The following is a 72,089-nucleotide window of genomic DNA, read 5'->3' as shown; positions in this document are numbered from 1 at the left end:
ATGCCCTTTTGCCATCTTTCTTTTGTAACACATATAAAGTTGTGAAAGATTACACATACGATAACATCCAAAGCAGTTATAGAAACCTTACCACCATACTTTGGTTGACTATATTGTTTTCCATGACATCTTAACACACTTCACTAACAGTACATGTCATGCTTGATCTTTTTTTCAGAGAAGTGCAATTGAAGCTGTTGCGGATTCAAAGGCCAACTCACATTTTGATACACTTATTCAAGTCAACCATTGCCATATTATATAATATTACATCTTCACCATGCAATAATGCTCCTATATTTATTAGTTTTCAGGTCAATCAGGGCTGATTAGGACGTCTATTCTGCTGCAACAAGTGAGGTGCTGGTAATATTTTCTCTTTCTTTTGAGTGTGAATGACTGTACAAGCCTACAAGGTGTTGCAGGTGGGTTGGGTAACAAGTCAAAACAAGTCGAGCATATTAACTCATAAACACTATATTGTTAAAAAAATATAAAATGTATAAATGATTACAATTCATTGTTATTATGAAAGCTAGATGATTACTATAATAATTTGAACTTTTTTCATATTAAAACCGTTTGGAAGGTTTTATGCGTTTTGGTGTGTATTGGATGACTTTTTCATACTTTATCCTGTTACATTTTGAGTTAAGTTACAGCCTTTAAAATGGTTCCAATATGTATAATTAGGCTGGATAGGAGTTAACAAGTCACTAAAAGTAATGATGTTTTTCAAATTGATCAAGACTCAACAATGAATAAAACGGGTGCATACAATGATTAGACTATAGATCTAAATTTTCTAAAATTTTGAACTTTTTAACTTGGGTGCGAGGACAAACAAAGTGCTTACAGGCCACAATTTTGCAGGTCTCTCGGCTTATTTGTCGCTTTATCAAGTTCGACACTTTAAATTCGTTGATGATTCATTGTTGATTTAGCACATTGTTTGTTGAATTTCAATTCGATCTCAGGTGAACAATCTCGATTTCTGTTGTATATTTCAATCATTTTTAACTGTGTTTGATACATTACGTACCCGCGGGTAGAGGGATGGATTTCGTTACTTCAACGATTATTTCATTTAAAGGATTATTTTAACATTTTTAAGTTATATATTTGTGTGTTAGTCCACCCGCGAAATTAAAATTGTTTATTGTTAACATTATTATCTCTCACAGGTTTCCATCTCTTGCGTCGGTGATAATGTAACGCCAATTTCTTCTGCCGGCGTGAGTCGCACGTTGGAAACAGATAAAGACAATGAGGTATCTCCAAGTAACAGTCTTAAACGTAATCGATTTGTAGTTCAACGTTTATTTAATTAAGATGTTTACTTAGATGGTGTTGAATAATATTAATTATTGTTGGTCCACCCGTGTAACACACGGGTACTTAGACTAGTATATCTTTAAAGATGAAAGTGAATATCAAAACAACGACAACTTACGTGGTTGAGTGTCACTAATATTAAAAAGCATATGGAAACGAATAATAAACCAAAAAACATGAAACAATTGTTAATATTAAAAGAGTATAACTAATTATATATAAATTCATTTACTTTGAATTAGAAAAAATATATATATTAACGAAAATGACAACAAATAAAAATTAAATTACTCGCATACTGTCACAGCCCTCGATCCCTAATTCCCGGGAAGGGGCGGCCGTGAGCCAGTTTCAGTGGTATCTTGTTATTGTCTATTTTGGCAGCGGAATTTACATCAGGACCGTAGTTAGGAAATATTTAATCAGAGTAAATACCACATTTCCATAACATTAAACACATGGGTAAAACCCAAGTTTTCAGTACACACATTTTCATAGGAATAAATAATATTTTTATTTCAGAAAACATCTATTTCTTTTAGGTAACTTAATTGCCACTTTTCCAAGCCTTCAGTGCTGTCCAGCTGGCTTCTATTTGGCTTTCACATTTTGTTACCTGAAACGTGTTTTAAATACATTTTGTCAGTGGGAAATACTGGTGAGTGAATCCCAGTTTAATCAAGTTTAAGTAAAAATCACAGTGAACAGTATTGAGGGCGCATCCGCAATTACATTTGTTTCCAAGTTATATCAATTACCACCACACGGTACTATCGTTCCGACTTATGGTCATGTTACTCCTTTACCAGGTGGTAACAAATTTTGTATACAAAACCCCAAATTTACTGACTGTAATTGTATTCTTACAAATACTCAAAAACTGCTATTCGCATGGAAAAGTATTTAAGGTTTTGTAAAACAGTTTACAAAAAGAGGATAACTCACATTGCTATTTTAGGGTTTTCAGTAAGGATTTCCTGGGAATAATCTATAATTTACACAAATGCACGTATGTTAGTATAATAACCCATTTTAACATTAGTAATACCCTCCCCGAGACGACATTCCAACGACTACGTCGGGCAGAACCACGACAGCCGTTACGGAACCCTAGATCAATCGGGCAGAGTATCTAATACGTCTCCAGGGGTTATAATACTTACATCGTAGCAGAACCCCGCTATTTAGGGGGTATTAGACTCGGGTATAATGCCCACTATTCAGAAATTAAGATTGAGGAAAAGAAAATGAACGAGCAGACTGAAGGCCCAATGCCTCCTTTATATAGGGCTGATCTTCGACCTTCTCGCGGCCCGCGTAAAGGTAAGCTTAGGCTTACGCGGCCCGCATCAACCCTCGGTCAAAGCGTAGCTCGTCCGGATCACCTACTAGACTTGACACGATGATGACATGTGTCATCACCGGGCTGCGCCACAATTTCGATCTCACGCAGCCCGCGTAATCTTAAGCTTACGCGGCCCGCCTAAACTTAAAATTCTGATTTTTATTTTATTTTTAAATGCTATATTGTATTTCGGGCTCGGTTTTCACATACGGGGTGTATTTAAAGACATATATGAATATTTTAAAATATATTAGGTGTCGGGAAAATAATCGAGGGTGTCAGTTTTAGAATTGTTACACATACGCGTCAGTTATTGAATCGCTTAAAATCCCCGTCCAGATGTGGCATCACATATCGCAAACTAAACCCAAGATATTGAAATAAAACAAACTAACAAGAAGCGTCGGTGAAAATCGAGACAATTCTTTGGCTTGTTTTGCTCAACGATGGGAGGAGCGGAAAAAGAAGACAAAAATGGTTGTCATATCAAATCAAAGGGTGTGTGGCGGTGACGATTCTCGCAGTGTCTGGTTGTCAGGTGACCAACAATGGCAATCTCAAATTGTAACAAGTATCATTGAGTCAATATAGTTTATCGAGAAGGTGTTGGTAAATATCGATTAGATTTTGTGAAGGTGGGAATGTTTTAATGGGAAATTTTGAGAATTTGGGAATGTTGTGGCGATACGTTACTACAAGTTTTCGATGGGCAGTACATTGCCACAAGCATTGTTGTGTGGTGGTACGTTGCCACAAGCATTCTATGGGTATCGATTCGATTTGGAACGGTATCGATCGGCTCAAATCATAATGGGAACATGAACAAACCTAGTTGACCACCACTGCCCCTAATTAATTTATCAATTATCCTAAATGTCCTTCATTAACAAAAATGTAGCACGAACAACCCTAGTTGCGCACCACTGTTCTAATTGTTCTATCAATCATCCTAATTGACCATTAATTACCCTAAACATTCTTCATTGACACTACTATAGCATGAACAACCCTAGTTGACCATTACTAGCCTAATTGGTCCATTAATCATCCTAATAGACCATTGATGATCCTTAAAGCCCTTCATTGACAAAAGTGGAGCGTGAACAACCTTAGTTTAGCACCACTGCCCCTAATTGACATATCAATTATCTAAACGGCCTTCATTGACAAAAATGTAGCATGAACAACCTTAGTTGACCATTATTGCTATATGTGTAAGCAACATGCACGTAATCCTTGATGTATGATTAACCCTATTTTATAAATCATTTAACAATACATCGATATGTAAACATATACATACATAATACATATAAATATATAAGTACGTACATGTATACACGATAAATTAATAAAAGAAAAATATATACTTGTAATCATGAAAAAAGTAATTTGGTTATCCTAAGAAAATTATTTATATTATTATTAATACTATATATGAAAACCTTTTTCATATTTTGTTATTTAGTATCATTAATAAATAAAATAAATCATATTAGTATATACTTATCATAATTATTAGTTTTTTGTTTTTTTACTTTTATAACAAGAGATGCGGTTCCGGAACCGCATCTTTTGGCTCTTGATTCTTATGTAACCGCATATTTTAACCCATGTTTTTTTGTTCAAAACAAACATAATTTTTTTTTCAGCCCACACTGTAAGCAAGTGTTAGCCCTAGATTCCCTGGTTCCGGCGATCATAAAAGCATTTTTAGACAGATTGTCGGAATAATTCTATATGTTGCGTTATTGGCATTTTCCGGGGATGTTTGGATAAAGCGTTCATAGATCATAAAAGCATTTTTAGACAAATTGTCGGAATAATTCTATAACTTATGACCTAGACGTCCGTTTTGAGTAATTCTTGTTTCTACGCGTCCGTAATTTAATTACGGATCCGTTTACCATCCTAACTGACATCAAGAGCTGAATTATAAGAAAAAGACTTATAGATCCTTCGTACCATTATTCGACCCATTTAATTTCACTATTTAATTCTAACGTAACTAACTACTTTCAGCCCCATTAATCATTCATACCTTAGTAATTCCAATTATTACTTAATCAAACAAGATTTCCTCGCATTCGTAATTAAATAATCCCCTACACATACTAATAAGTGAGTCGGAAGTCACTCACCTCGTGCGTCCAAGTTTGTGCATAGCTTCCTTATTTACCCTTGACCCATTGCCCTTCCATGCTCATATCCATGTTGACATGGCTCCTACACTTTCATGTTATCATCAACACTTTCTACTTAGCACACATACCATTGTACTTGATTACGAGCATACCATTTGCATAATTCATATTTGACTTGCATTAGTAAATCCTATCAAGCATACAACATATAATCGATTTCACATCCTTTTAAACCCACATAATCCATCATATCATATATTTTTATACCGTGTACCATGCGCCTATCTATAATTTAACAATTACAACAACAAGTCTAGTCATGTTTCTCTTGCGTAGTTGACTTTCAGAAGTCAGCGATTTATCATTTTAACTTTCGGCTTAATCTCATAAACCCATGACATCATAACAGGCTATACAATCGACATCATATACAACTTCCTACTCATAACGAAATGCGTTTACAAACACATGATCCTCTAATCATCTACACTTGCTCTTACTTTCACATGTTAACGCTTTGGGATCCTTCAATTGGCAATATCATCTACGGTAACAATACGACATAACTCCAACATTATCACTTACCAATAAGCTTATTCATTTCACATTTCGTACACATTCACTTTTAATTACCATAAATCAATCGCATCAAATACATGGTGAGCATTACACCATTCAAGCACAAGATACAATTTCCTATTGCATAATTTTGTCAAAAACATACATTCCTCTGAATACTCATACGAATTCCATCTAAGGCACATTATTCAAGTTAGTTTACTACTAACCTCGTCATTCCACAATTCATTCATAAATGTCAAGCCGTTTCAAAAAAATTCTCATATCCTAACATCACTTAGACATTTCGTCATACACTTGGTGTGCATACTACCAATAAAGCACATGGTACAAGTACTTTATGCATTACCCTACTAGTTCATTCATAATTCATCTATTACAACAAGAATCAACTTAAGTGCATACTATAATCAACCTATCTAACAATAATTCATTACATTTAACATACACATCAATGATTCAAACAAGGTTTTAACATGGGTGAATCACTTATGTCATCATCTTCACCACAAGAAGTGGGTTAAACTTCTATCATTCTACTACTCAAAATCTTTCACAATACATGTTCCATATGAGGATTATAACACTTATTCATGCTCAATATTTGCATTAATTCACGGATTGACCATAACCCATATCATCAAACATTACCAAAAAATAAAATTAAACTTACTTGATGTGAGAAACGCTTAAGGGATCATCATTCTTGGTTCATGCACATAATCAGCCCTCGATTTCCTTTTCAATAGATGATTTCTTGTTGTTAGCGTTTACACCCCTTTTCCCCCTTCTCCTGTGCGATGGTACGCATACACACACCTTGTGTGTGTGTGATTTTTGTTTTAATAAATTAAATTTCCTTTTTAAGCCCCTCAAGTTTACCATACCATCATAGTTACCACAAGTTCCATTTCCTAACTTGTTTATTAGGCATTTAACTAAGTTTAATAACTTAGTTATTGTATTTCATTTAATTGCACATGGTAACCTACTAACGAATTTAATAATTCGAGTTTTGGGGTGTTACAAGCGACGCATGGTAAGCGTCGCAAAAGGGCTTCCGAGACTGACACACGGGATGCGTCAGCAACGCATAGGAATTGTCGGAAAAGGCTTCAATGCTGACACATGGATTGCATCAATGACGCATCGAAGGCGAAGGCATCTGGAAGACGCATCAGAACTTGGGATGAAGCCTGACGCAAGCTGATATAAATGCGTCCGGGAGACGCCTCCGAAGCGTCCTTCTTCTGAATATCAATGATTGAGCCATGTGTCAATCAGAAAATGGAAGACGCAACAATGGCTCTGCAGACGCAAAAAGTACCTCGGGATTTGTGATGTGTTGCTCCAAGAGCGCATGAGGTGGCCATTTTCGTAAGTGGGTTTGGTCTTTGGCCATTCTGGTAATTTTCCCTTGTAAATAAGGGATTAAGTACAACACCTGAACACCTTAGAAAAATCGGGAACTAGTCACCCAAAAACCTGCAATTTTAAAGGAGAACATTGACTCAAACAAAACTTAAAGAAAAAAAAACCATGCAAAACAACTTAGTCTTCTTCTGACTCAATACTCTAGACTTTGACTCATCCAAACAAAACGGTTAGCTCCAAGAACCATACCCGTTTCACCCGTACTTGACCCGAACAGACTCGAAACATCAAGATTAGTTCCAACATTTTTTAACTTTCAATTTTAGTTCTATATTCCTCTACAGGTTCTGAATGCAGGTGGCAAGTGAAACAGAACATTGCTTGACGATTCTTTTAAGCGTTTGAGTGTAAGTTATTGAGTTCTTCTATGATGTAGTTGTTAACTGAAAACACATACACTTATTATAATTTGTTTAGTTCATTGGCTATATCTCGTCCTGTTGTTTTCTGACATTGTAGCTTATCGACCCATTGTTACCGAAAATGAAAAAGTCTTGTTACATGAATAAACTGTTTGACAATGGTAATTATGTTTTCTATGTAACTCTATGATAAGGCCGATTTAAGATGGTCAATCTCCCAAGACCTGTTGAGTGGGTTAATCTCCAAAGAAAACAAGGTAAGAAATAGAATAACTAAATCATGTGTACTAGTTACAGAGAAACATGATTGGCAGTTTGCACGCATACATGAGAACATGGAAACATGGGATGAAAAACAAATGCAAAACATAAATGAAATCCTAAAAACATGCAGTCACTTAAACGTGGAATTGGAGTGAGTCTTCACGGGTCGGGTCGCGGGTTGGGTCATATCACTCTATTTCTTTTTTTTTTTCAATCCACTATTTAATCTTATGCCATGAAAAATATGTTAGAATTTAATTAGTACCAAGTTTGAAAGAAAATTAAACGGGTCAAAGTGTAAATTGTTAGAAGTGTAGTTTTTGTTATATATGTATTTTAGATTAGTTGAAGGGTCAAGTATGTAAACTCTCAATTGTATAATCGGTGTACTTAGTGTTGCGACGTATCAAAAGAGTCATGTCGTTTACACACACCGTTTCAGCATGTATATATGTACATCAAACAACTCAAGGTTTCATTCAAATTGATTCCTCGCAAATTATGATTCAATGAAAGTTTGTTTGATTCTCAAATCATGTTCTTAACCTGTGATCTTGGGCTACAATATCCATGTTCCCTTTTGATTTGCTAGCATATTAGTTATATAGAAGTCAAGGTGGCAATTTTAACCATTTAATTATGAATATATGAATTTGGATTATGTTATATCTCAAATGGGTCAATATTTTTTTAGACAAAAGGAAAACGGGTCAAACGGGTTAATAATCACCAAGCTTTACTTTTAAGGCATGCAAACCATCAAAATAGTTAGGTTATTATTGTAGTTATATTGTTTTTGTAATCACATATACAACATAATTATTTATAAAAAATGGAAAAGGTGTACACGGCCAACCCAACCCAACCCGAAAAAGTGTTTTATCCCATACTAATAATTTTCCCTTTCCGCCACCTACTATTGCCGCCTCCAGTTTTATATCTTTGTAAATGTTTTATATACTAGTCTCTCGAATCTGAAAATGCTTCATAAGTGGTTTTGGCTCGGTCATTGTTGTCAAATCGGCTATATCTTTATTCTTTATTTTTTTAGTGTTATGTGACAGTGAAATACAGTGTCATAATTTTCTTAATCAGAACTATGCACTTTCTCCACTTACAATATATTTTCTTCTCTATTTTGGATACCGTATAGCGCGTTGTGAAGCTCTAATCATAAAGAAACACAAACCCATAGATTATTATCTACATGCTATATATATTCACATATAATAATTATTAGAAGTATAGTTATAAGTTAGATCAAATATAATCTATAGTTATTAGTTAGTATATGTATTGTAGGGTTATTATTATTTCCTGTATTTATGTAACGTAATATAAGATAGTGACGGTTATGATCCGATATCATAACATATATATTCTGTACTAACATTATGATAATTTACCAATTCTATTCAAGAACATAAGATTTCGTTTTCTCTCATCATCCAAAACCCTAATCACATAATCAAATTCCAAGAAGTGGTATCAGAGCCATCATCATCCACTCTTAAAATTCGTTCCAATCTTTCAACCAATTCCCAAAATTTCAAAACAGAAAATCCATAACATGTCGATAAATGGTGGAATTCAGACTCAAATTCCGAAACTGATGGGATCAAATTACTTTCATTGGCACATTCAATTGAAAGTGTTATTAGAATCGCAAGATTTGTGGTCAATTGTAGAAGAAGGATACAATCAACCTGCATCAGGGGCGTCCGAAAGTGATCAAAATGCTTATAAAGAAAACGTGAAGAGAGACAAAAAGGCACTGCATGTAATCTTTCAAGCAGCGAGTGAAATGGTATTCGAACGGATAGAGATGTGTGTAAAATGCAACATATAAATTACATCAAATAAGGCATAAAACTAACCCTTTTTAAGTACTAATGTTGGAAAAAGGGTGTTTTTGTCTTCCTTTTGTATTTTCAGGATGAAATGAGCTCAAATTCACAAAAGAAGCAAAAAGACAGGTAATTCTAACATAAATACAAGAAAAGGAATAAAAGTAGACTGCCCGAACCCTCAACGGCATCCTCCCAAGCGAAGAAGAGAAAACAGAAGCCTGAACACGCCCCGTGCTCAGCCAGCACGGGGCCGTGCCCAAGAAGCAGCAGAAAAGACAAACCTGTAGAAGCTTCTATTGCCCACCACGGGGCCGTGTCCAGTGAGCACGGGGGCGTGGCGAAAGTACAGCAGGCGCATTAATTGTAATTGCGAATTACAATTAATGAAGAGAGAGAGTGTCAGACGGGCACGGGGGCGTGTCCAGCGGACACGGGGCCGTGCCCAGCCTTCTGTTCAGCCTATAAATAGGAGTGCTTGGTTTCATTCCAACTCATCCCTTGGCACACTACCTCTCTCACACTTCATCCACCACCCACCACCACCATAACATCATCATCCACCACCATCATCCATTGTCCATCGTAGAGTGTGTGAGTCGTCTCGGGATCCAAGATTGATAGTAAGAGTTCTTGACAATCAAGGCCATGTTTGCCTAAGTCTCTTACATCACTTGGTGAAGACAAGTGTTTAGTATAATACTTTTTATTTTTAATCTTTTGCACTTTTTATTTGGTTTTGTATTAATGACTTTAATAACTAGTTGCTTATGTTGAAGGTGATCTTTCCTTATCGTTTGTCCGTGGTGTCTTGGCATTATTTTACTGTCTATATAAAATAAAAGATTTTCACCATTCATATCTCCACGGTCTATATGGAGGTATGTTGGCTACCTGGTCGGGGGTTAAGGGAACGGTTTGGTAAGGGTCTTGCCCTTGTTCAGCGTTTAGAGGTCCTGCAAGGGACCTGGGTCAAATTTAGTAGGATCTCCTTCAATGCCCATAGGTATTGGATGGCGGGGATCCAAACTCTTTGACCCCCTCATAAGTTAACTACTATTAATACTATAACCCGGCTATTTAGGACTGTATCCCTGCTGACTCAGACTACTTAGCCGAGGGTAACGTCACCGCCAAAAGCGGGGCCTACCATAATTTGCATTAATAACTTAATTCATTATCTTCCAATAATCCAACCCTTTAGGATTGTATCCTTGCTGACTCAAACTACTGGGTTGAGGGTAACGTCGCCTTCAAAAGAGGGGCCTACTACAATAACTAAGATAATCTCTTAAACAAGTGCAAAAGTGCGAAAATAATCAAAGGTTATACTAATACACGAGTCGGATCCAAGTGATTCATCTTGTCTATCTGTTTTTATTTTATTTTTATTTTTCAGCATTTAGTTAGTTTTTATTTTCTTAGTTTAAAAACATTTTTCTAACTTTTTGATTTGATTAGACGTTGAGGATAAACCAGTATTAAAAGCTCTTGTGTCCTTGGACGACCTCGGTATCTTACCAACACTATACTACGTCCACGATGGGTGCACTTGCCCATATGTGTGTTTAGTGTTAGTGAATATCGTGTTTTATAAATTTAAAACTTGGCTAAAGGTGTAAAAAAAAGGGTTTAATTATATATCTAAATTATATACACACCGACACACATCAAGTTTTTGGCGCCGTAGCCGGGGACACAAGGATTTTTAGAAAGCTTAAAATCGACGGCCTAATCAGTTTTTCAAAACCTTTTCAAAACGCGCGCACATTTTTCTGCATTTTAGTTTAGTTTGCATTTACAGTAGCCTGAACACGGGGTCGTGCTCGCTGAACACGCCCCCGTGCTCAACGTGACCAGTAACTTTAATTAAAACGCCCAGACACAGACCCTGAACACGGGGCCGTGTTCACCCAACACGGGGCCGTGTCCAGCTTCTGTTTCCATCTTTGTTTTCGTTTTCTGGTCCCGAGACTCAGTTGTGGTCTGTTGAGTGATTCTTATGGATCAATACTCAAGAGGTTACAACTACACCTATGATGAGGATGATTATAGGGGTAATTATTGCACTAATTGTCGTAACACACGCTCGGTTCAATATAATAACTCATATCAACCATCCAATTCATACAACCATTATGAGCAGCCCAGGTACGAGCCATCAACTTCATACACACCCTATGAAGACCAAAGGTATGAACCTCCTCCCTCATACTCATATTTTGATGAACCAAGGTATGAACCTTCATACTCATACTTTGAAGACTCAAGATATGAGCCACCACCTTCATACTCTTATTATGAGGAACCATGGCGTGAACAACCCACCTCATATGAGTACTATGAAGAACAAAGTTTCGACCCTTACCCATCATATACTTACAATGAAGAACAATGGTGTGAACCATCTACTTCATATGATTACTATGAAGAGCCAAGGATCGAACAACCGGATTCAAGCTTTGAGGATCCAAATTCTTTTTCTCTCACTGAAGTGACCAATAGGATATTAGAACACATTAAAACTATCGAACGTTACATGAAAGAATCTCGCGCAAGGGAAGAGGAATCCCGCGCAAAAGAAGAATTAAACTGTAATAATAACGTAGAGATAGTTGAAAATGTAAAAATGGAAGAACAAGAAAGTCAAAAACTGACACATGAGTTAAACAACAAAAAAGGTGAGTCCGATAATGTTAAAATTCAAGAAGAATCTAATTTTGAAGAAATAAATCTCTTGTCGCCTACTTTCGAAAATCATTGTTTAATAACCCCTCATGCCAAGTTTTTAAAAGAGTTAAACACTAGTGCTAAAATCAAAGAAATAGTGAGTGTTAAGTTAACTAATGATCAAACTTCGCTAATAAAAGAAGATCCTTTTGAAATTAACATTACACCGGTTCCATGTTTCTTTCAAAATTCATTTATTAGTAATATCACCATTGATAAAGATCTTTGTGTTAACATAATGCCTAACTACATTTTTGAAAAATTGAGTAGTAGTGACTTTACTCCACTTCAAATACCCATTTTTCTATCCGATCGAAAAGTGATAAAATCAATCGGTGTAGTTGAAGATATTTTGGTTCAAACAAATCAAATGGTAGTCCCAACCGACTTTGTCATCCTTGATGACGCTCCTCTAGTCTTGGGAAAACCTTTTGTACAAACTCATAAAGCTCTGAAAAACCGGAGATTCAACAATCTACCTCTTCAGTTAGGGGCATTCAAAAGGAGCATAGATCTTGAGCGTTCAATGAAATATCCTTTTGGCAATAATGACCCCCTAATTGAAGATGAAGCTGAACCACCCGATACAACTAAGGAAGATGACCACTTTGTCGAATAAGAGATCGCCACAGAACAAACCTTTAAGGTTCTTGATCTAGATGAGCCACAAAATAAGGTGTCTTCTAAAGACCCACCCATGGAGCTCAAAGAACTTCCTAAAGGTTTGGAATATGCTTTTCTAGACAAAGATGGTAGTTTACCTGTAATTATTTCTTCTAAATTAAGTAACATAGAAAAAGAGAAATTAGTTAATCTACTTAAAAAACACAAAAACGCGATCGCTTGGAAGCTTGTAGATATTAAAGGAATAAGTCCTTCCATGTGCACGCACAAAATTTTAATAAATGATGACTATAAAACAGTAATTCAACCAAAACGAAGAGTGAATCCTAATGTGCAAGAAGTGATTAAAAATGAAGTCATCAAGCTACTTGACGCTGGACTAATCTACCCTATCTCCGATAGTCCGTGGGTAAGTCCCGTCCAAGTAGTCCCAAAGAAAGGAGGTATGACGGTAATAACTAATGAGAAAAATGAATTAATACCAACAAGAACCGTCACAGGATGGAGAGTTTGTATAGATTATAGGAGATTAAATGAAGCGACAAGGAAAGACCACTTTCCTTTGCCTTTCATTGATCAAATGTTAGAACGACTATCCGGTCATAAATTTTATTGTTTCTTAGATGGTTTTTCAGGTTACTTTCAAATACCGATAGCACTAGAAGACCAAGAGAAAACAACTTTCACATGCCCCTACGGAACTTTCGCATATCGACGCATGCCATTCGGTCTATGTAATGCACCTGCAACATTCCAACGTTGTATGGTAGCCATTTTCCATGATATGATAGAAAAGACAATGGAAGTCTTCATGGACGACTTTTCCATCTTTGGAGACTCATATGACCAATGCCTCGATAATCTTGAACGAATGCTATCCCGATGTGAGGAAACTAACCTCGCCCTTAACTGGGAAAAATGCCATTTCATGGTAACAGAGGGAATAGTACTCGGTCACAAAATCTCAAGCGAAGGAATATAAGTTGATCGAGCAAAAATAGAACCTATTTCTCGATTACCTCCACCATCCTCCGTAAGAGCAATCAGAAGTTTCTTAGGGCATGCCGGATTTTATAGAAGGTTTATCAAAGACTTTTCGAAAATTTCAAGACCTCTAACAAAATTACTTGAAAAAGATGCACCTTTCATCTTTGACAAGGAATGCAATCAAGCATTTCTAACCCTCAAAGAAATGCTAGTCAATGCACCTATCATGATAGCGCCCGATTGGAAATTCCCTTTCGAAATCATGTGTGATGCAAGTGACATTGCCGTTGGAGCAGTCTTGGGACAAAGAAAAGAAAAGCATTTCCACCCAATCTATTATGCTAGTAAAATGCTTAATGATGCACAAGAAAATTATACAACTACAGAAAAAGAATTACTAGCAGTGGTGTTTGCTTTTGATAAATTCCGTTCTTATCTTGTTCTTTCTAAAACTGTAGTCTATACAGACCATGCAGCTATCAGGTACCTCTTCAAGAAACAAGACGCAAAACCCCGTTTGATCAGATGGATTCTACTCCTCCAAGAATTCGACATCGAAATCAAGGACAAAAGAGGAGCAGAAAACACTGCTGCAAATCATCTCTCACGCCTAGAAGACCCAGCTTTGGAAGCGACCAGGGACGAGCAAATCAACGAGAAATTTCCCACAGAATCCTTGGAAATGATGGAGAGTAGACAAGAGCCATGGTATGCCGACTATGCTAATTATCTAGCTAGCGGTATAGTCACCAAAGGATGGCCGCATCATCAAAGAAAGAAAATCTTTGCTGATGTAAAGCATTACTTTTGGGAAGACCCTTATCTTTTCAAAATGTGTGCCGACCAGCTCATCCGAAGGTGTGTCCATGGTAATGAAGCACGAAGAATTCTCCGTCACTGTCATGAAGGTCCATACGGAGGACATCATGGTGCCGCGAGTACCGCACGAAAGGTATTTGATTCAGGGTTTTATTGGCCAACCATTTACAAGGATGCACAAAACCTTGTAAAGACATGTGATGCTTGCCAAAGATCAGGTAATATTTCTTCCAAAAACGAAATGCCTCAAAATGGCATTCTCGTTTGTGAAATCTTTGATGTGTGGGGACTCGATTTCATGGGACCTTTCCCACCGTTAAAAGGAAACAAATATATACTTGTGGCAGTCGATTATTTGTCTAAATGGGCGGAGACCGAAGCTCTTTCAACGAATGATGGAAGAGTAGTGGTAAAATTTCTGAAAAAAATATTTTCTCGTTTCGGGACACCAAAAGCTTTGATAAGTGATAGAGGTACTCATTTTTGCAATCATCAACTCGAAAAAATATTAACAAGGTATGGGGTCTATCACCGGGTCTCAACAGCGTATCACCCTCAAACAAATGGGCAAGCCGAAGTGACTAATCGAGGTTTAAAACGAATACTTGAAAAAACCGTAGGACTAAATAAAAAGGAATGGGCCGACAAATTAGACGATGCTTTATGGGCCTTTCGAACTGCCTATAAAACCACTATAGGCACGACCCCATATAAGCTTGTCTATGGAAAAAGTTGTCACTTGCCAGTAGAAATAGCTCACAGAGCCTACTGGGCAATAAAAAATGTAAACTTAGACTTAGAAACTGCCGGTAAAAATCGATTTTGTCAAATGAATGAATTAGACGAACTAAGGAATTATGCATATTCTAACTCCGAAATTTATAAGGAAAGAAAGAAAAATTTACATGATAAATATATTAAGTCTAATGAATTTCGGGTAGGAGATCAAGTTCTATTGTTTAATTCACGACTTCGATTATTTCCTGGTAAACTAAAATTTAGGTGGTCAGGACCTTTTTCCGTCACCCATGTTTTTCCTCACGGTGCAGTAGAAATTAAAGCTCGAAATGGGATACCATTTAAAGTCAATGGCCAACGGCTAAAACTCTACCGAGGATCCATTGAGGATGAAGAAGAGGAAATCTCGCTTCAAACGGTTAACGAATAAACTCAACATCTTACCCGACATGTTACGAACAGGCAAGTGTACGTCAAAAACCGGTAAGTCTTCTAACCATTTTCGGAAAAAGGGGCATGCACACGAGCACAAAAAAAAAATTAACCCTTGCTCGGCACGAGGCCGTGTCCGCTGGACACGGGGCCGTGTCGAGGCGACTGTCGGGATAAAACCCTCTTTTCACAACAGTTACCTCATTCCACACGCCCCGTTTTGCCGAAAACGCTCTGGTTCCAGGCGATTTTCCGCAGATTTCCGACGTCACTACCACGTTTAACAACATCAAGGTATGATTCTATCATCTTTAGTAGTTAGATTAGTTACTTGCATGTAGTTAAAACATCAAAAATTGGGGAAAAATCTAGGGTTCTTCGTGTTCATCCGGATCGAACTTCAAATTTTTGATGCAATCTGTTAGTAGTAGTTTAAATTAGTGTAGTAGAAAGTAAATAAACATGTATTGTTGATAGATTCGTTCGATTTCCTACTACAACCCCAAACCCTTGTTTTTGAACCGAAAAAGACGAAATTGGTAGGGTAAACGGTTTGTTTTGGGAAAAACGACACTTAGGGTTTCATTTTCGGGGGAAACCACAACTATTGGGTTAAAAATTTTCAGGTTTTCGGAACCGGGATGAAAAATGAAGTTTTTAGGTTACAGACGCCTGGACACGGGGCCGTTTCCGCTGAACACGGGGCCGTGTCCAGCCCACTATTTGCAGTTTCTTTAAAAATTTCTTTGTTTCGTACTAACTTTTGGTGTATTCTTTCAGATGTCAAAGTTCACAAGGTTCAATGCAAGCGAACTCGATGCTAGGGCGCGATATGAGATACTCCAAACAAGACCCGAGGAGTACCCTAGGCGAGCATGTACGGACTTGTTAACCATGATGAACCAACTAGACCGATTCAACAACATCGTGACAGGGCCACTAGCAGTTGCATTGAACACTCGGCTTCGGTCGGTGCATCAATGCACAATGGAGTTTTACAGTACTTTCGCTTTCAATTCGAGGTGTGACCCGTTTGACAATGAAGGGGTCGCATTTCGGTGTGGCGGGACAAAGTACTCAATCTCCATGGCACATTTTGGATCTATAATAGGACTATACGGTGAAGAGGAATCGGGAAATGAGGAAAACACTGGGGGATTACGAGACTTGGATGAGACCGAACGTCAAGCCGCATGGGCTCAAATCGGTGAAGGAATCTACAACCCTAGCAGCACTAAGAGCACCAAACTGAGGGACCCGCTGTACCGCTACATTCACAGGCTCCTCACCTATTCGCTGAACCAGCGTCACGACAGTAGTGGCGTTGTGGGGTTGAAAGATTTGGTTGTCCTTCACTGCATCCACAACCGGAAGCCTCTCGATGTTCCATATCTCCTGTTGCGAAACATGCATCTCAATCGCCTTGCTCGCGCTCCAACACCTATCTTCTTTGGGGGATGGGTGTACCGTCTTTTCAAGCACTTCACGAACATTCCAAGGTCCTTTGAAAGAAGTCCATGGTCGGGACGAGTTGACTACCACATTTGCCGAGCCATGAACTTGCTTTATGAGGCGGAAGACGGGACGGTGTGTCACACCCCCAAAATCCACCTGCGGATAACACCCGCTTCGAGGGCGTGACTGACCAGGATCCAGCCACCAATTATACCGAATACTTAAGTTGATAACAAAAGTAATACTTACTATTCATAAGCTTAGCAAGTATTAAGTTCAGAGTTTAAAGTTCTAAGTTCAAAACAGTAATAAGTAGCGGAAGCTTAAGTAAAGAAGTTTAAACATAGTTCATGTTTCAAAATAAGGTAACACCCAACACAAGGGTGAACAGACACTACACGTCCCAAGCAGCAAGCTCCTTCGTCACGGGTCACCTGCAAAGCATGCAGTAAGGGGTCAACAATAATGCTGAGTGAGTTCACTAGTTGTCCAGTTTTAATTGCCAAAAACTTTGTTTCACCAGTTAATTTATCCGTTTATACATGCCCTGGGGAGCTACCCCAAAAGTTAGCGACTAAACTGTTTTTCCAATACCGAACACTAGGTAACCGTTGCGTATCCGCAGGATGCCCCGATGTCAATGTTCTATCATCATTGACGGATTTCTGAGTACATTAGTTCACGACCGTCCCAAACCAGGGCACGGTGTGAGGCTGGTAAACACCTAAATAGCGCTATCAACTAATAACCCGCTCGCCTAACCCGGCGACTAATCGGTATTTGTAGTAGGGACTTGAGTGATAGAGTTTCGTTTAGTGCCGTTAGTTGCAATCCGTATAAACAGTAATTAACCAAAAGGTTTCCCAATACCCGGGAAGGAAAAGTAAGTTTTGTTCCCAATAACTAGGGAAGGTATGTAAATGGTATCCCCTTTTACCAGGGGATAGGATTGTTTTAGTCTCGTGTCCCAAACCACCGGGACGCATGCTTTTAAGTTGTGAACTCACCTTGGGTTGCTCGGTAGGTTTAGGTTACTTGTCAATCACGTTGGTCCCCACGTCCTAACATGGTTACCGGTATAGGTCAGGTTCGGTGTACAAGCATTCACGTAAAAACTTACACATAACTAGCACGTAACAAGCATATAAGTAAACAGTGGGTTACTGGGCCGGCCTAAATCATTAAACAGTCAACAGCATAATCCAGTCAACAATAGCCCAAGTTAGACACAGAATGGCCCAATAACCAAAATGGACAGCCCACTCGCAACCAGCTGGTCTCGAGTCGCAACCAGGTGGTTTCGGCTTGTCACGTTATGGTTGCGAGTCGCAACCGTGGTCTCGAGTTGTCACGTGTTGGTTGCGAGTCGCAACCGTCGTAGTCTCGAGTCGAAATCTCGTGGTTTCGACTTGTCATGCTTTGGTTGCGAGTCGCAACGGTGTGGTTTCGAGTCGGAATGCCGTGGTTGCGAGTCGTAATCTGTCACTTTCATACACACGTGATGATGCAGAAAAGACAGTCCAAATTGTACACATGAAATCAGACCCAGATTAGGAAACTACCAATAGGATTTCTACAAACACTTTTCTTAAACTGTCATTACTAAAATATGGATCAAACATTGCCATTTTGAATCTTCAAACCAACATTCAACAAGTTCATCCTATATTCAAATTTTTCTAGGGTTTTCTCTTTAACAAATCATACCTTTAATGAACCAAAAATCACATATATCAACAAGATCATCATGCAAGAACAAAGAAACATACACTTTATAGCCGAAATCTTATGTTTATCAACATCATTTTTGCAAGAAACTTTAAAGCATAGTGTAGTTGGCTATGAACACTTGTAACTACCAATATCAAGTCATTTTAGTCATGTTAACACATATTCACAAACTTTACCAAACAACCTAATAATCATGCATAAACTACTAACCAAGCATCTTCTAGTTCATACAACATGCCTAAATCTTGTACCGAAAAGATAACACTAACCGGTTATGAAAAGGAGGAGCCGAAAACAAAGAGAAGAGAATGAGAGAAGATGAAGTGTCCGAGCGATCCGAGCTTGACCGAGCCCTTGTCCGAGGTCCTTGCTTGAGCCGAAAATTGGAGAAGGTTGGGATGTTGTTTGGGGTTTCTTGTTGAGAGAAAATAGGAGGAGTGTGTGTTGGTGTGTTGTGCCAAATGAAAGAAATGAGGGAAAGGTTGGATATATATACAAGGGGTGTTTTCGGGTTGGGCTTGGGGTTTCGGCCCAAACCGGTTTCGGCTCAACGGCCCACTCGAGACCGAGTGGCCCACTCGCAACCGCCCGGTTGCGAGTCATGGTCTCGGGTCGTGGTTTCGGCTCTTATATATATATATATACAATACATACATACATCACATATCATGCACAAAGGTCACGTTTTCATTTAATAATATTTATATACACAAAATATTACAAAGTGTTCGTATGGAAAAACCTCGAGTGTCACACGGTGAGCTTCCAAAGAACGCAAGGCTATGCATGGAACCCACAGGAGGCCCTAGTTCTTCATGCACCACCTCCCCAATACCAGTACCAACCCCATGGCGATCCGGGTCAATCCTCCTCACAAGGAGGCGGTTTTCCTAACTTTCAAAGTTTACATGATCTTTTGCAGGAAAACCTCATGTGCACCAGGAACACCTACAATCTCGCCAACAACACATACCACCGGGTCGGCGCTATTGAGCGCAACATCAACGATATACAAGATGATATCGGTAGCATCCGGGAGTATATGGCGGGGCATGGGGGTGGAGGTGAGGATAGCGATGAAGACATGGCGTAGGAGGCTTGAAGGAACAAGGAGCAGGTTGGTGGTGAGCCCACAGGTTTAAGTACCCTTTTCTATCTAACAATTTATGGCCTGCGTGCCACTTGTTGAACAATTTACTTTCCTTGACTACTTTTTATTTCCGTTTTATTTTTCTTTTACTCTATGCTTGGAGACAATTAACTATGGTAATGTAGGATGTTTTATGTTTGCTTGGTGTGGTATTGAGTGATGAAACATGTATAAATCAAGGGTTAGAGTGCTAAACCTTAGCACTTACAGGCCCACAATGGAGAAACCGGGAGACGAAACCTGTTTTTCAGGCTCACAGACTGTCCACACGGGGACGTGTCCAGCCGACACGCCCCCGTGCTCATCTCCCAGACCTGCTGTTTGGTTACTGACCTGCAATTATTTGCCAGACACGGGGCCGTGTCTAACCAACACGCCCCCGTGTTCACCTTCTGTAAGTTTCCGATACTGGCAGTTCACCACGGGGTCGTGTTCAGCGAACACGGGGCCGTGTCTAGACTGCCAGTAACATAAATCTTTGCTTTCTAACACCACATTACACATCCAATCAACCTAAAAATTTATTTTTGGGACACATTGAGGACAATGTGTAATTTAAGTGTGGGGGGAAGCTAACACTTTGAAATTTTGCAAGTCCTAACAACAAGCCTTACACAAAACTCTATTGGAACCGCTAAACACCCCAAATTTTTTTCAAAAATTTTTCATTTTTTTACTTGTCTGAAGTTTAAGTTAGGAATCCCAAGATTAATAAGGTTATATTTTTATAAAATTTACAACCGAGAGCGTCGTGATAACAAGAACCAACATAAGAAAATTATGAAACGGCATAACAAGTCTAGTTAAAATTTGATTATATATACTTGATCACATTAAAAAACTCATTCCCACAAAAGTGAGTTTTGAGCCTTTATAGAGCATACAAATTTACATCTTTAGACTAAATGCTCATTTTTCGTTTCTTGTGTGAATAGCCGCTTGGTTCTTACAACTCTAGAACTTGCCACGACGATTCATTCCCGGTCCTTACCAACTTAAACCCAAGTAAGTAAATGATGGAGGCATTAGGACTAACCATTTTTTTTCTACACCATTATTTTTCAATTTTTTTTTTCACCACCTACCCAAAATCCCCCTAGTTAACCCCTTTGAGCCTAAACCTTTCGTTTCTTTACCCTAAACCTTTTTTACCCACCAAAAACCCTTTTTATTTTTTTCACCCTTTATTTTAGTAACAAGCTCGGTTTTTCGCAAGCTCGTTCTTTTATGTGACTAAAAAAAATGATGATGAAGTTAAAAACAAACAAAGCTATGCAAACAAAAGCTTGTTTGGAGAAATACTTCAAAATAAAAAAGTCACTAAAAACAAATTGTGTTACGAAAACCGACGCTTTTTACGCTTTTCGCCCTTTTACTAACCACTAACCCAACCACCCACCTTTAGCCCAAGCCTAACCCTTCACCCAAAAAGTCCTCTTGATATTTACAAAAGTATAAAGTTAAAAAGGAGGAGGATTGATTGCTTGGCAAGCCTATGGAAGGCGTAAGTTCCATGCCGCTCTCGAGTGATTCACAAAAAAATACACCTTCGGCCGAGTGTTGAGTGATTTCTCCCGTGAGGTATGTGAACTTGTATATAAATGAAACTTTAAAAAGGCATGTTATGCCCAAATAAGTAATTTATCCTATGAAACGTTCTAAATAAATAATAACGAATAGGATTGTAAATAAATAAAAATAAAACCCAAAAAGATCTTGGATTCCCGACACTCTATGACAAGCCAAAAACCTTCTCTTCTACCCATTCCATTTGGGAGTGTAAGCCACATTTAAAGAGTTTTGCTTGAGGACAAGCAAAAGTTCAAGTGTGGGGGTATTTGATGTGTACAAAATGCAACATATAAATTACATCAAATAAGGCATAAAACTAACCCTTTTTAAGTACTAATGTTGGAAAAAGAGTGTTTTTGTCTTCCTTTTGTATTTTCAGGATGAAATGAGCTCAAATTCACAAAAGAAGCAAAAAGACAGCTAATTCTAACATAAATACAAGAAAAGGAATAAAAGTAGACTGCCCGAACCCTCAACGGCATCCTCCTAAGCGAAGAAGAGAAAACAGAAGCCTGAACACGCCCCGTGCTCAGCCAGCACGGGGCCGTGCCCAAGAAGCAGCAGAAAAGACAAACCTGTAGAAGCTTCTATTGCCCACCACGGGGCCGTGTCCAGTGAGCACGGGGGCGTGGCGAAAGTACAGCAGGCGCATTAATTGTAATTGCGAATTACAATTAATGAAGAGAGAGAGTGTCAGACGGGCACGGGGGCGTGTCCAGCGGACATGGGGCCGTGCCCAGCCTTCTGTTCAGCCTATAAATAGGAGTGCTTGGTTTCATTCCAACTCATCCCTTGGCACACCACCTCTCTCACACTTCATCCACCACCCACCACCACCATAACACCATCATCCACCACCATCATCCATTGTCCATCGTAGAGTGTGTGAGTTGTCTCGGGATCCAAGATTGATAGTAAGAGTTCTTGACAATCAAGGCCATGTTTGCCTAAGTCTCTTACATCACTTGGTGAAGACAAGTGTTTAGTATAATACTTTTTATTTTTAATCTTTTGCACTTTTTATTTGGTTTTGTATTAATGACTTTAATAACTAGTTGCTTATGTTGAATGTGATCTTTCCTTATCGTTTGTCCGTGGTGTCTTGGCATTATTTTACTGTCTATATAAAATAAAAGATTTTCACCATTCATATCTCCACGGTCTATATGGAGGTATGTTGGCTACCTGGTCGGGGGTTAAGGGTCTTGCCCTTGTTCAGCGTTTAGAGGTCCTGCAAGGGACCTGGGTCAAATTTATTAGGATCTCCTTCAATGCCCATAGGTATTGGATGGCGGGGATCCAAACTCTTTGACCCCCTCATAAGTTAACTACTATTAATACTATAACCCGACTATTTAGGACTGTATCCCTGCTGACTCAGACTACTTAGCCGAGGGTAACGTCATCGCCAAAAGCGGGGCCTACCATAATTTGCATTAATAACTTAATTCATTATCTTCCAATAATCCAACCCTTTAGGATTGTATCCTTGCTGACTCAAACTACTGGGTTGAGGGTAACGTCGTCTTCAAAAGAGGGGCCTACTACAATAACTAAGATAATCTCTTAAACAAGTGCAAAAGTGCGAAAATAATCAAAGGTTATACTAATACACGAGTCGGATCCAAGTGATTCATCTTGTCTATCTGTTTTTATTTTATTTTTATTTTTCAGCATTTAGTTAGTTTTTATTTTCTTAGTTTAAAAACATTTTTCTAACTATTTGATTTGATTAGACGTTGAGGATAAACCGGTATTAAAAGCTCTTGTGTCCTTCGACGACCTCGGTATCTTACCAACACTATACTACGTCCACGATGGGTGCACTTGCCCATATGTGTGTTTAGTGTTAGTGAATATCGTGTTTTATAAATTTAAAACTTGGCTAAAGGTGTAAAAAAAAGGGTTTAATTATATATCTAAATTATATACACACCGACACACATCAGACAGCGACATGTAAAACGTCCAGGGAAGCATGGAATGTCTTACACAGGGCATACAGAGGCGAACAAAGAGTGAAAATGGTAAAAATTCAAACCCTAAGATGTGAATTTGATGCCCTACGTATGAAAGAAAATGAAACAGTAGAAGATTTTGTTAATAGAACAACAATTATAGTGAATCAGTTACGACAAAATGAAGAAAATGTTACTGAACAAAGAATAGTAGAGAAAATACTTAGAACATTAACACGTAAGTATGAATCGGTGGTTGTTGCCATCGAAGAGTCCAAAGACATAAACAACATGTCGGCAGAAGAACTACTCGGTATTCTTCAATCACATGAACTGCGACTGAAACAATATGACGATAACCCGATAGAACAAGCCTTTCAAGTACAAGGAACTATTCGGATCGGACGAGACAATATAGATCTGACAATTCTGGAAGAGGACGTGGTAGAGGAAGAGGAAGATTTAGTGGTAATATACGTTGTTATAACTGTCAGAGAAACTGGGGCACACTGCTCGTTTTTGTAATCAAAGAAGAGAAAACGGCGACAAGACTGGAAATGCACTACTGCATGAAGATGAAATAAGCGAAGGAGACGGTGATACAATGTTCATGATTTTCAATGTAGAAGAAGTCACAAAGAATGCTTGCTGGTATTTAGACAGCGGATGTAGTAATCATATGACTGGAGATAAAAGTTTATTCATTACATTTAATGATTCAGAAAGAAGAGAGGTTAGAACAGGGGATGACAAAAAACTCAAAGTATTAGGATGCGGAGATGTAGCCATTAAAGTAAAGGGATCCGAAAAGAAGGTACCAAACGTGTTTTATGTGGAAGGATTAAAGCATAATCTTCTAAGTGTGGGACAATTAGTTCAAAAGGGGTACGAAGTGAAATTCAGTAATCAAGAATGTACAATTAAAGAATCAAATGGAGAGGTTATAGGTGTGGTTAAGATGACAGGGAAAAAGATGTTTCCACTGAATCTCAATCAAGATATAATTCCCAGAGTTTATAGCATGATTACACAAGATTTAACTGCATTGTGGCATCAAAGGTATGGACATATCAATTACAATACACTGCATGACATGGGAACAAATGAAGTGGTCAATGGGTTGCCAAAACTGCCAAAACAACAGAGCAGACTATGTGAGGGATGTATACTCAGCAAACATGCAAGAAAGTCATTTTCAAAGACATCAACATGGCATGCCAATAAACCACTGCAACTGGTTCATTCGGACATCTGTGGACCCATGAGGACACCTTCCATTGGAGGATGCATGTATTTTATCACATTTATCGATGATTTTTTGAGAAAGACGTGGATATACTTCCTAAAACTGAAGTCCGAAGCTTTAAGTTACTTCAAGATATTTAAGAAACTTGCTGAAAATCAAATGGATCTTAAATTAAAATGCATAAGAACCGATAGAGGGGGAGAGTACTGTGGGAATGAGTTTCAAGAATATCTCAAAGAAAATGGAGTTCAACATCAATTGACTGCAAGTTATACACCTCAACAAAACGGAGTGGCTGAACGGAAAAACAGAACTATTATGGAACTCAGCAGAAGTATGATGAAGATGATGAGTGTTTCAAACAGACTATGGGCTGAAGCTGTGGCTTGTGCAACCTACTTGTTAAATCGCACCGTGACAAAGAAAATTCCACACATTACACCGGAAGAAACATGGAGTGGAAAGAAACCAAACGTAGAACATCTCAGAGTTTTTGGATGTATAGCTTATGCACAAGTGCCAAAACAACGAAGAAGCAAGTTAGATGATAAGACGGAGAAAATGATCCTAGTCGGATATAGTGAAAACAGCAAGGCATACAAACTCTATAACCCCTTAACAAATAAACTTATCATTAGCAGGGATGTAATATTTGATGAAACTCAAATCTAGAAAGAAAAGGATCCAAACGAACAGGGATCATACATTCAAATGAGCAGTCCAGACATTAACATACAAGGAGGACCTGTACACACCGATGACAATACAACGTCAAGTGATGGAAACAATCAATCTGTTGATATAGACGAGGATGCAGCAGACAATAGTCAAGAAAATGGAGGATATACTTCTTCATCTGAGAATGAAGAACTGAGGATAAAAAGTGTTTCAGACATATATCAAAATACACAAGCTTTTACGAAAGAACAAGTCGATAATCTCTATGAAAACAATCAAAGTGTCCACAACAATAGTGTAGCAAGTTTTGTTCTCTTCGCTGGTGCAGATCCTATAACATTTACAGATGCATCAAAGGAAGAAAAATGGAAAGAAGCAATGGATAGTGAGATCGAATCCATAAAGAAGAATGAAACTTGGGATCTAGTAGAACCACCAAAAGGTCAAAAACCCATTGGAGTAAAATGGATATTCAAAACTAAATATGATGAATATGGAAATATCAATAAGCATAAGGCACGTTTAGTGGCAAAAGGATATAATCAAAAGTATGGAATCGATTATCAAGATGTATTTGCTCCAGTGATTCGGTTTGACACAGTAAGACTTGTACTTGCACTTGCAGCACACTTCGGGTGGTATTTGCATCAAATGGATGTAAAAACGGCCTTCTTGAATGGAAAACTGAATGAGAATGTTTATACTGAGCAACCAGAAGGATATATTAAGAAGGGAGAAGAACATAAGGTATGTCACCTTAAGAAGGCATTATATGGATTAAAACAAGCCCCTAGGGCATGGTATAGTAGAATTGATGGATACTTCACATCACATGGGTACAAAAAATGTGTGTATGAACATACACTTTACATGAAATATCATAAAGATACGAGAGTCATAATTTGTTTATATATGGATGATCTCATCATTGCTAGTGACTCAATGAATTCAATTAATCAACTAAATAATTCAATGAAGGAGGAGTTTGAGATGACAGATCTAGGAGTATTGCATTATTTTCTGGGAATGGAGGTGAACTATAAAGAAGGAAATGTAACTCTGACTCAACAAAAGTATGCAAGAAATCTGCTAAAAAAATTTAACATGGAAAACTGCAATACTGTGTCAACACCCATGGAATACGGAATTCGGTTAACTAAAGAAGATTCAGAAGAAAATGTTGATCAGAATATGTATCGGAGTTTGGTCGGATGTCTAATGTATCTGACAAATACTCGACCAGATATCATGTTTGCCGTTAGCAAAATTAGTCGGTATATGGAAAACCTAAGAAGAGCCACTGGGAAGCAGGAAAAAGGATTCTTAGATATGTGAAAGGAACAATTAACCATGGAATTGTATATTCTAAAAGGAGCAGGAGAAAACTTACAGGTTATAGTGATAGTGATTATGCAGGTGACATCGATGATAGCAAAAGCACATCAGGATATGTTTTTCATCTGGGATCAGGTGCAATCGCTTGGCAATCGAAGAAACAGAAAGTTGTGGCGTTATCATCAACAGAGGCTGAATATATAGCTTTATCGATGGCAGGATGTCAAGCGTTGTGGCTTAAAGGGATACTTAATGACCTTCGAGTGAATATGGATTGTCCACCAACAATTCATTGTGATAACAGGTCAACCATATGCTTAGCCAAAGATCCCGTCTATCATGGAAAGAGCAAGCACATACGCGTGAAGTATCATTTTATACGAGATCTGCTCAAGAATGATGAAATAGAAGTTTGTTTCTGTTCCACTAAAGAACAAGCAGCCGATATATTTACTAAAGCTCTGCAGCCCAAAGACTTCGAGCGGATAAAGAGTCTGATGAATATTGGGCCGATCTAACTTACGGGAGGGTATTAGAAGTATAGTTATAAGTTAGATCAAATATAATCTATAGTTATAAGTTAGTATATGTATTGTAGGGTTATTATTATTTCCTGTATTTATGTAACGTAATATAAGATAGTGACGGTTATGATCCGATATCATAACATATATATTCTGTACTAACATTATGATAATTTACCAATTCTATTCAAGAACATAAGATTTGGTTTTCTCTCATCATCCAAAACCCTAATCACAGAATCAAATTCCAACAATAATTTCTGATCAAAATTACCGGAATTTTGTTGTTTAAACAGTGTAGTAATTTTTTCTTTTATAAAATCATGTATCTTATTAATAATTACTTTTACTTGAAACAAATTGTAAGCAATGTTTGACATTTAAAAAAAGTGATTTCTTTTATGAGAATTTGTACTCTTTGAAGTTTGAACGGGTCATGACACTATTGTGTTTGTGCTTGTTGTTAGGGAGTTAACTTACAAGTGGTGTCCAGACTTGTGACCAAATACACATGTGCTGTAATAGTCAAAATCGGTTGATAGATAGATAGTAGCTAACCCCTGTTTGCAGATACCACCTTGCTGGAATAGTCAAAATCGCATTTTATTATTCTGTATGAATTAAAGAAACCTATTGGTGCTTGTTTATAAATCATTTTATTCCTTATCAATCCATATTTTATTATAAATGGGTCCAGGAGACATTTTTGACTTCAAAGTTTTTGTGTGAACAAAAAGAAACTCAAAGAATGAGTTGCCGTATTGACTTCCATGGCAATATTCATTTCTAGATCTATAAATGAACTAGTTTTGTCAATCTCAAAATAACCATCTTTACATTTCACCTTTTACTAGCTTAACCGGGGTTAAGTTATGGAGAACCAGTGGAGTTTGGGGCTCCATTTGATTTTTGTAACTACTATTTTGGCTGCCAACATAAATCCATGTTTGGGTGCTCAAAATACAACAGTGGCTTGCTTTGAACATGAGCGACTAGCTCTTCTCAAATTCAAACACAGTGTCATAGATGACTACGATATGTTGTCATCATGGATTGGTAATGATTGTTGCCGTTGGGATAAAGTCACTTGTAATGGTGTCACTGGAAATGTTGAAAGTTTGATTCTCAGAGGTACTCTTAGTTTTTCTCTCCAGGAATTCTTACTTGGTAAAGAGGTGAGTATTTCTTTAGGAGATTTGAGTCATCTAAAATATTTGGACTTAAGTATGAATGATTTTCAAGGAAGCCAGATACCCAAGTTCATTGGATCCTTGAAACAATTAACTTACCTCAATCTCTCTAATGCAAAATTTTCTGGTATTATTCCACATCACATTGGAAATCTTTCTAGTCTAACGACTCTTGATCTCAGTTCATTTTATGAGAAAGAGCTTGTGGCAGATGATATGATATGGATTTCCGGCCTTAAGTCACTCGAGCATCTTCACTTAAATGTTGTGAATCTTAGTGGAGCAAAAAACCTTGACATCGTGCTTTACATGATTCCTTCGTTAAAAGAGGTAAGCTTGTCAGCATGTGGTATTTCCAATGCCGATCTTGGTCCTCTACATAATTCGAGCACTTCACTTTCTAACATCAAACATCTGGATCTCAGCTACAATTATTTCAAAGGTGAACTCCCTCACTTTTTTCGGAACATGACATCCTTACAATTCCTTGATCTTTGATCAACATTTGATTTTAGTCAGTCATGGAATTTTGCAAACACTCTAGGCATGATCCCTTCTTTATTAGAGTTGCGCTTAAAAAATTGCAACATCAACGAGATATATCTATCTCATACTCTTCATAATTTTAGTACCCTTCCTAATATCCATCACTTAGATCTGTCTTCTAATGAGTTAAGGGGTCCCATTCCGACATTCCATGGGAAACTTACTAAACTTTACCTTTCTGGTAATTTTCTGAACAGTTCAATTCCAGAACCTCTAGGAAAATTAAGATTACTACAGGTATTAGATCTATCAGGTAATAAGTTAACGGGTCACATTCCGTCTTTCCCCGAGAAACTTATTGAACTTGACCTTTCTGGTAATTACTTAAACGGCTCAATTCTAGAATCTCTAGGCAATTTAAGATTACTGCAGGTACTATCTTTATCCAGTAACAAGTTAACAGGTCCCATTCCCACGGTCACCAGGAAACTTACCTGTAACGCCCTGCCCTGTCGTACTTTCCTTAATTAGAAAACGTGTCTTGTATTTCTATTTTTGGAAGCTTGTTCCTTTTGTATTTCGTATTTCGTTTCCAACCATTGTAAACCCGAGACTTCGATCGTAATGAATTTCTATTTTCTTATACATGCTTATACGTGTCGCAATACTTGGGTTATACGTTGCCAATCTCGAATACATACGCGCAACTAATACCCGACATACTAGTACTCATAGCTTATACGTGCTTGTTAACTACTAAATATATGATTAATAATAATATTAGTAATAATAATAAAATAATAATAATAGTAATAATAACAAAATAATAATAATAATAATAATCATAACAAATAATAATAATAATATATTACACATCAACTTACGTTGATGTGTGTTGTTACTATTAATCAACAACAACAAAAAATAATAATAGTAAAGAAAAGGAGGTCACCCCATTACGAACCGAACAACCTTAGGCTGATTCATTTCTTAATTTTTACTAACATTTCCACCTAAAGAATATTGCAATTAATTAAATATACAGCTATAACCTAATAACACATCATCTAACCATGTTGTAACAAAAAAAATAAAAGGAATGGGCTGCCAAAATGGCCTCTCGGTCGTAGGTTCTAGAACAGCAACAACTTAATTCCTTTTTTTTTAGTTTTTCATCCAACTAATTACCATTAATGCCAACTAACTCTAACCCTAATCCTTCCCTATAAATACTAAGCCATCTCCAAGCCATTTTCACTTTTCTAAACACTCCCAACTCTCTCTAATCACTCCCAAATCACTCTAAATTCGCAAGAGCATCAGAAATTCGGACAGATTCAGCAAGCTCCACTAAAGTGAGCATAACTTCTTCATTTCTCATCTGTTTTAGTCCATTCTTTTTCCTATGTGCTTGGATCGACCTTACCTTCGATTCCATGGGTTTTTCACAGTAAATAAGTCCCTGGAACTCCGGAAAATAGGCTCCAAAGTTCACTGTTTTCATTCATCTTTACTAAACATTGTTTAGACTTGTGCAAACTTGAGTTTAACTCACTCAAACCCACGTCCTTATGCTTATAACCACTTCTATGGTTAGTTAAGCTTAAAAACGGGGCTGAGACATACAAAATCAGAGGTTAATCCTCATATACTTTCTGTTTTGTTTAGGGTTTTTAACCCACAAGTGGTGTTCAAGCTTCAAGCTTGATAAAGGTGTGATTGTGGACTAACTTGGGTTGTCCAACATAAGATCCCCACATCCCTTGATGATTTCTCATAGTGTAGATATTTCTTATTCTTGTATTGATATTAGTTCATGACCCTCCTTGTATGTTTTTACATCAAGTGTAGTGGTGAACCATAAGAGGTACCCAAATGGAAGCTTGTTCTTCCTACCTCCTACATGAATTCTATGACACAATAGAGGTACCTAAATGAAGATTTATCTTCTACCTCATGCTTGATTATTGGACTAAATAATACATATAATACTTATACATATATTTACTATTCGAACCCTTGATGGTGGACTTGTGTTCATTCGTCGAAATAGTAGAATACATCATCCAAGACATAAGACTTGTTACGATTCTAATGAGTATACTACTCATGAAAACATTAACCCTTGAGGTTTCATAGTGTCAAGAACAAGTACTTGGTGTTAAAGGACGATTACTTTTGAATACATATATTCTTGTGTTTTAACTTCCTAAATCCCTAAACGGACATATTCAACCTTCTAACCTCGTCAACTTCGTCACATTGGATAATCGGAAAGCTTATGAAAATTTTGTGAGTATACTCGCAACCCCCTTTTTATGTTTACCACTTTTTGGGGTGTAACATGTTTTACTATTAAACTACACTTAAACTTATTCTTTATGCAATGCACGAAACAATCCTTATACATGAATACTATGTTATGATACTTGATGCTTACGTGGACCATACTTATGTGATATGTTTTAGTCATTAGCTCTCACGAGCCTCCCTTCGACATGTATAGCGCTATAGGAGTAACGCACCGCCCCCCTTAAACTTGGGTCATGTTGAATTAATTAAACTTACTTGCGTAAACAGAGGTTGGCTAGAAATATTGCATGCCACGATAGGTTCATCTCGTATAAACTAAGTTGCCATGTGGATTCGTTTTAAACTTTTATACTTATACTTATACTTATGCTTAAACTTGTATACTCGCCTTTGCTTTTGCATTGAACTTTATTTTAAACATGTTACAAGTTGAGGATGATGATGCTATGAAATGAAGTAGCGTTGATGCCTAGATACACATATAGACGTTTAGGTTTAATCGTTGTATCAATTTTGATTATGTTGTATTGTAATTCCTTTGAACTTTACGTTATTTGATTTCTTTGTAATGTTGAAAAATGAATTATGAAATGAAATCGGTGTTTCCGCCATTGGTTGGGGTGTGACAGATTGGTATCAGAGCCATAACTATAGGGAATTAGGTAGAATTGCCATGATTTTTACCTAGTCTATAGTTCTAGAGCCTTATTCTTATGTTTTGCTTGAACCACTTGCATGATACATTATTTACTCCTTATTTATTTGCTTTTGGCCTTTTAAACATATATGTCACTTTTGTGTTAATACTTGCTTTGTTTGTTAATACTTGTGGTATCATTCCATCCTTCATGTGCTACCCTTGAAATGTCTTTTACGTATTATTTCTTGAGATACTTATTATGCTTATACTTGTTATTATTATTTTGAAGATGCGTTTTTTACTCGTGTATACTAAAATCAAACCACTCGTAATACACAAACGAGACGAGTTCACCAAAATAGGCGTGAAACCCACAATTTGGTGAATGACTCTCAATCCTTCTACTTTTCTTTTCTTACATGAAATTCACCATCAAGTTAGGAGTGAAATCCTCACCTCGATGGAGGAATTCAAATTTCAAATTCTAGTGGACCCTCGTCAAAGTGTTGAAATTAAATTTTGACCCGACGAGTACTAACCACACTTAGGATACTAAATCGCCAAGTTAGGGGTGAAACCCGCACCTTGTCGAGTAGTTCCACTCCTTGATTTTCATTAATCCCGCCAAGTCTCGAAATTTCAATTGATTTGGGGACATGTAGTAACTGGAAGGGTAAATACCGTTTACCGACTTGTCGGCGAGAGTATTTCACCTATTAGGCCAAAGCATGCTCCTCAAACTCGAAAGACTTTTCGACCACTTTGGTTAGTCAAAGTTCCGTTTTGGAACCATCCCAAATTTTAATCAAACATGTGTTCTACTATTTATTTTATACGATGCAATCTTTCGAATTCAAATTTAATTTCGATATTTACTCCTCACACACACACAACATATTATATCTTTTTCATACATTTATACATATGCATGATTTCAAAACGTCACTCAATTTTGTTTACATTCTTTGTAACGCCAAAATGGAGGCATACCATCAAGATAGGAGTGATTTCCTTACCTTGACGATTAGCTCCACTCCTTCTTTTCTTAAAACGACCTCACCGACGAGTTAGGGGTGATCCCTTACCTAGGTGATCGTTACCAAAACTTTACCTCAAAATGTCCTATTATGCAAATCCAATCATGTCTTATACCTAAGTCATTTATCATTTATCGAAATACCTACCTATATTAAATTCAAAATTCATTGTTTTATCAAACGTACTTCTTGTCCTACAACCTACTTTCACTTACTCATATACACGAGATTCTTAAATATATCTTAAACGTTTTACTACACAAATTTCCAAACCTTACGAAATGCTACCTATCAATTTAATCGGTCCAATGAAACTCTTGCCCATGAACTTCATATTCGACTTAATCACTAAAACACACTCACATTATATCGTCATACTAGAGAATTCCATTCTTAATCGAAACCAAACCAACCTTTCTCAATTACTTATAAGACCTTATAGATATTGTAAGATCGTTTTACCAAAGACTATTTTCAACATCAACGAATCATTTGTCAAAACCCTTTGCAATGAACACTAAGACCTTTGCAAAAAGAATTTCTAAGGATCAACGTTTTCACAAGAACCTCCTAAATTCAAAATTTCTTGTTTTGATGAAACGAACTTACTTTTCTTTTCAAAAACCTTTTCCTACACCGATTTTTAAAACACGTGGGCAAGAAGACTTCATGGGGACCGACCATCTTCGGATTACGTAAACTCTTTTTAAAACAAAGGTAGTATTTCCATTCGTTACAAAATACGTTGTGCATAACCAATGAGTACTTTATGTTCCTTTACATATACAAACTATATTCTACCCTTCAAATCATGCTCAATCTAAATTTGATTTGATAAACTCAACGTTTCATTTAAACAACTATACATGCATATCATCATACACGTTTTAGTCGTTTCATCGCGACAATTCCATTTATATCATTCGTATTTACATGCGCAACCTTTTGAGCACTTTTACATGCTTAAATTTGTTATGTTTTCAATTAATACGATATACGCAATCATTAGTATTCGTACTCACACTCACACTCATATTCATAACTATGCATCTTATGCTTATACTTATAATCGTATTCATACTTATACTCATACGTTTCATGCTTATACTTATATTCATACCGCTCATACGTTTCATATCTATGCTCATACTTTCATTCGTGAACCATACATTCGTACCCTTACGCGAGCAGAACCCGAGGGATTCGCTTACGTGGGTCCCATACATACATACATACTTACGCATGGACTTGCTTATACACTATATTCTTATACGTACATGTTCTTATTTTTAAATTATGTATACCCTGATTCATACACAACTAGTACAAGCTATGCGGATCATGCGACGATCAAAATAATCGCGGGTGCACACGGGATTATAGTGATGGGCGTATGAAAACCATAGAGTGTACTACTGTGTATGGTAAGACACGGAACGTAACATAACACCAAATACGAAACGGATGTAACATGGTCAAAACATGGTGGATACGCCGCTGGTACTTCCTATATATAAGTGTTTTCATCATGTTACCAAACTTTCGTAAGACGTGCCTTGAGAAATTTAGTGTTTTACAGACCTTTTGGACCTAATACAAACTTTAAACAACTCACAAACGTGTTATATCCGATTATCCATGACGAGACTTCATTCTTAGCACGCTATTTTCGTCTATCCAATACATATGCCATTCTTATACTTGCATTCGTTTATTAAGAGTCAATCGTTCAATTCCATATACGCAACTATACATTTCTAATTATGTTTGGTACCTCAAATCATTTTAGACAAACGAACTCCTTTGCAAACCTATCTTGTCATCCTTCAAAATTTCATACTTTTTACATTTCAAAATTTTCGAGTCTCAATTCTTAATAATCACCTTTGGCCAAAACTCTTTCAAGTCTTTCTCTTGAATAAATTTCGGGACGAAATTTCCTAAAGGAGGGGAGACTGTAACGCCCTGCCCTGTCGTACTTTCCTTAATTAGAAAACGTGTCTTGTATTTCTATTTTTGGAAGCTTCTTCCTTTTGTATTTCGTATTTCGTTTCCAACCATTGTAAACCCGAGACTTCGATCGTAATGAATTTCTATTTTCTTATACATGCTTATACGTGTCGCAATACTTGGGTTATACGTTGCCAATCTCGAATACATACGCGCAACCGATACCCGACATACTAGTACTCATAGCTTATACGTGCTTGTTAACTACTAAATATATGATTAATAATAATAATAATAATAATAATAATAATAATAAAATAATAATAATAGTAATAATAACAAAATAATAATAATAATAATCATAACAAATAATAATAATATATATTACACATCAACTTACGTTGATGTGTGTTGTTACTATTAATCAACAACAACAAAAAATAATAATAGTAAAGAAAAGGAGGTCACCCTATTACGAACCGAACAACCTTAGGCTGATTCATTTCTTTATTTTTACTAACATTTCCACCTAAAGAATATTGCAATTAATTAAATATACAGCTATAACCTAATAACACATCATCTAACCATGTTGTAACAAAAAAAAATAAAAGGAATGGGCTGCCAAAATGGCCTCTCGGCCGTAGGTTCTAGAACAACAACAACTTAATTCCTTTTTTTCTTTTAGTTTTTCATCCAACTAATTACCATTAATGCCAACTAACTCTAACCCTAATCCTTCCCTATAAATACTAAGCCATCTCCAAGCCATTTTCACTTTTCTAAACACTCCCAACTCTCTCTAATCACTCCCAAATCCTCTAAATTCGCAAGAACATCAGAAATTCGGACAGATTCAGCAAGCTCCACTAAAGTGAGCATAACTTCTTCATTTCTCATCCGTTTTAGTCCATTCTTTTTCCTATGTGCTTGGATCGACCTTACCTTCGATTCCATGGGTTTTTCACAGTAAATAAGTCCCTGGAACTCCGGAAAATAGGCTCCAAAGTTCACTGTTTTCATTCATCTTTACTAAACATTGTTTAGACTTGTGCAAACTTGAGTTTAACTCACTCAAACCCACGTCCTTATGCTTATAACCACTTCTATGGTTAGTTAAGCTTAAAAACGGGGCTGAGACATACAAAATCAGAGGTTAATCCTCATATACTTTCTGTTTTGTTTAGGGTTTTTAACCCACAAGTGGTGTTCAAGCTTCAAGCTTGATAAAGGTGTGATTGTGGACTAACTTGGGTTGTCCAACATAAGATCCCCACATCCCTTGATGATTTCTCATAGTGTAGATATTTCTTATTCTTGTATTGATATTAGTTCATGACCCTCCTTGTATGTTTTTACATCAAGTGTAGTGGTGAACCATAAGAGGTACCCAAATGGAAGCTTGTTCTTCCTACCTCCTACATGAATTCTATGACACAATAGAGGTACCTAAATGAAGATTTATCTTCTACCTCATGCTTGATTATTGGACTAAATAATACATATAATACTTATACATATATTTACTATTCGAACCCTTGATGGTGGACTTGTGTTCATTCGTCGAAATAGTAGAATACATCATCCAAGACATAAGACTTGTTACGATTCTAATGAGTATACTACTCATGAAAACATTAACCCTTGAGGTTTCATAGTGTCAAGAACAAGTACTTGGTGTTAAAGGACGATTACTTTTGAATACATATATTCTTGTGTTTTAACTTCCTAAATCCCTAAACGGACATATTCAACCTTCTAACCTCGTCAACTTCGTCACATTGGATAATCGGAAAGCTTATGCAAATTTTGTGAGTATACTCGCAACCCCCTTTTTTATGTTTACCACTTTTTGGGGTGTAACATGTTTTACTATTAAACTACACTTAAACTTATTCTTTATGCAATGCACGAAACAATCCTTATACATGAATACTATGTTATGATACTTGATGCTTACGTGGACCATACTTATGTGATATGTTTTAGTCATTAGCTCTCACGAGCCTCCCTTCGACATGTATAGCGCTATAGGAGTAACGCACCGCCCCCCTTAAACTTGGGTCATGTTGAATTAATTAAACTTACTTGCGTAAACAGAGGTTGGCTAGAAATATTGCATGCCACGATAGGTTGATCTCGTATAAACTAAGTTGCCATGTGGATTCGTTTTAAACTTTTATACTTATACTTATACTTATGCTTAAACTTGTATACTTGCCTTTGCTTTTGCATTGAACTTTATTTTAAACATGTTACAGGTTGAGGATGATGATGCTATGAAATGAAGTAGCGTTGATGCCTAGATACACATATAGACGTTTAGGTTTAATCGTTGCATCAATTTTGATTATGTTGTATTGTAATTCCTTTGAACTTGACGTTATTTGATTTCTTTGTAATGTTGACAAATGAATTATGAAATGAAATCGGTTTATTAAATATTGTCACAAATAGCGTTATGATGTCTCTAGCAATCTTCACACTTCGTCTCATCCCGATGTTTCTGCCATTGGTTGGGGTGTGACATTACCGAACTTCGCATTTCCCATAATTACTTGAATGGTTCAATTCCAGAATTTCTAGGAAAATTAAGATTACTGCGAGTAATAGATCTATCAAGTAACGAGTTAACAGGTCCCATCCCGACATTACTCGGGGAACTCCGTTCTCTTGATGTCTCTTATAATTCTTTGGAGGGAGTAGTTTCTGAATCCCATTTTGCTAACCTTTCGATGTTGAAGGACTTGAATGCAGCTTCTAACAGTAAGTTGACATTCAATGTTTCACTTGAGTGGCTGCCTCCATTCCAATTAATACAAATTGATCTCAGTTCTTGCAAGATTAAAAACGGATTTCCACAGTGGCTTCGAAATCAAAGGAAACTTCAAAGATTAGACTTGTCTAATGCAACCATCTCAGGACCTCTGCCCACATGGTTCCGAAAGATTCCCATCATTCCTTTCATTAATCTCTCCCACAATAACCTCCGTGGACCTCTGATAAACCTTCCTAGTGGAGGTACTAATATTGATGATTTGCGGATTTTGTTTCTTCAAAATAACAATTTCAATGAGTCTATTCCAAAGTCCTTATGCAAGAGGATAGATTTAGTTTATATTGATCTTTCCAGAAATAGGCTAATCGGGAAAATTCCCAAATGTTTTAAGAACCTACAAAAATTATTTGTTTTGAAATTAAGCTCAAATGTGCTACGAGGCAGCATTCCCAGTTCTATAGGGCACATTTCATCATTGGGATCGTTAAGCTTGAATGATAATAACTTTAGTGGTGAGCTTCCTGCGGTATTTTGGAATTTACGTTTACGGGTCTTAGATTTGGGTGATAATGCATTCTCTGGAAAAATACCGGAGTGGATGGGAGAAAAAATGACATCATTGTTGGTTTTTAGGTTACATAACAATAACTTCACAGGAGGAATTCCTCAATCGTTGTGCACTAATTTAGAACTTCAAATTCTGGATGTTGCACACAACAACTTAGTAGGAACAATCCCTCATTGTCTAGGAGAATTGCAAGGCATGGTTATCAATCATACCCTTGCTACCATTGGTGAGGGTACTGAGGAGAGGATGATTCGGGTAATGAAAGGTGTTTCTCTTGAATATGCGAATACATGGTCTTTTGTCACTAACATGAACCTTTCAAGCAATAAACTTGTTGGAGACATACTTGTAGAGTTAACTACACTTCAGGGATTGGTGGGTCTCAATTTGTCCAATAATCATCTTAGCGGATGCATTCTGGACCACATTGGAAACATGACAGCATTATTCTCTCTCGATTTATCAGGAAACGAGTTGGGTGGGCCGATCCCTCCAAGCATTTTAGCTTTGACTTTTTTGAGCCATTTAAATTTGTCAAACAACAACTTGTCAGGCCGAATTCCAACAGGAAATCAGTTGCAGACCCTCATTGATCCATCAATATATGACGGGAACAAACATCTGTGTGGAGCTCCATTGCCAAAGAATTGCTCCAGTCACAAAGACCCAACCGCTAAGCCCAAGAAAACACATGAAGCAGCTGATGAGCCCAACAAGGCATGGTACTTTTATCTGAACATAACTTGTGGTTTCACAACAGGGTTTTGGGGAGTTGTTATAGTTTTGGTGTTAAAGAAGCAATGGAGGCATAAGCTTTTCGTGTTTGCTGAGGAAACCATGGACAAGATACACGTTGCAATCATGGTGAGAGTTAACAAGATGAAGAAAAGAAGAGAAGCCATACAGAGTTGACGTGTCTAGTCATTTATATGTTGCTGATAGTTTGTTTGTGTTTTCTTTCTGTATTTTTCCATGTGTTTTCTTTCTGTTTTTTTTTTCCATGAAATTGTTGAATTTACTTCTTACGAGTTGCCATGAATGCATGAAACCAAGTAGAAAAGAATCATTTTAATCGAATTTTGACTGTTGTAATTGTTGAAAAATCGTTGAACATTATTAAGGTTACAGACATCGTTGAACATTATTAAGGTTACAGACCCATGAGTATATGCTTCTTTTTTTCTCATGCTATAAGTCCCCATCTCACACGAAATGGGCCAATCTATTTGTCTAACTTAAAATATTTATGAATTCAAAAAAGCATATTCGGCATTTTAGTCTTAGCTTAGAACTAGAGCTAGCAAAATGGGAGGGCCTTGTTGGATACGGGCCAAATGGGTCAGCTTCAATTCCGAGCCAAAACGGGTTGGGTTGTTCAGAACTTCAAAGTGACATGCCAACACCTTGTTTGTTCGTTTACGAATTATCTAAAAACGTATAACCGTTTTCCCCGAGTCATATACCAAAATTTTTTTAATTTATAGTTTTATTTTATTCTCAACCTTTGTCCGGTAACGTTTTATTCTAGTAGCTATGCTATGTGGAAAATGAACTTTTCTTTTGGTATATGTATTTTTATGATTTTTTGTATATGTATGGTACAAAGTATGAATTATATTTTGAGATTTATATCATCATTAAATTTACTTATTTTATATATTTTTAAATATTTTTATGGTGACAATGATAGGTATGTAATTCATCATCTTTAGTTTATTGTATTTGTTGAAAGCATAAAATTCTATAAAAGTTATAAAGAAAAAAATTACTTGAAAATCCTTACGGGTATTTTTTGACAAACTAATGGGTACAGCCGGGGGGTATGCCGATACTTGAATCCCTCTAGTATTTTTTATGGAATTGAAGTTTCTCGAACAAAGGATGGACTAGTTTTAAGTCAAACAAAACATACACTTGACATTTAAGAAGATTGTGGTATGCGGGGTTGTAGACCAAGTTTTTCCCAATGGAACAAAACATAAAGTTGAGCAAGGAGTATGCGTGGTTGTATACCAAGTTTTTTCCCAATAGAACAAAAGATAAAGTTGAGCAAGGATGATGAAGAACCTCATGTTGATGCTCATGAGTATCGAAGGGGGAAGACTTCTCTACGTTTAAGCCACAAGACCTGCTATACCTATTCATTGAATATCTTAAGCCAATCTGTTGGTGATCTGAGACAGACACATAAGAATGTTGACACTCGTGCTTTCTAGGACTGTTCAATTCACTCGTTGCACATCATTCGCTCGCCAATCGCTCGGAAAACACTCGGAATATGCTTTCTTGTTTTGTTTCGGTTTGCAAACGAGCCAAGCATGAGCAAAGGTCCGCTCGGTTCGGCTCGAATTAATTTTTATTAATTTATTACATATATAATTATATATGCACACACAAATTACATGTATATTCATATTTTATACATACCGCTCTATTAGATTTGGACCACTATACTCAAATATACAATTATATTTATCCATACTAGCATAATCAAACCAATAAAAAATTCAACACCAAATTTAAAACTAAAACTCTAAGTCGTGAAGCAACAATATTTGACATCTTTCTCTCATCAATCGTCAATTGTCTCTCGCTCTCACCATACGCCACAATACGACAATTGTTCTTTGTTGTATATTCATCGTCTCACCTGCCTCAACCAGAGCCTCCTCATCCTCGGACGATCCAACCTCAATCTTAGTGTCATCTTCGGACAGTTGGACCTTAGTCGTGAACCGATAGCGGAGACATCGAAGGAAACATGCTAAATCTATGGTTGTCCAATTTACTCGTCGCTCGCTTCTCGCTCGCCGCTCGCTTGGAAAATTACACGCTCGAATATGCTCGTTCGGATTCCGCTCAGTTGTAAACAAGCCAAGCACGAGCAAAGGTCCGCTCGGTTCGGATCGGCTCGTGAACAATACTTGCAATGAGCCATCTCAGTGTTGTTCGACATAAGACATAAGTCGTACTAACACCAAATCTCAAGGTTTCTTTTGGCTTCAAGTACAAAAACAACTTCTTCATCGTTTGCCATCGTCGACGATACTTGAAAGTTGATAGGTTTAAGCATTTTGCGTTTTAGTGAGCATTTGAGAGTTGAAATGTTGTAATACCTTCAATATCTATTTATACCCGATTAGTAGGGTTAAAATGTTTAAAAACTAATTCCAACGGTAAAAAAAAAAACCTTTATATTATCGTTAGAAACCGGTTTCCCGAGTCATTTAACAGGGGGAGGTGAGGGGAGGGGAGGGGAGAGGAGGGGAAGGAAAATTTTCTCTCCAATTTGAGAGGATGAATATATGGTTATATTTGGTCATATTTTCCTCCCTTTTCCCTCCCCTCCCCCTGTTAAATGAAATTCGGGAACATGGTTTTTAATATTTTCATCTCTTTTCCCTCCCATCCCCTAATGCTGTGTTCCAGAGATCCACTTAACAGGGGGAGGGGAGAGGAGGGGAGGGAAAATGGGGTTTTTTTTGCCTGATAATAGTCTTTCCAATTTGGAAAGACATGGAGGGGAGGGGAGGGATGGGGAGGGATTTTTAACTCAGGAACACACCCTAAATGCCTGGTTATACCCGGTTTTTGGGTAGGAACCATACTTGTCCCGACCCTAACCGGTTATATCAGGTACCCATCTATTCCTACCCAATTCCGTTTATACTCATTGAACCTTTTACCCGATTCCTACCCGAATTCGAACATTTGTTTCATAGCAGGCCCAATAGTTTCAACGGGCCGGATCACAAAACCAACCCGAGAATTCCAGTCTCCGGGTTATCCAAAAACCCTAAACCCTCAAAACGAATCAGAATTTCTTCTGGAACCTTCTCTTTCACCCTTATCCTTTCTCTTTCGATTCACTGCACCACCTCCGCCGCAGCACCACCGTCCACCAACGCCGCCGCCGCCATGTACCGTCTCGCCGCCAACCTCGCGTCCAAATCAAGGTTACTTTCTTTCAACATTTTAACCTAACAAATGTTATTTAACTGCTAAAACCTTATCAATTGGATTAACATTATTATTGTTTTATTTGATATGCAGGATTGCAAGAAACAATGCTCAGCAGGTAACTGTGTGTTGTTATTGTATGTGTAATTTATTAATATGATATTGTGAAAATGTGTAAGATATGTTGACGTTTGTGAATTTATTATGTTGTGTGATTTAGATGCGAAACTATGCTGCAAAAGATATTAAATTTGGAGTGGATGCTAGAGCTTTGATGCTTAGAGGTGTTGAGGAGCTTGCTGATGCTGTTAAAGTTACCATGGGTCCTAAGGTTTTTTTTTTTTTTTTTTTTTTTTAATTGTTGTTTTTTGTTGGTGATTAGTGTATTTTGTAGTTTAGTTGTTGGTTAAGTGTAGAATGCATAGTTATCAAATGCGCTAGGCGCACAGGCCTCGCCTGTCGCCTAGGCGAGAAGCGCAAAAAAGGCGCGGGCCTGAGAAAAATAAAGCGCAAGCAAATAAAAACATAAAAGAATAATTTATGTATTGAAAAAAACACTTCTTAAAATTCCTAAAGTATTCAAATACCATAATCCTTATAATAAAACCAAAATCATTATGAATCACCAAAATATCCCAAAACCAAATTGTTCAAACTTGAAAACAAATAAAGTTCAAAAAGTAAATTAAATCATAAATTATTTATATGAAGAAATGAGAATGGTTGAATATATTGCATCCTCATAAGGTCAAAATATACCTGTAGTATTGTATGTTTTTCCGGCAAAAAAAAGGCAGAAGATTATGAAAGTTGTTTTATCAGATTAGGTTCTTATTTGAATAACAAGATATGATATCTTAACTTTTTTAAATTTCAAAGATATTTTTTAAAGATGTATAAGATTTGATTTGATTGAGATATGATTTCCAAAAAATAGACAAATACTTATAAATATCATCTGGTATATGTATAAGAGATAGGATTTCAAAAAAAAGTTCACGTGGCTTTTTTAACCTAGGAGGGAAAAGCGCATACAGGTCGCCTCGCCCAGAAATATCGCCTAGAAAAGCGATCGCTTTTGATAACTATGGTAGAATGTACTGCACAATTGAGATGTTTGATTTTTTGAAGGATTAAAGGTATAGTTATTGCTGTTTTGTGTGCATATGACCTCCGGCTTGATAGTAGTTTTGCATTAAGCCTTGGACATAAGGCACATGACACTCAGTGATTGAGACAACTGCCGATTAGTGCATGTACCCCCTTGTCTTTCGGCTATCAACGCCACCACATGATGCATGATTAACCATCCCCCTCTTTTAACGTTATTTTTCACGAAATTCGTAAAATAACATTAAAATTAGTGCACTTTCACTTTTGCCCCCCGAGCGCCCACCCATGTTTTCATTATATGCGCATACCGCAAGCGGGGCGTTAAGTCAATTATATGGTGGAAGCAGCCTCTCTATTCCTACGGGGTAGAGGTAAGGCTGTCTACATCTTACCCTCCTCAGACCCTACCTTAGCTTTGCTATTGGTGGGATTTACTGAGTATGAGTATGATGATGATGATGTGCATAATTGACTTGTGTTATTTGGATTTGTTGCTTAAATGACAACACATTAGTTACTTGATAGTGTCATGATAGCTGATCATTAACTGGAATTGCATATTCTAAGGGTAAAATAATATTACACATTGACCTGTTTTTTCCTCATATATATATATATAGAGAGAGAGAGAGAGAGAGACCTTTACGTTCTTAAAATTAAAAAAAAAAAGTTTTTTTTTTTCACAATAATGTCCTTTCTATAGCTAATTTTAAATGTGGATATTTTAAAGGGGCGTAACGTGGTCATTGAACAAAGTTATGGAGCTCCCAAGGTGACGAAGGATGGTGTCACAGTGGCAAAAAGTATCGAGTTTAAAGACAGGGTTAAGAACGTTGGTGCTAGTCTCGTCAAGCAGGTTGCTAACGCCACCAATGACGTCGCTGGTGATGGTGAGTTTTCTTTTTCCTTTCCTTTTTTTTTCAAAAAAGTTGAATCATTTTCTCAAAGCCGACACGATTCACTATTTTTCAGGTACCACTTGTGCAACGGTTCTAACGAAGGCAATTTATTCCGAAGGCTGCAAATCAGTTGCAGCTGGAATGAATGCCATGGATCTTAGACGTGGGATCACCATGGCCGTTGATTCAGTAGTCACAAACTTGAAGAGTCGAGCCAGAATGATCAGCACATCCGAAGAGATAGCTCAGGTTTGTTTGGTTTATTGCACCGTATAAGAGTTTTATCACAATTTTAGAAATAATTACCATGTCGTTTTTTTTGCTCTTTGTAATTGAAAGGTTGGGACAATATCAGCAAACGGAGAACGAGAGATTGGCGAGCTTATTGCCAAAGCTATGGAGAAAGTTGGCAAAGAGGGTGTTATTACCATATCTGTAAGTTCTGTGTAATTCGATTTGATCAACAAGAATTCGTTTTGATTATTAAGAATTTGAATTCGATTCATTTCGAGTCCAATAAATCGAATACAAAAATATAATTTTAAATACGATTCGATTCGAAATTCAAATTAAAGTTATATACGTATTTATTTAGGGTGGGTTTCTAGAGTGAACACTAGTGTATTTGCGAACTGAGTGAACAAATCTTGGCCATTGATCTACACACGTGTATGGCCAGGATCTCATCATCAAATCGTAAAATACACTAGTGTATTTCAACATCAAATCCTGGCCATTGATCTACACATGTGTATGGTCAGGATTAGTTCACTCAGTTCGCAAGCTACACTAGTGTTCACTCTTGAACCTAATCCTATTTATTTATTATTTTTCTATATAATGCATATAGCCATATATAACTTTTATTGGGCTGTAGTTTAAATTAATCTCTATTCTGAGTATTAAAATAGCCCATTACCAAACCCATTACCAAGCCCATAACTTAAACGAATTTATTACATATTTTAACTGAATTTGAATCAAAATGAATATATCACCGATATTTGACCAATATAACCGATATATCACCGATATTTGACCGATATATCACTGAATTATTGGTGTTGAATTGCTATATATATAAATTCCGCATTATATTAAAATTACTGATGTCTCACCGAGATAACCTATATTTCAAATATCGGTCCTTGACCGATATCCGATATTATACCGCATTAACTGCATAGTTTGTGATGGTTTTAAATGTAATGTTGTTCTGTTGTAGGACGGGAAAACACTTAACAATGAATTGGAAGTGGTCGAGGGAATGAAGTTGGACAGAGGCTATATATCACCTTACTTCATCACCAATACAAAGAACCAAAAATGTGTATGCATTAAAACTCATTGATATCATTATTAATAAAAAAGTTTTTCGAAAATACTTCCTTTATATTCTGCCGTTAAGTATTTTACATTTTTTGTGTATTTCACTATTTTTACAGGAATTAGATGACCCTTTGATTCTAATACACGAGAAAAAAATCTCTAGCTTAAATTCTATTGTTAAAGTTCTGGAGTTGGCTTTGAAGGTAATGAATGATTGTATTTATGTGATAGCTGATAATTAAAGCCTGTTTGTTATTTTTGGACTACTTGGTTTTTTTTTTTTTTTTTTTTTTTTTTTTTTTTTTTTTTTGAATTTTGTATGAATTTCAGAATCAAAGATCCCTGCTGATTGTTGCTGAAGATATTGAAAGTGAGGCATTAGCCACACTCATTCTTAACAAGCTCCGCGCTGGTATTAAGGTATTACATTTTTATCTCTTCAAGGGTCAAATAGGTAAAATAAAATATAGCTTAAAAGGAAACGGATTAAGGGTATGTTTGGCAAAAGTAGCTGATGGCTGGAAGTGTTGGAGATGTTGTCTTCAGCCCAACCCATTAAGGCTAGCCAAGAATTAGAGAGAAGAAGGGAAAGGGTTCGGCCGGCCTTAACCCTAATGGGCTTTAAGTGTTTTAGGTCCAGTTGTTTAGTTACTTGTTTAGCAAGGGACTAACCCTAATTCTAGCCTATAAATATATCTCTTGTACTTGTAATCATTATCACTCAATAAAATACAAACCCTAGTTGCCCCCGTGGACGTAGGTTACACACTGTGACCGAACCACGTAAATCTCGTGTCTACTTTTCTTGTTGCTTTCGTTTATTGATCGTGTGTGTGTGATCTAAATCCTAACAACTGGTATCAGAGCTCAGGCTCTTGATCAAGAACACACACCAGCCGCCGACCACCTCCTGCCTCCAGCCGCCGCCGCAAACCCTAATTAGGGTTTCGCCGCCGCCACCTAGCCGCCGCTAGGGTTTCCACGCCGACACCCACCGACCCGCTGCAGTTTCGCAGCTTTGCTCCAGGGCAACCGGGTACCGCCGCCGCCACCTAACCCAGATTAGGGTTTTGCCAGCCGCCGCCTACCATCTTGCCGGAACCGCAGAACCGCCGCCGCCGCGGCGCCGCTAACCAGATTAGGGTTTCCAGCCGCCGTCGCTCAAACAGAAGGGTTTCTTTACCGATTTTCGCTGCTGCGTTTTTCGGATTTCCTGCACGTTTTTCGAGGTCAGATTTCAGGGTTGTTTTTTTTTAGTTTATTCTCTCACGATTCTCTGGTTAGTCTCTGTTATTCAGCAAAGATGTCTGATGATGGAAAAGTCAGAATTGAGAAGTTTGATGGGAAGAATTTCGGATGGTGGAAGATGCAAATCAAGGATTTGCTGATACAGAAGGATCTGGATGCAGCCTTAGAGCCTCCTCCTACACCTGTAACGGATAAGTGGACAGCCATTGACAAGAAGGCTATGTCAACTATCAGGCTCACTCTTTCTATGAATGTTGGCTACAATATTTCTGAACAAACCTCAGCACGAGGAATCATCGAGGCTTTGTCAAATATGTATGAGAAGCCGTCTCCTGCCAACAAGGTGTTTCTGATACGGGAGTTAGTCAACACCCGCATGAAAGAGGGAAGTTCTGTTATTGAGCATATTAATTTGTTTAATTCTCACTTGTCTCGTTTGAATTCAGTAAAATTCAAGATAGATGATGAACTGCAAGCATGCCTGCTCTTGTCCTCATTACCTGACAGCTGGTCAGGAACTATTACTGCAGTCACTGGGGCAGTTGAGACCCTCACTTTTGCTAAAGTACGTGACTTGATATTGAATGAGGACTCAAGAAGGAGGAATTCTGGAGAGACAAGTTCGTTGCTCAGTACTGAGGGGAGAGGGAGAAGTAATAATAGAGGTGGAAATAAAGGAAGGTCAAAGTCAAAACGAAGAAGCAAGTCAAGACCAGCAAAACCGAGAAAAGACATACAGTGCTGGAACTGTGATGAGCATGGACACTTTAGAAGTCAGTGTACTAAACCTCATAGAGACAAAAAGGAGGTGAATGCTACCACAGCCTCGGATTCAGAGGATGCCCTTATTTGTTGTGTCGAAAATACTGTTGAAGACTGGATTATGGACTCAGGAGCATCGTTTCATGCTACTTCTAGCACAAAGAACATGAAGAATCTACGAACAGGTAACTTTGGTAAAGTTCGTTTGGCTAATAATCATAGTCTTGATATTACAGGAGTTGGAGACATAGACTTAAAAACACCATTGGGAACCATTTGGACCTTGAAGAATGTTCGGGTCATTCCTGGTTTGAAGAGGATGTTGATATCCATTGGTCAGCTTGATGATCAGGGATATGATGTCCACTTTGGTAGAGGACAATGGAAAGTTGTTAAGGGCAGTATGGTCATTGCAAGAGGTAAGAAGAGAGGTACACTATACATGGTTGAGGTACCAACTGACGGGGTTAATGCAGTATCTGATGGGCCGAGTCTATCAAAGTTATGGCATCAACGACTCGGCCACATGAGTGAAAAGGGGATGAAGATGCTCGTTACCAAGGGAAAGCTTCCAGAACTGAAACAGGTCGAGTCTGAGTTTTGTGAACCGTGCATCCTTGGCAAGAAAAAGAAGGTGACTTTTGTGAAGACAGGGAGAGCACCAAAAGCTCAGAAATTGGAGTTGATTCACTCAGACGTGTACGGGCCGACATCAGTTGCTTCACCTGGAGGATCTCGCTATTATGTGACCTTCATAGACGATTCAACACGCAAGGTATGGGTTTACTTTCTTAAACATAAATCTGAAGTTTTTGATAAATTTAGGAAATGGAAATCTGCTGTTGAACTTGAAACTGATTTGAAGGTGAAATGCTTGAAGTCTGACAACGGAGGTGAATATATCAGCAAAGAATTTACAGATTATTGTGCTGAGAGAGGGATCAGGATGATAAATACAGTTCCAGGAACTCCGCAACAGAATGGGGTTGCAGAGAGGATGAACAGAACACTATGTGAGAGAGCCAGGAGTATGAGATTGAATGCAGGGCTCCCAAAAATGTTCTGGGCTGATGCGGTTAACACCGCGGCTTATCTTATCAATCGTGGGCCTTCAGTACCGTTGGGATTCAAGATTCCTCAGGAAGAATGGAAGGGAAAAGCAGTTGAGTATGATCACCTGAGAATCTTCGGGTGTAGTGCTTATGATATTGATCTTGAAGGTGACAAGTTAGATGCCAAAGCAAAGAAGTACACGCTCGTTGGATATGGGTCTGATAAAATGGGCTACAGGCTTTGGGATCATGAAAGCAGGAAGCTAGTCAGAAGCAAACATGCCGAATTCAATGAAGCTGAACTGTACAAAGACAGGAATTCAGAGAAGTTAGAGGTTCAGAAAGAAGTGGTCGAGTTTGACACTAACGGTCAAAAGAATGAACCAGTTATAGAACCTATAGAACCTGAATCAGATTCTGAAGATGACACAGGACCAGAGGTTGAAGGTGGATATAATGAGACAGGAGAAGTCTCTGACAGTGGGAGCTCAGAGAATGAAGAAGATCAGCCTCCACAGCAGCCTGACCCGTCAGAAAATTGGGTCAGGAGATCCACCAGAGTTAGTAAACCGCCTAATAAATATAATCCTTCAGTTAATTATATTCTCTTGACAGAAAACGGTGAACCAGAAAGCTACTCTGAGGCAGTCAAGATGAAAGATTTTCTCCAGTGGGAGCATGCAATGAAGGATGAGATGAGCTCTTTAGAGAAAAACAAGACTTGGGTCTTAGTAAAGCTTCCGCCTGATAAAAGAGCTTTACAAAATAAATGGGTCTTCAGGGTCAAAGAAGAACACGATGGTTCTAAACGGTACAAAGCCCGTTTAGTAGTTAAGGGGTTTCAGCAGAAGAAGGGAGTTGATTATGATGAGATTTTCTCTCCAGTGGTGAAGATGACTACCATCAGGTTGGTTCTTAGTATTGTAGCCGCAGAAAAGTTGCATCTAGAGCAGTTAGATGTGAAAACAGCTTTTCTACATGGTGACCTAAATGAAGACATTTATATGGCACAACCTGAGGGATTCAAGGTTGTTGGGAAAGAGAACTGGGTTTGCAAATTGAAGAAGAGTTTGTATGGTCTTAAACAGGCACCCAGACAGTGGTACATGAAGTTTGATAACTTCATGGAGAGGTCAGGGTACAAGAGATGTCAGATGGATCATTGCTGCTATTTGAAGAAGTTCAGCAACTCTTATATCATATTGTTACTTTACGTTGACGATATGTTAATTGCAGGTTCTGATATGAAAGAAATAAGCAGGTTAAAGAAGCAAATGTCCAAAGAATTCGAGATGAAGGATTTGGGTCCAGCCAAACAGATACTCGGGATGAGTATAACCAGAAGCAAGAAAGATGGCTCAGTGACACTATCCCAGGAGAAGTACATCGGGAAAGTGTTAGAGAGATTTGGTATGAACAGTGAGAAGACCAAGCCTAGAAACACGCCTTTAGGAAGTCACCTCAAGCTTACTAAAGAACAGTGTCCCAGAACAGAAGAAGAAAAAGCTGATATGGCTAGAGTTCCATATGCATCTGCTGTAGGAAGTCTAATGTATGCTATGGTATGCACGAGACCTGACATAGCACACGCAGTTGGAGTTGTCAGTCGCTTTATGTCAAATCCGGGAAGAGAACACTGGGAAGCAGTTAAATGGGTGCTTCGTTATTTGAAAGGTACGTCAAAGATGGGGCTGTGTTTTAAAGGAAAGGATGTGGTTCTCAAGGGTTATACAGATGCTGACTTGGGTGGCTGTAAAGATACATTTAAAAGCACTACAGGATATGTCTTTACAGTGGGAGGAACAGCAGTGAGTTGGATGTCCAAACTTCAGAAAAGTGTGGCTTTATCTACTACAGAAGCTGAATACATGGCAGTAGCTGAGGCCAGTAAAGAACTAGTATGGTTGAAAGCTTTTCTGAAAGAGTTAGGGAAGAATCAAGCCGACTACCCGTTGTATTGTGACAATGAAAGTGCGGTGAAACTTGCAAAGAATCCTGTTTATCATGGGAAGACGAAGCACATAGGGATGAGGTATCATTTTGTCAGAGGATTGATTAGTGAAGGATCAATCAGTTTGAAGAATGTCCCAGGTGCTAAGAATCCAGCAGATATGTTTACCAAGGTTGTGGTGCTGGATAAGCTGAAGCTATGCATAGCTTCAGCTGGCCTTCAGGAATAATGTTGAGAAGGCGGGGTAACTAGGGGGTTTTGAAGATCAAGGGGGATTTTCATTTACAGAAGTACAGAAGAGACGGTGCAGTTCGAGGTCCGAAGACACCAAGTGGGAGATTGTTGGAGATGTTGTCTTCAGCCCAACCCATTAAGGCTAGCCAAGAATTAGAGAGAAGAAGGGAAAGGGTTCGGCCGGCCCTAACCCTAATGGGCTTTAAGTGTTTTAGGTCCAGTTGTTTAGTTACTTGTTTAGCAAGGGACTAACCCTAATTCTAGCCTATAAATATATCTCTTGTACTTGTAATCATTATCACTCAATAAAATACAAACCCTAGTTGCCCCCGTGGACGTAGGTTACACACTGTGACCGAACCACGTAAATCTCGTGTCTACTTTTCTTGTTGCTTTCGTTTATTGATCGTGTGTGTGTGATCTAAATCCTAACAGGAAGCTGTTAGCTGGTGGCTGGAAGCTGCAAGCTGGTAGCTGTAGTTGGTAGCTAGTATCTGTAGCTTTTTAGATATATTTGGTGTTTGACAGAGTAGCTGGAGCTTTTAATAAAATATATAAAGTGACAAAAATGGACATAACTAAAAATTTAAAAAGTTTATGCATTAAAAAGTTCATTATCTTTAGAGGTTAAAATAGTCATTTTTTCCCTAAAAGCTTGTAGCTCTTTCTAAACGCTACTAGTAGGAGCATTCAACCAAAAGCTTCAAGCTCCTAACCTAAAAGCTTCAAGCTCCTTCAACCAAACAAAGTTTTTTGTTGAGTAAGAGCTTTTTCTCAAAAGCTTAAAGTTAGAAGCTGGTAAAAGCTCCTAAAAGCTTGATGCCAAACATACCCTAAACGAGGTTTAAAAGAACGGAAACGAGTTTCGAGGCGTTTTCCCTTCGCCTCACGAGGCGTAAGCCTCGAGGCGTAAGGCCGAGGCGGTATTAATAAACAAATATAAAATTATATATATTATAGAAATAATAATACTAACTAATTTCATCATCAAAATCATCAAAAAACATACATAAAAAAGACATGTAATGCTTGAAATTGACACAAAAAGTCAAAAACAACTATGAAAATCCCATGAGGCGCACCTGAGGCGCAGCCTTTCTTAGCGCCTCAGCCCCTCTGAGGCGCATATGCAGTAAAAACCCCATGAGGCGCGCCCCAGACTCGTTTTTTGGATGTTTCGCCTCGAGGCGCGCCTTGAGGCGCACGCCTCAGCCGTTTTTTAAAACCATGACCCTAAATGGGTCGAAAGTTGGTCAAAGTGTCTTTAATGCATAAAACGAGTTAAATCGTTTGATTCACAAGGCCATATTATTTTTAAAAAATAAATATTATATATTTTTTTGTAGGTTTGTGCCATCAAAGCCCCTGGATTTGGAGAAAGCCGAAAGTCAAATTTGCAAGACCTTGCAATTCTTACCGGAGGAGAGGTGGGTTTTTGTACTTAACCATGATATGTATCACATAATCTTTTCTGCTTTGTAATGTGTATTTAAACTCGAATAACAATTTCCACTCACAAATTTGTTCTAGGTCATAACCGATGAACTTGGCATGAACCTCGAAAAAATGTCACCAGACATGCTAGGGACTTGCAAAAGGGTAACCTATTGCTTACTATTATAATAGATTTATATGTATATATGAACCTATGCTGATTTTGGAAAACATATATAAATTTAGGTTACAATATCAAAGGATGATACGGTTATTCTCGACGGGGCTGGTGATAAGAAAGCCATTGAAGAACGATGTGAACAGGTTTGTACTCCATCACATCGTTATTAAATAAATGAACCGACATACGACTTACGAGTATTGTATTTTGTTTTGTTTGTTACAGTTGAGATCATCAATCGAATTAAGCACTTCTGATTATGATACCGAGAAGCTGCAGGAGAGACTAGCAAAGCTCTCTGGTGGCGTTGCGGTTTTGAAGGTTTGCCTTTTTTTAAATATTCATTTTTCATCATGACGTCAGCAACTTTATTTCATTATAAAGAATAAAATAAGCTATAAATTAATAACAGATTGGAGGAGCTAGTGAAGCGGAGGTTGGTGAGAAGAAGGATAGGGTTACTGACGCTTTAAACGCTACAAAAGCTGCCGTCGAGGAAGGAATCGTACCAGGTAAACTTAAACATATTCAGTTTCCTTTTTCGTTTTCGTTTTCGTTTCTAGTTTTGTAACACGTATATATTGTGTAGGTGGTGGTGTGGCTCTTCTATATGCTTCCAAGGAGCTCGAAAAGCTTCAGACTGCCAATTTTGACCAGAAGATCGGTGTTCAAATAATCCAAAATGCTCTCAAGGTACATTCTTCTGCTTCGTTACGAATAACAACTTTACAGTGTGGTTTGTTTTCTTTTTCTTTGGGATGTGCGTTTGTACTTTTTATAGTTCTATCACATGCTAATATTGTACATCGGATCATAGTTGTCGATAGCGAATAGCGACAAATAGCGACAAGGCATGGCTAGGCTACGTAGCGAATAGCGACAAATAGCGACGACAATTTTATAAATAGCGATTACACTAGAAAAAGAATTTTGAAAATTTTTATATGTATATTACATCAAAATACCCTTGTATATATGCTATTTTACATGTATATTTAACAAAAACCTATAAATCTAGCTATTTTATAGCTATAACCATTTATAACATTAAAAAAAAATAACTGTCGCTAAAATCGCTATTCATCGCCATGACCAACTTAGCGACACATAGTCGCATCGCCATAAAGCGCGCTATAGCGACCGTTTAATGTCGCTATTAACAACTATGCATCGGATCACCAATATCGTTTGCTGACGTTTTATTTTATATTGCTTTTTCTATCTGAAGGCACCGGTGCACACGATTGCTTCCAATGCTGGAGTCGAAGGTGCTGTTGTTGTCGGAAAACTGTTGGAGCAGGATAACCCTGATATCGGATATGATGCTGCTAAAGGTCTCTCTCTCTCTCTCTCTTATATACTCGTGTGTTTTACTCGACATGATCTTTTTATTAATTTTTATTCTTATTGTCTTTTAAATAGGTCAATACGTAGACATGGTCAAGGAAGGAATCATCGACCCCCTGAAAGTCATCAGGACAGCATTAGTTGACGCCGCAAGGTAAATTTACCTTTACACCCCTTTCTACAAACCATACTTGATTTATTTATATGCAAAAACCGAGTTTCTTTTATTGTTGTTTTCAGCGTGTCATCTTTATTGACCACAACCGAAGCCGTAATTGTTGAGCTTCCAAAAGATAAGGAATCGCCAGCAATGACTCCAGGCATGGGCGACTATTAATGTCACCAGTAACCCTTTTCATTTCCTCCATCAATCATTATTTTCAAACTGTACAATAATTCAAATTAGTACCGATTTTGGTAGGCGTTTAGATCCAATTCTCAACCGATCCAAATTTTTAAGGGTTTTTTTTTTCGATATATGCTTTTTATTGATGCAAAACCATCATGTAATCTTCGGAGGGGTTGTGTTTAACTGGAAATTAATGATAGCCAAGAACGTTTTTCGGTAATAAGTTAATTAACCATATATACCATATGGGGTAGTGATAATCTTGTTTTGGTAGATCAATGGGTTTGTCATAGGGCGGCATATCATGTATACATGGCATGATACGATACGAAGACACGAAACCTTATACACGAACACGACACAATAACTTACCGTGCCCTTTTTTCTCAAACACGAACACAATAACTTACCGTGCCCTTTTTTTTTTCAAACACGAAGACAATTTTTTTAACCACCAAAAATACATGTTAAGACCTCTTTACCACTATAATAATCACATGTTTAGGAACTTGGTATACACGAAAAATACCTATTAAGACCTGTTCAACAAGTATATTTATATAATGAAATCAAGTAAAAAACAAAATAGAAGAGCAATCAAAATGTTGTTACAAGCATATTACATATATGGGTACTTAACACACTATCTTACACTATCCCATATCCTATTTGTTAGTTAATAAAAAATCTTAACATGTATTGGGTACTTGACTGTCAAAGTAGCGTCGCTTGCCATGGAAGCTTGACCAAAGTAGCGTCGCTTGCCATGGAAGCTTGACCAAAGTAGCGTCGCTTGCCATGGAAGCTTGACCAAAGTAGCGTCGCTTGCCATGGAAGCTTGACCACTAGCGGATTGTTGTTTCAACGGCCTACAAAACGGTTTTTCGATGTGTTGTTTCAAGGTGGTGTTTGCCCCAACGGCGTAAAAACCATTACAATGATGACAACGCGCTTTTTTCGGTCCGCTCGCCATCTCGCACAAATCGAAATGTGACCAAACTTTGGGGTTGCGCTTCGTTGCAAGAACACGAACAACCGTGTCGGTTGTAGACTCGCCAACATTGACCGAATCATGAGCACTAGAGCTTGCCATGTTTTTTCACAATTATCGAATAAGAAAAGTGAGCGTTTTTATGATATTTAGGAGATTAGAGAATGGTGTGATTGAACCAAAACACCCAACACCCTTTTATAGTAATTGGAGATGAATTTTTGACAAAAAAAAAAAAAACAAAAAAAACGGCTCTTTTCTAGTCCCAACGGTCATATGACCGTTTTCAGTATTTCAGCGACAATAACCGGTTTTAACCGGTTTTTATAACCGGTTTTTATGTATACGTTTTCGGTTAACCGGGTCTAACCGGTTTTTATAACCGGTTTTAGGCCTAATCAGTTTTTAAACCGGTTTTTTGTATAACCGGTTTTATAACCGATATCTAAGTCATACCGAACAATCGATCTATAACCGGTCAAACCGGTTTGTAACCGAACCGGTTTCAAAAAAACCGGTTTTCCCAACAACCGGTTTCGGTTAATTTTTCGGTTTCAGTTGCGTAATCAGTTTTTTTGTACACCTCTAACTTGACATATACACAGGTATTTTATCAATTTAGACATGAAAATTAACATGTTCTGTCATGTCTACCTGATTAGTATACGAAACCTGTTAATATCATATATGAAATCTGTTAAGATCGTGTAGGTTTGTGTCGTGTAATCATGTCTGTGTTTAAAATTGTCGGCCCTAGTTTTTGATAGTTTTCTTAATCAGTAATTAGGGGCCTTAAATGATTGTTTAAAGCTTAGGGCTATGGCAAGTGAACCGGTAGTGGGTCCAGATTAGAAATGGGTATATTGGGTTTTTTTTTTATACCCGAAACCGTTTGCTAACCGGATCCGGTTCTTGTTAGAGTGTGGGGAACCGGTTCTTGTAGGAACCGGGTCCAGTTCCTAACCGGGTTTAGAGCTTTAATACTGGAACCGATACTAAGCGATCCCGGGTAGGGTTGGAACCGGTTTCTCTGAAGAACCGGTTCCACCGGGTAAGTCCTTAAAATAGTTGAAATGTTACTGTGGAATCGGTTCTTAAAAAAATTCCTTATATTGAATAAAATACTTTTAAAAAACATAAAAACATATTAAAGAAAATACAAACATATTGTATTGTAGCCGGTTTATTTCTTTGACCGTTTACTTGCCGTGGATGCGTCCATTTGACTTGCGGCTCGCTTTGGTGGTGCCACTACGGTACAATCGTCTTCCGAATCATTAGTTTCTACTTCTTCATCCTCCTCTTCATCAACTATCTTGTTCTCTAATTCCACTTCGTCTTCTAGAGTTGTCTTTTCTTGAATACGGTCCACGACATCCAAATGATCCTTTAGGCAAATTGCCATCAAATTAATGATAGCCAAGAACGTTTGTTTTGGTAGATCAACGGGTTTATGTCATAGGGCTAGCATATCATGTATACACGGCATGATACGATACCAAGACACAAAACCTTGTACACGAACACGACACAATAACTTACCGTGCCCTTTTTTTCAAACATGAACACAATTTTTTTCAACCACCAAAAATACATGTTAAGACCTATTTACCGCTATAATAATCAAATGTTTAGGAACTAGGTACTTAACACACTATCTTACACTATCCCATATCCTATTTGTTAGTTAATAAAAAATCATAACATGTATTAACGGGTATTTAACATATAACATGTATTTTACCAATTTAGACATGAAAATTAACATTATCTGTCGTGTCTTCCTGATTAGTATACGAAACCTGTTAATATCATACATGAAATCTGTTAAGGTCGTGTAGGTTCGTGTCGTGTAATCATGTCTGTGTTTAAAATTGTCGGCCCTAGTTTTTGATAGTTTTCTTAATCAATAATTAGGGGCCTTAAATGATTGTTTAAAGCTTAGGGCTATTGCAAGTGAACCGGTAACGGGTCCAGATTGGAGATGGGCATATTGGGTTTTTTTTTGTACCCGGAACCGTTTTCTAACCGGACCCGGTTCTTGTTAGAGTATGGGGAACCGGTTCTTGTAGGAACCGGGTCCAGTTCCTAACCGGGTTTAGAGCTTTAATACTGGAACCGATAGTAACCGATCCCAGGTAGGGTTGGAACCGGTTTCTCTGAAGAACCAGTTCCACCGGGTAAGTCCTTAAAATCGTTGAAATGTTATTGTGGAATCGGTTCTTAAAAAAAAATCCTTATATTGAATAAAATACTACAATTTTCAAAAACATACAAACATATTAAAGAAAATACAAACATATTGTATTGTAGCTGGTTTATTTCTTTGACCGTTTACTTGCCGTGGATGCGTCCATCTGACTTGCGGCTCGCTTTGGTGGTGCCACTACGGTACAATCGTCTTCCTAATCATTAGTTTCTACTTCTTCATCCTCCTCTTCATCAACTATCTTGTTCTCTAATTCCACTTCGTCTTCTAGACTTGTCTTATCTTGAATACGGTCCACGACATCCAAATGATCCTTTAAGCAAATTGCCATCTCTATTGATTCCGGTGTTTGTCATGTTCTTCGTATGAACAATACCCTGCCACTAAGAGAAAACACACTTTCCAAAGCTACAGTGCAACACATTATAAACATATCCCGTAGCCCCGTTCTTCGAAAAGCTTTAATAAAATCCGTAACAAAAGTATCTCCTAGCCCCGTTTGCACAACTAAATTAATAATATATGTAACACATTTTGTGTGATAAATAGCCCCATCAATAACCGGTTTGTACTTTAATTTTAATTTGTCGATCGCCGTTGTGTTGTTTGAAGCATTATCAAATGATACTGAAAATATTTTATCCTCTAAACAATATTTAATGATTGTGGTATTTATAATTTTAAAAATATTTTCACCGGTAAGAGGAGAAGGAAACTCGTCAAACGTAATCGTACGCTTCATCATTTGCCACGTATCGGGATCAACCCAATGAGCGGTGACAGAAATGTACGATTCGGTAAACCATGTGGAGCCGACCACACATCACTAGTTAAGTTAACACTAGTTTTTAAATTTTTAAAAAATTCAATTAAGTCTTTTCTTGCATTTTCCCATAAATTTAAACAATGACGTTTTAAAGTGCGACGACTTACATGTTTGTAGCGTGGTTGAAGAGTCTCTCTAATAACCTTAGTTTAAAAGAGGGTTGTCGAAGTGTCCAAACGGCGATGATTGTTGACTCACCAACTTAGCCATCCTATCCAGAGCTATCATGTGATCGCAACGAAATATTGAACCATCCTTTGATAGTTGCACTTGACCGGGTGTAACATCTTTCAAAGCCTTGCAATATTTGTTCTTTATAGGTTTCGTCAAAGTTGAATTGGAGTCCTTGCTTAACAAAGCTCCACAATGTTTGCATTCTACGAGCCGTCACGCATTTCCACCAAATCCCAAATTGCACCATACATCCATATTGTGATCATGTTTGAGTGTCCCAACGACATATGGAGCGGCTTGAGGACCCTTGTTGACGGATGGAGAGTTGGTGGTTTTGGAATTCTTGGTTGCCATAGTATCAAATGAATAAAGAAATTATTGAGTAGAAGAATAATCAAGAAGTAGATGAAGATGGTGTGAAAAACAAATGAAATTTGGTCACTATTTATACTTACTTGAATCGATTCCAACGGCTAGGAATCGATTCCAATTGTAATAAGCATTAAATGGACAGTTTGCAACGGCTAGGAATCAATTCCAACGACTAGGAATCGATTCCAATTGTAATAAGCATTAAATGGACAGTTTGCAACGGCTAGGAATCAATTCCAACGACTAGGAATCGATTCCAACGGTAATAAAATCAACAAAGGTAAGAATTTAATACAACCAGTTTTTTTTTTTTTTTTTTTTTTTTTTTTTTTTTTTTTTTTTTTTTTTTTTTTACGGAGGAACCAGTTCCGGGTAGGAACCGGGTACGACCCTAATTTTTTTATAAACTGTAGAACCGGGTAAGAACCTACGGGTTTTTTGAACCTGGAACCAGTTCTTCTATACAACGGGTAGCAGTGGCGAAGCTTGAAAAAAAAGTTCGGGGGGTCGGAAAATAACGGACCTAAAAAAATTTCTATCGCGTAGTTTTGAGGTGTATGTTCGGGTCGGACGTCGGTGATTCGATTCGGGTCGGGTCGGGTCAAACATTAATATCAAATAAAAAACATTCTAAAACATTAAAAAAGAAGTTATCATTTTATTCTTCCACATAGCATAATCTAATAACAAAACAAGTTAACAAATCACCTTAAATTTCAAACTCTAGTTTCTATCTAAATCAAATCACAATAAGATTAAACAAATAAAATTAGACATAGTTACAGAAAGATTCAACAAGTTTAGGACAAAAATTGGGACCAATTTCACCCCTAATTTCAACATAAATCACATAAATTGCAGCCCTAAATTGAACTAAAGATAAAAAACACAAACCTTTAACCTTATGAAGATTGGATAGGGTGGGCTTTTAAGTTGGGCTATATAATGATTTGATTTGGGTTATATAATATACATTCTAGTATTCTACCAAATATAATGATTTGGGCTATAATATTTGGACTAATTAAATATTTTATTTGGGCTATATAAATAAAAAAATTAAAACCGTGGGGTCGAAAACGTATATACCTAATTTTTTTTATAAAACCGGGGGGATCGAAAACGTATATACCTACAAAATCCTATACGAAACGTACATATATAATACTACTGGCCGAAACGCCCCTCCCCGCCCCTTAAATCTTTCGCCCCTGACGGGTAGGAACTGGAACCGGTTACTGGTCGGTTCTACCAGGTTGGGTTTGGAACCGGGTATCATGCCCATCTCTAGTCCAGATAGATTCTGCCATTCTGGTTTTGGGTACAGTTTGAAAACCAGTTTTGACGGTATGTTGAATATATCTTGAAACTTGGGATCTGTTGTGTATAGTAAAACCAACTTGAACGTTTTATTATTTGGCTTTTTGTACAGTTATATACTTATGTATACGTGTAACATAACTTACGTATATTGTTAGATATTTTTTAGTATGTATACGTGTAACATAACTTATGTATATTGTTAGATATTTTAGTGTAATCGGGATTGACTTGGTGACCAAAAGGAACTATAATATATATATCAAACAAGTTAGGAGGTTTAGGATTGCGTGCTTGTTCGGGTTGTTATAATTCCAAGTGTTCGGGTGGAGCCCCGATTGAGGTTCCAAAAGGGCAACGCCCTCTTGGTAGGGGTTCGGGGGCAGCGCCCCTGGGAGCAGGGTCCAAGGTGTGGCAGCCCCTGGCTGGGGTCAATAAAAATCGTCATAGTTTTGGAAATGCGTTAGAAAAATTAATTTTCTTAAAATCGTCACAATCTTTTAGATAAAAATATAAGACATTTTAGGAGGCAGTTTAATTTTAAAATAAAATAGCTGCCTTGAGGCAGTTACTAGTGATCATCCCTAAATTAGAAATCAGGGTTTTTTTGGTCATTCTTTGGTTCTTCACGAATTTCACATACACACATACTGCTGTTCGATTTCTTAATCAGAGTTGTATCCGATTGAATTATTCGGGAGGACCACCAAAACAATCTGATCTGAGAGTGACGCCTCTCTGATTATATGTGTTTACAAAATTCCCCAATATATATGTGTAATAATCGGTAACAATTATTTTCATCAATTAAAAAACACTAATAAAGACAAAACTGCTTAAATTTTTAAGCTGGATTGTTTGGCTCGTTTGATCGGTCAAGCCAAATGGCCAATCAACCAATTCAACATGCTTGGTTTTCTTTTCCTAAAACCGTAGCTAATGATTTGGCTTATAATTTTCGTCAACATCCATTTAACTAGACCGTAAACACCTTTGATTTGAGTACATCTTTGGGTGGGTTACAACCTATTAACTCATTGGTCTTATTTTCATCAACTTTTCTACCTTAACCGATCCTACATGTGCGAACATGAATCTTACTTTGATTCAATTCAAATCGAAACCCGAATCTTCCTTGTGTTAAACTCGAGTCCACACCAAAAACAGTTCGCGAGCAACTGAATTTACAAAATCCGAGCTTTGCTTGAACAAAGTAAGGATTGGTCTTGTTTTGTTTTTTGAATACAAGATCCATAAAATAGAAATACAAGTACACATGGATCTTAAAAAAATAAGAATGTTGATGACCTAAATTTCTGACACTAAATATATTTGTTGGTGGGGTTGTGGGAGACAAGTTGGGGAAGTTGAACCTCTGAGGCTAAGGCACATGCAGAGTATCCGGTGGCCATAATGTTCGTATAATATTATATCCACTGCCCACATTTACTTTGATGCCATTCAAATCCCCTTTTTCATAAAATAGATCGTGTGCAAATTATTACATGATCAGTGAATAGAATAACCTACTTTTTCAATATAAAAGTTATGAATTTAAACAATTTATTTTACTTCTTATGTCTATGAGGATATGTTCCATAAAGAATCAACTTAAAATCAATAAAGAATTAATCTGATGTAGAAACTATAAATGAGTGTAGTGAATAATAGATAATCACATTTAGTAATAGAGATAAAAAAGGGAGATTATACAGCGTACTACGTATCGCATTTAAAACAATAGATATAAATGTTTATGCGATTCTCAATGTTTTCGAAGTTGGTTCTATATATTTGTATAAAAATTAATGATAGAAAAATTACATAAGGATGACAGGTAAACGCAACAACAAATTGCGCCACAACCCCCTTTTGAATAGCAAATCCAATTCTATCGAAAATAAATTTTTGATTCTTTTGTGTCAAGAAATTGCTATGCACGACCCTCTGCACTCTATCCAAAAACCCAACAGCTTCAAGAGCAAGGGAACCAAAGGTATCAAAGGCAAAGGTAATGAAGACACGATGATTCTCAGCAAAATCTTTTTCATGTTTAGCAACTTTCTCTAATTCTGTCTTGAATATCCCCTTGTATCTATATAGTATATAATTATATATGTTTATGATAGTAAGGGAACGTTCGTTTCACAATCAATAATATGCTAAAAACCATGGGAACTGCATAATGTACATGTTATATATATTATCGTCCTGTGTATCATATTTAAAGCAATAAGACAATAAGTACAAATGCATTATGCACTTTAAAAGGAACTCCCCTTTATATTAGTAGTATAGTCATTTTTGTTACCATTTTTTACTATTCAGATCAGGAGTTCGCTAATTGGCCTCGCTTGGTTAATCAGGTATTTACTTAGTAGTACTTAACTAATTTATAGTAATTTATGATGGAATATTGCAAAAAAACCTATGAGGAAAATAGAGCTTTTTATCGTTATTTTGAGAACCTGTTTTTGAAAAACTTAGTTCACTCCAACAATACAATGTTAATAGTGAGATTAGATAAAACAAATAAAATTTTCAGAAGGCAATCTAAAAAATTAAAAGTAGTAAATTCATATAAGTTCACAAGAATCTTATATTCATTTGGATTATTTTAGAATTCGAAAGTTGGGTATGTGGGAAACAAGCTGTATTGCATAGAGCTTCCTTATAAATTAAGTTTGTATTTAGTCATGAAAATAAATCTTTAGACTATAAAATAATATTAATGGTTAAAATTCAATGATAGTATACGTCGCACAAATATCTTTATAATAACAATAGTCAATAGTAAGCCAAATATTTTTTATAATAACACTAGTCAATAGTAAGCCAATTATTTAAAAAAAGATATAGTCTCATGTGTTGTACACACATAGAGAAAAATAAACACTGTTTTTAAATTGATCATATATGATAAATTCTAAGAAAGAAAACGATGATAATATTTTATAAAATAATTACATAAAATATTTGTTAAAAAAGTATATATGATTTAAATCATCAAATCCAATGGACAAACGAACACACGTTATGGCTTTGCATGGTGATTATTGTACATTATTTGTACAATTGTAATCTGATCGCATCAACATATAAAGTCAAATTTAACAATTTAACTAATTGCATATTAAGAAAAAGAAAATGACAAATTTATGTATACTATTTGTTTAGTTTTTAACGAATCTCTTAATTGTTCAGATATCTTATTGGTTCAACTTTTAATGGTTCAGAGTGTTTGTTTCGTAAGCATATGTCTAAATAGTTCAGTCATTTGTCTTTGAGTGGTTAAATATTATACTGAGTCTGAATGGTTAACACATCTAATCTGATTGGTCAGACGTTTGTCTCTGAACGATTAGGCAATATACTGACTCTTAATGGTTCAGACCTCTTACTTGTTCAACACTTAATGGTTTAAACCTCTTACTCTTACTGGTTCAGCACTTAACCATTCAGAAGTTGCCAAACAGCCTCTAAGAAAAAGAAAATGAAAAATGAATATACTTCATGATTTATGCATATATAACTAGTTGATACCCCGCCCGCGTTGCGGGGCGATGGCCGAATAATTCTCAATCAATTAAAAAAAACACTATTATAGTTTTGTTAGGAAAAAAAACTAAAACGATGACAAGACCGTAGTTCTGAGCTCAGGGCAAAACTGTAGTTTGTCAGGATTAATGAGCGAGTGTTAGGCAGCTTATTGACATGAAAAAAAAATTAAATCCAGTCAATGAATTAAAAAAAAAAACTTTTGTAGTTTTGCTAAAAAAACTAAAACGATAGCAATACTGGAATTTGAACTGAGGGCAAAGTTGTATTTGTTGACTTGGGTAAAATCGTAATTTGCCAAAAATTAAAGTGATGACAATACCATAAATTTAAACCAGAGACAAAATCGTAATATAATTTTGCACTAAGGACAAAATCGTAACTTTAAGCTGGAGACAAAACTATATTTTTAATTTGAACTGAGGGCAAAATCGTAATTTTGAATATGGGGGGCAAAATCATACTTTTTTTAACCGGGCAATAACATAATTTTAAACTGAAGATGAAATAATAGTTTTTGAAACGGGGCGAAAATACAAAATCGTCAGTTTTAGTTTGGGAGAAAAGCAAAAATTTATTTTGAACTGGGGCCAAAAATATAATTGTAATATGGGGATAAAATCATAATTTTGAACGGAGGGCAAAATCGTAATTTTGAGCGAGGGACAAAAACATAATTTTATTTTGAAGTGGGGGCAAAACCAAAAAGATATTTTAAATTAAGGACAAAACCGCAATTTTAGAACGAATATAAAACAATAAAAGGTGTTGATCCAATGGGCGAGTGCCATGCAGCTGCCTGGTACTATTCCTCTATTTGGGTTTTGTATGTGTAGGTAATGGTCACTTTTAAATAATTTATGTGTAAAAAATTTAACTCAAGAGAACAATAAACGTGAAATCATTAAAGATGGAAAAAGTTCGATATGCATAATATAAAAAGCAATGTCACCAATCCATATATAAAAGAACTAGGTTAAAACCCCGTGTATTACACGGGTTAAATAAATGTAATTTTATATATTAAATAATAAAAAGTTATATCTTTATGAACCTCGTATATTGTACGGGTTAAATAAATGTAATTTTATATATCAAATAATAAAAAATAGTTATATCTTTAAAAACCATGTGTATTAAATAGATTAAATAAATGTAATTTTGTATACTAAATACTAAAAACGTCGTATCTTTAAAAAACCCGTGTATAATCGGGTTGAATAAATCTATCAAATAATAAAAATATTGCATCCTTAAAAACCCCGTATGTTACACGTATTGAATAGATCTAAAAAGAGTTATATTTTTAAAAACCAAAACCATGTGTATTACACATATTAAATAAATGTAATTTTGTATATTAAATACTAAAAACGTCGTATCTTTAAAAAACTCGTGTATAGTCGGGTTGAAAAATCTACCAAATAATAAAAAAATTGTATCCTTAAAAACCCTGTGTATTACACGTGTTGAATAAATCTAATTTTACATAGCAAATGATAAAAAGTTATATCTTTAAAAACTTCGTGTATTACACGTGTTATATAAATGTAACTTTGTATAGTAAATAATAAAAAAAAGTTATATTTTTAAAAACTCCGCGTTTTACACGAGTTGAATAAATATAATTTTTTATACCAATTAATAAAAAATTATATTTTTAATAAATTAAGATAACATTTAATATTAATTTATTATTTATATATTTAATATAAGATAAGTAGGAAAGAGAGGTATTTGTTTTAAAAATATATTAAATTAACAATTTAGATTTGAGGATAATATTTTATTAAAGCATGATAAAATTTAATATTAATTTATTATTTATGTATTTAGTTAATATAAAATAAGTATAATTTTGAGAATACCTTCTATGAATGACACGTGTCCAAAACTTGGTTTCTTTTATTATAGTAGATAGATTGTCATCGTTGCAAATGCATCACTTCTAAGATATAAATAAGTTTTAAACACTTTTAAGATATAAAGATATATATAAGTTTTAAACACTTTTAAGATATCTATTCTAACTTCTAACTACTATAATAAAAGAAACCAACTTTTGGACACGTGTTATTCATTGAAGGTATCCTCAAATCTATATTTATCTCATTAAGTTAATAAATAATAAATTAATATTAAATCTTATCATACTTTAATAAAATATTATCCTCAAATCTAAATAGTTAATTTAATATATTTTAAAACAAATACCTCTCTTATATACTTATCTTATATTAAATATATAAATAATAAATTAATATTAAATGTTATCCTAATTTATTAAAAATATAACTTTTTTTTTTATTATTTGGTATATAAAATTATATTTATTCAAGTCGTATAAAACGCAGGGTTTTTAAAGATATATATTTTTTTTATTATTTGGTAGATTTTTCAACCCGACTATACACGGGTTTTTTTAAAGATACGATGTTTTTAGTATTTAATATACAAAATTGCATTTATTTAGGATATAATTTTTTTATTATTTGGTAGATTTTTCAACCCAACTATACACGAGTTTTTTAAAGATACGACGTTTTTAGTATTTAATATACAAAATTATTTATTTAATCTCTGTAATACACATGGTTTTTGTCACACCCCTATTTTCCACATGTCACCGGTGGGCCCGGTGGGGGTATAGTGACGTAGTTGATATCGTCATAGTCAAACAACACAATTCAAATGCACAGCGGAAGCAAAAGATAAATATATTACAATCCGATATAAAGTAATATCAAAGTATTACAACGGAAAGTAAAGGATCCACAGGCGGATCAAAGATAAATGAAACATTGTTCAACAGACTTTAGGCATCTTAAGCTTGCGAGACTCTTTATTGATGCTAGGAGTAGCCAGCCTATTCCGATTAGTACCTGCACTTAGCCTTTTTGGAAAATACGTCAGTTTTCACTGGTAAATACAATTTAACTGACTCATTTTGAAAATGTTTAAGAAAATTGATTTGAGTGCAAACGGCACAAAAGATTTTTATAACTTGGGATAATTATTTGAATATAATACTTGTAAAGAATTACATGTTTGTTATGCGTTCAGTTGCCCGGATCATGCCGGGTTAAAGACTATTAGACACACCACAGGTATAATGCCCACAAGGTTATTCCTTTAAGTGGGATACCAGTTTTTACATATGCAGCTGTCAGGTGTACGCCTACACCCCGTGCTTAGGTCGTGGTCATTTCATGAATGATGCCAAGGATATCCGGGACATGGTCATTAAACTCCCAAAGGAGTTAAACAAACAAAACAAATTTTTAAACGAGTCATCTTGATAATACTTAACCACTAATCGATTAAGGTCAAATGCCCGACCAAGCGGTATTTTATATACCGTACCCCAAGCCCGTATAAGGGAAAATAAGTTAAAAGTATTTACCTGAGCAAATTTATACAATTTATCCCAGCCGTATACCACCAAGCAAGTACAGATAGCTTTTACTGGGCTTCTAAATCTGGAACGAAGGTTTTTAATAACCTATTAGATTCCTAACGGGTCTTTAATTAAGCCTAAGCTTAGACCGGTTAGTTTTTAAAGGAGGATACGGTTCAATACGCATAATTATGCGAAGATCGGATTAGAATGTGGTTTGGACCCGACAAGCTTGTATACTTGTGTAATAAGGGTAAACTAAACACATTCTGGAATTTGAGATAAAAATGATAAGGTTTAACCCGTTTCGGCTAATTTATGCAAACTAGTTACATAAGCCGATCCGAACGTGAAAAGTGCGTAACGGGTAACCAAAAGAGTCATGAACAGGTTTCCTAAGTCAATATGCCTTGAATATGTTGTGATATCAGTAGGATACCTTCCATTATGCCCTAAACGAGTTTAAGACCTTTTTATGCCCCATAGGGGTATTTTGGTCATTTTAAAGGTTATAAAAGAGATTGAATATTATTTTGAGTTACAGGTCTGATTTAATCAGTAAATATACTTAATTTAATAAGTTATAACAGTAGGGTATCATATATATGTGAAATTTATTAATTATAACCATACTATGCACCGTAGGGGCATTTTGGTAACTTCACATAGGCTTAAAAGGTCAAAACTGAAAACCTGAGTTTAAAACTTTTCCTTACTGTTAAAATATAAAAATTTACTGAATATATCAGTAGGTATCAACCCTTATATGTTTAAAATAGTTTTGATACATACTATGCGTTAAAAACGCTTAAAAAGGCGATTTGGAGCCATTTCCGGGTTTTCAAAGGGAAGCTGATGTTTTTATTATTCTAGAAGGCTCAAAATATTTTATTTATCATATTAGATCAGTAGAAAAAGGTTTGGCATCAAAAGGATTTGTAAAACTCATTTTATAGCCCAAAAGGGTAAAACCGACAACTACCGAATCAAGCTTAGAACCCTATGTTATGCTCAGCCTAAAAATAAATAAAAATCTCCAAAAATCCCAAAATATTATTTTATATCAGTAGGTAAAAAGTTTGGTATCAAAAATTGGGTTTAGATAGGCTATACGCTAATTATGTCGTTTAATTAATAAAAAGCTTTTCATTTACGCTAATGAGCATAACTCCTAATATAGACCTCAAACTGATGTCAAATTTTAGGGACAAGTTTATAATTCAGTAGTGAAGGTTTATATCCTCTCACATTTTCAAAAATATCGTTTTAAGGTCAAAAGGGCATAACGGTCAACATTTAGGCATTTAACGGAAACAAGCATGAATTAGGATTTCTATGGAACCAAGTTGTATAACCTCGGAGGGTTATACTAACCTATAATATGTTCCTAATAGAATCCTAAGGCATATCTAAACTAAGCTAAATCGGGTCAGAATTGAAAGTCAAAGCAAAAGTCAACTTTTGCGACTTTCGGTTCCGAACCGAGCCTATACTTAGAATTGTCGGGTTGAATCATGCTTAGGCATGTTCAAATAATATTTACCAAGTTATTAAAGTGAGAAAACTGATTTTATGACTTTTATATTAATAGTTATGTATTTTATTTAAAACTAACCCGTTTGACTTTTATTTGACCCGACAATTTAACTAAGTAAACGTGGTAATTAGGAGGTGCCCATTTGAGGGTTTAACACCTACCTAATTACGGTCACGTAGCCATGTTCGTTGCGAACAATGGCTTAACCGTTTAAAAGTCAAAACGTTTATCGAAAATGCTTGACTTTCAGTTGTAACTGCTAAAAATTAAACTAAGCACGAAAGGACACTTACAAAGGGTCCAAGCAAGGAGGGAATTGATCTTGGATGTTCAGGTATGAAGCACAAGGGCCCCAACTTAGAACAATTTAGATCAAGGTGTGAATGAAAGCCAAGATCAAGTGGGTTTATATAGGATTTCAAGAACCGTTAGGATCGTTTCTCGTAACCCGTGCTTCAATCTTAGCCCTCCATGTGTGCCCATGGTTTCTAAATACAATGGGTGTTGAAAACCAGCTCATGGTATTGAGAATTTTACCTAAAAGCCCTTGAAAAATGACAAAAATGCTGAAAATATGAATCTGCCCAGACCTGGGCGTAGGCTACGCTGCAGGGGGCGTAGCCTACGGCCTGCACAGCTCAAACAAACTTTCAAAAGTGCAGTTTGGGTCCCTGCTTGCATAATAATGTGTTTCTGACTCATCTAAGGCCTGTTAACCTCAGTTGAAGGCTCTAACATGATGCCTAAATATAGGGGACATGAAACATGCTCATAAACATGTCGGATGTCGGTTCTTTTGGCCGTACGGTCACGTTGTTCGTCTAATTACGATGAAACACGGACGGACGCGAAAAACGATCCAAACTACGCGACGAATGGAATTTTATCAATCCAAACACTAAAATAAAATATTTTAGTGCTTACATAAATTTTTGGGTGTCCGGATATATTCAGAATGCAAGATATGCGCGAAAATGCAAACGTGTGCACTTTTTGACACTTTTAGTCCCTGCATGACGTAAAAGTTTATTTTATGCACCAAACACCTCTAAGCCTATATCTAAGCTATATAAAGAATAAATAGGGTATGTTTAACTCATGGCCATATTCCGGAAGGTCCGATATCCTACGAATTGACATACTTTTGCCGTTTGACGCAATTAGTCCCTTAATTGTGCAAAGTAGCGTGGAATGTCGTTTAATGACATCCAAGCCTTCCATGGCCCATAATAAGCATTCCCAAGCATATGTTTAAATATTACTATGCTCCCGTTCACTTAAATGGTCACCGAAAGGCGTAGATTCAAAAGTCGACGCTTTAGGTCCCTCTATTGCGCAAACTTGCGCATCTCATCATTTAATAGCATTGAAGCCTCATCTAATCCATATTAGGCATTCTTGAAAGTATTATTAAACATCACGATGCTTCGGGTTCGCTAAAAGGTCATTCAGAGGTGTAATTAAACGTATTGACACTTTTAGCCCCTTTAACTTGCAAAGTTGCGCGTAACTTTACTTATAGGCATAAAAACCTTAGACGGCCATTACTTGGCATTCCCGAGAGTATAATCAAATATCATGAGGCTCCCGGTTTGTTAAATGGTCACTCAGAGGTAAGAATTAACATGTTGACACTTTTAACCCTTTATTGCGCAAACTTCCAATTAATTACGCAAACGGCTACACTCGATTGACAAGTGGCTCATTTGTGAATATAATCATCGTGAGAGGTTATTTGGAAACTTATTTAGGTATGCTAACACTTCCAGTCCTTTTATTATCAAAGTTTTCGACTTTTCGAAAAATTAGTCCCTAAAATTCAACATTGGACCTTATTAGGGTTTATTACACGTGTCAATACATCATTGGACGTGATTTTACGAGGTGTTACATCCTCACCCCCTTAAAAGAAATCTCGACCTCGAGATTTGCTAAAATGCTGGAAGTACTTTTTGCCGCATAATGGACTTTAACTTCTATAGCATATCTGGAGCTTCTCCAAGCTCCCAATTTGACCTCTATAATAGGTTCATGTATCCTTTTTGAGGTTTCTTATCCTGTCGATCCGCATTCGATACAAGTTTATCATTATATCACAAGTCTGCCTACCGTTATGTGATAGTGCTTCTTGACTTATTGGCGGAACACATCCTTAAATCCTTAGTGTGTAATACATTGCGAGCCCCGCCAAGCTCCTTAAATAGGTTTTAGCTCATAAGCTATTTGATTTTTGATACATTCGATTCCTTCGAATGATTTTATATATTCAGAGCTTAACTAGTCTGATAATTTACAAATTGGCACACCCTTCCAGGGTGATATCTTTGTTGAACCTTATTCCTTAACAAGGACTTAGGAGGGTTGCTACTTTAATTAATCCCTGATTTTCTGCCGAATATTGGCAACTTACTGACGAATATGGATTTATATGATCTTATTCGCTATTTCCAAGGCAACTTTCAGATCTTGGTAATTGGATTTACCAATCTTTTGTCTAACAATAATTGTTTAACATTCCATCTATGCAAGGTCTCCAAAGGAGCAGCCTTGATATTTATATAACAACTATTATAGAAAAGCTTATCTTAAGGTGAGATGGTTATTCCAACCACTGCTGAAAACTAATCTTAAGGAATAGCTAATCCTCACAGTCAGTCGAACAAATCGACGATCCTGGGCAGCCGATGGAAATTCTTAATTGTTCCCTAATTAGGGTTGCGGTAATCAATGCATAAGCAAAATGAACCGTCTTTCTTAATTAACTATACCGAATCCTCGGAGTATTGAGTTAGGCTATATAAATTTTCTATTTCAAAACCTACTTAATCAAGGTTTCGATTCTTCCAATGATGGTACTAGCCGTCTTGGGGATTTCATAATAATACAACCCTAAATGGAATATAATTCTTAACTCTACTAGCCCTTCAGTAGGTAAACAGGGTAATCTTAGGAGAAGATAATCAAGATACAAGGAGGTTACAAAGATTTTCCAAATCTCTGGCTCCAGTTCATCCATCATTGCTTGCGTCAAAAGAGTCACACAATAATGTTACATGTCCACGAATTCCTTAATCGGAGACATTTGCTTGGAAACTTCCATTCTGGATATCTTCTTTGAATACCATTAGTTGACTTTAGTACCATATGACCATCGGGATATCTTTGTGGTCCCATCCATTAAACCTCCATACTGATCAGGCATGGAAGCAATCTATGGAACTTATTAAGATATACCAATCCTCATATGGCGCTTTTTATCATGCCGTCTGGTATTCGTAATCAATAGAGATGAAAGAGATATCAACTATATATGCTGACGCACTTCCTCTAGAGGGAGGATACTTCTAAAATTTTACGACTGAAGGTTTCTGACAAGAATAGAAGAAATGGTTCTTATGATTTTGCCTATTAACTTTACCTTACACTTAACATCTGGGGTTCATACAGGATAATTTCTTAAAGTTTGCTAAGCTTATGGTTTTATGAGAGACTTAGCAGTACCTGAAACCAAACGTAACTCCTAGCCATAAAATCACCATAAGGGATTTATCTGGTGTCATTATTAACGTGAACTACCTCTAATCATTCATCAGG

The 72,089-nt window shown here is 36.7% G+C and overlaps 2 protein-coding genes across 2 annotated transcripts; both read left to right on the top strand.

Annotated features, from left to right (window-relative positions):
- The first annotated feature begins 28,161 nt into the window (after positions 1-28,161).
- LOC110880542 (receptor-like protein EIX2) lies at positions 28,162-39,164 on the top strand. The gene is made up of 3 exons (XM_035978115.1): positions 28,162-28,921; positions 29,024-29,341; positions 37,483-39,164. The coding sequence occupies exons 1-3, from the start codon at positions 28,162-28,164 to the stop codon at positions 39,162-39,164; spliced, it is 2,760 nt and encodes a 919-aa protein (XP_035834008.1).
- Positions 39,165-41,970: 2,806 nt separating this feature from the next.
- On the top strand, positions 41,971-54,331 carry LOC110883965 (chaperonin CPN60-2, mitochondrial). The gene is made up of 18 exons (XM_022131631.2): positions 41,971-42,208; positions 42,306-42,330; positions 42,433-42,543; positions 44,056-44,215; positions 44,298-44,473; positions 44,564-44,659; positions 45,450-45,554; positions 45,670-45,756; positions 45,884-45,973; positions 52,147-52,227; positions 52,331-52,399; positions 52,481-52,558; positions 52,641-52,736; positions 52,828-52,927; positions 53,005-53,108; positions 53,644-53,749; positions 53,838-53,916; positions 54,003-54,331. Exons 1-18 carry the CDS (start codon positions 42,171-42,173, stop codon positions 54,097-54,099), a joined length of 1,698 nt encoding a protein of 565 aa, XP_021987323.1. The 5' UTR covers positions 41,971-42,170; the 3' UTR covers positions 54,100-54,331.
- Positions 54,332-72,089: the final 17,758 nt, after the last annotated feature.

This window comes from Helianthus annuus, chromosome 10 (genome assembly GCF_002127325.2).
Source record: "Helianthus annuus cultivar XRQ/B chromosome 10, HanXRQr2.0-SUNRISE, whole genome shotgun sequence".
Taxonomy (NCBI): domain Eukaryota; kingdom Viridiplantae; phylum Streptophyta; class Magnoliopsida; order Asterales; family Asteraceae; genus Helianthus; species Helianthus annuus.
This window is presented reverse-complemented; position numbering and strand designations above follow the sequence as displayed.

Bases quoted from the DNA above. Each gene is read 5' to 3' on its own strand.
- LOC110880542 (XM_035978115.1), top strand. From the start codon at position 28,162: ATGGAGAACCAGTGGAGTTTGGGGCTCCATTTGATTTTTGTAACTACT. The intron at 28,922-29,023 runs GTGAACTCCCTC...CAAACACTCTAG, and splicing joins CAGCTACAATTATTTCAAAG to GCATGATCCCTTCTTTATTA. The intron at 29,342-37,482 runs GTAATTACTTAA...GTTCAATTCCAG, and splicing joins TATTGAACTTGACCTTTCTG to AATTTCTAGGAAAATTAAGA.
- LOC110883965 (XM_022131631.2), top strand. From the start codon at position 42,171: ATGTACCGTCTCGCCGCCAACCTCGCGTCCAAATCAAG. The intron at 52,228-52,330 runs GTGGGTTTTTGT...AATTTGTTCTAG, and splicing joins CAATTCTTACCGGAGGAGAG to GTCATAACCGATGAACTTGG. The intron at 53,750-53,837 runs GTCTCTCTCTCT...TCTTTTAAATAG, and splicing joins CGGATATGATGCTGCTAAAG to GTCAATACGTAGACATGGTC.